The sequence below is a fragment of the Diadema antillarum genome, unplaced genomic scaffold (genome assembly GCF_040938485.1).
Source record: "Diadema antillarum isolate AM-2024a unplaced genomic scaffold, OU_Dant_1.0 scf00000108, whole genome shotgun sequence".
Lineage (NCBI taxonomy): Eukaryota > Metazoa > Echinodermata > Echinoidea > Diadematoida > Diadematidae > Diadema > Diadema antillarum.
Window position 1 is genome coordinate 1,426,869 of NW_027270997.1, and position 60,948 is coordinate 1,487,816.

Genomic DNA, 60,948 nt, shown 5'->3' on the forward strand with positions numbered 1-60,948 from the left:
GACTCAATCCGCCTTCATGGCAATCTCAGCAAGTTTTCACAACAAACTTTTGAAAAATTGAACGATCGAATAACTAGCTGGTATTTTTCTTCTTCAAATCGACGCAATATTGAAGCATTGAGACAAGTTATGAACATCCAAAATAGAGTCGAGTACCTGGAACCATCATGTAAACGTGAAGGTTACAGAAAGACATGCAGTGTGTGTGGAGTTTCTGGGCACAACAAGCGTACCTGTCCTGAAAAAAACACAAAAAGCAACCAAACGTGAATGTGGAGTTGTGCATTACTGATTATTCACATTAATGGCCTGCAAAATTCGGAAAACATTGGCCTTCACTTAAAGCCTTTTCTAAAGCTTCGCTAAAGTTTAGATAATGTTAGGCATATTGGACTACAGTGTATCCAATATTCAAATCTTACAAAAGCGTAGTGACAATAACATCTTTGTTATCATCGGTTGATTCTTTGGGAAAATTTGAATTTCACCTTTGAAGATATTTAAACCATTTCATGGTAATGTTTTCATTTTTCTTTAAAAAATGCCCTTCCCTTCTTAAAATGTAGTCATTGTATACTAGTATGAGAAACCTGCATAGGAAGATTATATCGTGCATTTTTCAGCTAATTCCACGAGTGAGAAGATTAGGAATTGGTTTTATACCAAAAAGAAGTTTAACCCATAGATCATATTTTTCATTCAACATGAGTTATATGATACAGGCTTTAACTTGATGTTATTGCTAGTGAAGATTTTGATACCTTTTATATCGAAGTATGCAGTAACATGCAACATGACTATGATTACTTCTTTCTGATCAGTTTCTCATGGTTTGTTGTTTACTGCGATTCAACCATAGAGTTACATACTACGAAGACTAGAGTGAGTAGTACGCGTACCAGTGCATGTTATCAAACAGCCCTAATTGAACTACAGCGCAGTCCCTTTAGCGTGTGCACCTATGCGTAATTACACACATTGGTTGGGGCGATCTGACGCGTCACGTAGGCAGTAGCCAAGTAGTAGCCAGCTAGCTTTGTCTTCAGCATAGAGTTCAATGGTTGCACAGTCCCCTATTAAAATGTCAGGGCGCGTTCAATGAAGGGCGTCTCTTCCGGGTTAGTGCGCACTTTAGTACTTAGTAGTATGTAACTCTATGGATTCAACACATCTGATGATTCTGATCTAACATACTGCAATGAATATTAATATCTTATTGACAAGTAGAAGCCAGTAATTAGGCTTTTCATTAAATAGATTTGATTATTTGTAAAATATGTTCCACATACAGAGATGCCACTTTTCAGGAAATTTCCTGAATTCAGGAAATTTTTCCAAGGAAAAACAGAACTTCAGGAAATTTAAACAATGTTTGTACCTGAATAATAAGTGTAGAAGGGAAGAAAAGACTGTGAAAGAAGAAAATAATGATTACTACAGTACATTTGCGTCCATTCTTGTAGGTAAATTGCAATTATTATAAACAGGTGAGTGTTACAGATAGTAGTTCGGGAAATTTTGAATAGCACCCCTGGCATCTCTGCATATGTACAGTGAAACCTCGTTATAACAAGCTCGGATATAACGAGGTAATTTTTCAGGTCCCATTCTTTTTATACTCTTTGTTTTTATCCCTGATATAACGGGCTTGTACCGAAAGGTTGGGTTGCGTCGCGTCGCGTTGACGCGAACGCGACCATTCGGCCAAAGCTCCCCCGGTTTGACTGAAAGGGTGCATTGGGAGCGTTGGGAGCGTTGGCGTCAACGTGACGCGACGCGACGCAACCCAACCTTTCGGTACAAGCCGATATAACGAGATACCCGATATAATGAGGAAATTTCTGTGGTCCCAAGGAGCTCGTAACGAAGTTCCCCTGTAAATGAGTGCTACAATTTTAGTGTTATGGAAACTACTGTAAAATTTTTCCATTCAGTATTGCTATTTCTGAGCAAATAATGAATTTGTTAGTATATTTATTGCATTGGCTTGTGTTGCCAAATGTAGTTCAGTTTAGTGCCTAAAATTGTTCTGCCATTGAAATTCTATCACATTTGAATAAATTGTTGGAAAAAGAAACCAAACTTCCACGTGTAGTATTTGTATTAAAATTATCAAAATTTTGAGAGCCAGAGGAAGCAATAAGCAATCTTGGGGTCAGTGAGAAATCGAGTTATCTGATATGAAAGTGTAGACATTCCAGAAACAAAACATGAGGAAGAAACAAATAAAAAGAGCAGAGGAGAGAAAGCAATTGAGAGAGAAAGGGGGGGGGGGGGAAGAGAGTGTGCAAGAGAGAGAGAGTGTGTGCAAGAGAGAGAGAGAGAGACAGAGTGTGTGCAAGAGGGGGAGAGAGGAAGGGATGGGGGGGGGCAGATTTCGACAAGTATAAGGAGATAGATGAAATTATGAGAGAACGAGAGAAAGAGTGGGAGAGAGAGGAACCCAACACTGGAAATATCAATTTGTTATGTACAAAAGACATTCCTCTTTTTTCCCAGAGAATTGTAAGGTTTATTTATACGGGTAAGAAATTTGAAATGAGATTGCAGCAATTTGAGCCAGATTTCTCATTTCTAATTCATAGATTACATGTCAATATAATAATCCAAGATTCATGGAGACAATACAGAATGACTACACGAATTACAACATCTAAAACTCCAAAGATTATGAATATTTCCATGTCATTTGCAGGTCAATGGACTGACTGGTTTGATCAGATCATTTTGTAAAGCTGTTCTCACAATAAGTTTTTGGAATAAATTCCACATAAGTAGAAAGAAAGTAACTGAGAAAAATCATTTTTGAATACATAAAGTGAACAAAAAAAAAAATCTGAAATGGGATTTGAACCTGCAAACCTCGGTTTATCAGTCCAGTGCTCTACCAACTGAGCTATTCAGTCTTTTGTAATCTTGTTTGTTGTAAAAATGATTTATTTTGTTTGTATCTAAACTTGAAATATAATATCCACAAAATACCATATCTAATCACATACTAGTATCTAAACATCCTGTAACCACCAACAAAACATAACTGGACCTATTTTGTTAGCTTTATAGGGGGCAGGAGATGCATGTATACATGCATGCACACGTTAGCACGAGCGCTGTTCGCTCGGCTGTGTCTAGCGGGCCAGAAAATCTGAGCAATTGCAGAATACCCCAGCTCTCTTGTGCGTACTTCCCCTTAATAACGTGTTTCTATGGCCGTACGCTAACGGAATAAAGCACAGTGTCTATGGGAGACACGCTCGGAATGAAGGATTGCCGGGGTATTCTGCAATTTAGCCAAAAAATCTGCTGCAAAAGAAACAGTTCCGATGCAGTCAGTGCGTGACCGGGTAAATAAATCGCCTTCGTGTCCCTGCCACGTAAATAGGCACCGAGCTCCGTACGTGTCACCCCCTTACTCTAAATAGAACGGTCGCGGACCTGACGCGATCCAATCAGATCCACTCAGAGTCAACCGCACAGCTGATCGGACATTGTACGCTTAGTCGGTTAGTGTATGCGCGTACAGCTGACCCGGCTGATTAAAAGCTTCAAATTAGGTGAAAGAAATCGGGGTTCTAAAATTCATATGCTTCCTCCTAACCCTCATTCATGTCTCTTTCTCAGGATGTAATTGTCACACGCTATTTTTCCAAGCCGACCAGTTCTGTACTCAGTTCCCATAACTTGCTGGCCGCCGCGTCATCTTGAGCGGCCTTGGACGGGGTCTTAACGGCGCAGTCACTGCAAACAGACAAGAATGGAAAAGACTTTTTTGATGATGAATGTATACAATTATCAGTTCACCCAAATACAGACTGATGATTACTCTTCAACCCCATTTGTCAATGCGGTAACGGATTTTAATTTGAGTCATTTTCAACGCAACATCCTCGCGACAACACGATGGCAAGAATATTGTAGCGCGAGCAAGTTTCGATCGTTGGTTGTGGACTACGATTTGTCTGCTCAGTGTCCACCATGTGGGTTGGGCTCATTCATGGCAATATGACCTGCAATTGATGACAAAGCACGACTAAGGCGCGGTCAGACTGGCAAAAGATCGGGAAGTTTAAGATCGCGATCTTTAAGACCTCGAGGTTTTGTCAGTGTGACCGCAAACTTCCCGCGGAGCTTCCCGCGAAACTTCTCGATCTGTTTGCGGGCGGTGCCTCCGAAGCGCGAGGCCATTGTCATCTACAGATGTGCATTGTTACGTCACAATCACTAGCCATCGGACGGCGCGCTCTTGCTTGCGCGCGTACCAATGGCCCAAACTTCGCGATCTTCTCGATCATAAATCTGACCGCGCCTTAAAAAAGGGTTAAAAGAAACCTGTACTGACATTTTCTACTTGTCTGATGATTCTAATCTACATTTTTTGATGCCTACAACTGGAAAGAGAGGATTCTAAAACCCAGGATAAACCGGTAATGATTTTTTGAAAAAAATGAAAACGAGCAAGCCAAGGAACGATCCACACAATTTGGCATACGTCACAGGTGCCAACCTCCGAATTTAGCAAAACGAACTACACATGTCAATTTACTGATGAAATCTCACACGAAGTACTGCAAAAACTGTTATTCAGTAAAATTGCAATATGGAGCTAAAATAAACATGTTAAACAATATCTATTAATTTCTAAAAGGAATCTCTTCAAAAGATTTTTATTTCGATGAAATTTGTGGGGAATATTCCAGATATGCAAAATGAAATTGGCATCATTGTCCGAACGTGCTGCCCATAGAAAACTGTGTGTAAGTAACGTTGCACTAACTATGCATTGATGATAAGCGATAATGGTTCGACATCACAGTTCAAACTATCTAACGAAGATGAGGACTGCGTGATTCTTAAAGTCTAAATCCAAAAAATAGTCAACGGCAATCACGGTTTACGCCTAGTTAGTTATGCACCCAGTACATATAGACTCTAGACTAGAACTATAGGTCTAGGACTAGTGAGCAGTCAAGGACCGAGAAGATTCTACTCGCCGCCCCGTCGACAGCTGTACGTGCACAGCGCTCAATAGGCACAGCGTAAACGTTTAGTATGCAATACATACCCCTGCTGCCAGAACTTGAAGAAAGTCCAGACGAAAGTCCAGACTCCAAGGTCTAGCGTTGCCGCTAGATCTAGGCCCTTGTCCTGCAGGCCCTGTTGTTTCTGTGCTGAATTTTGCAGGTAAGGTATCTGCTTTATGGATTTTCAATGTTTTTGTAGTCGAGATAAATCTCATGGTGGTCGTATTAACACCAAGGACTAGATCTAGTTTTAGTAGGACCCGGTCATACCTCGGAAGAGTAGCCTGACCACGTACATACAAACAGTGCCGCCGCTTCGCGATCCAAGCGCTGGTGTAGGCATCATAGTGCTAAAGTACTTCCGTATCCATGTAGATATCTCAAAATTCACTTAACCAAATTGCACCAAAATCACAAGAAATATTTTATGACTCATGTCCACTTGCTCACGGTAATTGGAACCAAATCGCAAGTCGGGAAGCGTAAGTGAATTTGTCGACTTTCCTGTCGTCGCTAAAAACAATCTACTCTGTACGACTAAACAAGAGTGATCGCGGCGTAGGAGAGTAGCCCTACGGCCTGCGCACGCACAGACTGAAGTTAGCCATCTAATATCCTGAGACAAATCTTTCAAGTAATCGGGAGCAAAAAATCAATTTATAAATTATTTGAGCTAAGTTGAATGAAAAATAAAGTTCGTAAATCACACAAATCGCCAAAATCATGCCTTTTTTTAGTTTAGTTCCCGCGTAAATTCCCCGTTCGCACAGTACTAGTCGGCTAACTTCAGTTCTAGATTGTGCATGTCACGTTTACCAAGATCTCTCGCGAAGAGTGAGTTTTTTTTTGAGTGACAACTTGAAAGTCGGCGTCAATATTGATACTTCTCGATTACCGATTTCGTTCAAATATAATACAGTATTTTGAAATATGCTTAGAAGTATATCCTGTAATTTTGGTGCTATTTGGTTCAGCGAAATTTGAGACAGCTGCATGGACAGGACAGTACACAAGTGCCGCCTGCTAGCTAAATTGAGCCTAAGCGTCGTCTGCTACTCGGCACGATTTAACGCACGCGTATGCAAGGGCTGGTAATCAGAGATATATTTGGCACCTGTGACATCACGACATCCGGGCTCGTCAGCTCATTAGCATAATTCTCGCCAAAAAAGTTCCATTTTCAACATGAAATTACGGGCTAAATCGTTTTGAAATTTTGATTCTGTTTGCACCGCTGGGTCTTTTAGAATTAAAAGAACAACATATAAAAAAAAAAAAAAAACCGGTACAATGCCCTTTTAAAAGTCGGTTGCAGGAAGGTAAACTGCAAGACGGGCCGATTGATCCAAATAGGGACACTAGATCCAAAAGGCACAGAGCGCCATCCCTCGGCCACCGGCGAAGCAGTCATTTCGTTTTGATTCAGTTTGGTATCATAGTCCCCGCATTCCGAGGATATTGATAACAACGATGATATGAAAAAAAAAAAATATGTATATAAAGTACAATCATGACACGCGGTATATAGGGCGATAATCACGTTGATCAACTAGGGGAAAAAAAACACGTTCATGTGCCATGTGCTAGTATGTTAGCTCATGAATTCAGTAACTCAGGAACAATAATTGATCCAATCTTTTATTCAGAATTGTTACTACTATTGTATTGGCCGAAAAAAGATGCAGTTTGACGGGTTAACATCCAAAGATTATGGATGATATCACCTAAACTGTGCAGTGGACTTTTTGAAATTGATTCTGTAATTAGACCCTATATGACATTTCGCCGAAAATGACAAACAAAAAGACTTCTTGAGAAATTCGCCAAGGATGATGATGGTTTCACCTCATTCGGATATCACTTAGGAAACTGTTTTCTTTATCATGGTATGAAGCAACGGTTCCTATTATTCCAAGTTTGCACATCCTAAGGTTGCAACCGATTGACAAATTGCCCTACATCGACGTAAATAAGCACTGAATTGATCAGTATTTTAGTAGTAGCCATGATAAAAAATCATGGGCGTACATTCTCGAGCAGGATTCGAACCTACGACCTCCTGATCTCCGGACAGGCGTCATCTCCACTAGACCGAGCTTCCGCCCGACAGCAAGTGTCCTTATAGAAATGCAGCGGGTACTATGCGTATTCCGTCGAGATGTAAAAACATCTCGACTGAAGAATTTCATGAATTTGAATCATTACACATCCTAAAGTTGTTTGATTATAATTCCCACCTGTAGTAGAGCCCAGTTTCGTTAGCCGCCTTTTCATCCACGCAGCAGTAAATGTTGGTCTGCGCGCCCCGCTCGGCCGTCTTGTAGAAGAGACGCATGATGGGATGGATCGGCACGAAGAGCCAGCTGTATGAGGTCATGTGACGCTGTAGATCGGTGTCCACGGCGCCCGGATGTAGAGAGTAACACGTGACGCCCGTCCCTGGAAAGAGGAGGATTTGCAGTTGGAAAGAAAGAGGTGTGTCCTTCAACACGTGACTGTCATCACAAAGGATAATTTATTCGGAATGGTCATCTTTACAATTATTGCAATTAATTGAATGCAACAGATCAGCGTCCACTGTGCAAGCAAAGAAAACAAACAAGTAAACAAACTAAAAACCCTTGGTATCACGGAGAAAATTGACTTTTGATTGGAGGTATATATTGTTTAACCTCTTGTGAGTAATCTTCACACAATGGTTGATCACATGAGTGTGACGTCATCTGGACAAAAGATTCTCCTTAGTTTTGTGTCTTGCGAGCGAAGTGACCATGAATATTTTTTTCTGTCGAATTGTTATACTATAGGTGTGTTAATAAGGACCATGATCAACAACAACAACAACAACAACAACTCTTTAAGTGAACGTGATGCTATTGAGATATCATGGACAAACAAAACAAAGATAAGAAAGAACACAATGTTTGTCCTGCTGTACAATGTCGCCGAAAGACGTATACACAACTAGCTGATGACTCGAACCTGCTCGACCTCCCGCAGTATTCTATTGGAGGTGAATATTGCGATACGATTCCACGTCGCATGAATGACTTTGTGTATCATTGCGTGATAGTTTACACTGTCACTTCAAGTAAAACCATGTTACGAAATACTAATTTTGAAAGAATACTGTATACCTCAATTTTGTCATCGTTTATGATGGGAGGTGCGTCCTTATTGCTCTTATTGCGTGCAACATTTTGACTTTCATGCAGCATCAAAGCCACAAAAAAGAAAAAGAAAAAAGACTATGACATTGTGATATTTAATCAGAAACGGAAAATAAAGCTACGTTGTGAAAAACGGTTCACATGAAGTAAAAACAAAAATGGGTACAGTTCGTAATGATGTTCCTGTAATCCCTTTGTTGCTATATTTGTTTGTTGTAACTTCTAATCGCTTATCTTCTTATATTTAATATGCATAATTTCATTTCTTAACATAACCGTAGGCTCTACATTTCTTTTCATTCCTAGTTCCTTAAACCTCAACTATTTTGTTAAGATATTTCTGAAGGCTGAAAAACCGGGTCTTTGCGTTGAAAAAACGAAAAATACGTTGTTTGCTTGATTGTAAGTATTTGTCTGACAGAAGTCGTATAGTTTACCTTATATGATATTCACGTCTTGATTGTTCAATATATTTTTCTTTAATAATGCAAACTGATCTTTTATCCATTGTGCCTAATTTCCAACTATCTACACAGTACATTATACATCATCAAGAAATTATAAACAAAGCTATTTAGTTTGAACCGCACTGATGAATGTTAACACTTTCCGTACCACGGACTTCGGACAGTGTGTACAATACTATGGGGGTTTTCAGATTCAGTCGGCACTCTAAGCACACAAACGGTTAAGCGAGGCAGCAGAATATGACCTTTTTACCTGAGAGCCTTTTGGCCAGTTCCCTTGTGAAGAGGATGTTGGCTAGCTTGCTCTGGCCGTAGGAGACGATGGAATCATACTTCTTCTCCAACATGATATCGTCGAAGTGCATGCGGCCGAACTGGTGGCCGACCGACGACACGTTGACGATGCGACTCGGAGCTGAGGCCTTGATGAGATCGAGTAAGAGGTTGGTCAGGAGAAAGTGACCCAGGTGATTGACCCCGAACTGCATCTCAAACCCATCCTCGGTCTTCCAATGAGGACACATCATGATTCCTGGAGAGGTCAAAGTTCATCTAACAACATCATTACCAAGCCGCGTTTCCATGGTTACCACATTTTTTTTTTGGCACTACGTAAAATACATGGTGTATTTGAACCCAGCACATGAAAATAATATCATCAATATTGTCATGGAAAGGTAATTCCTAATAGTATTTTGCATGTTTTTATATTATTACTTTTATGATAATCACCAGTAACACTGTTACCATTAGTTGCACAACTCTTACGACTACTACAGTGCACTCCCATAACGAAGACGGTTATAACGAAGTGAAATTCGGGCCGTAATGTTTCCGGCTTTATGTATTTTTATTTTTTATTTGTTCGGTTATACGAAATTTCGATATAACGAAAGAAAACTGCCGGTCCCGAGGACTTCGTTATAACGGGAGTCCACTGTATTGGAAGAAAATGACGATCATGAGGATTATCATTATATAGTTATCATTATTGTCATTGTTGTTATCATCATTCTTCTCATAGTTCTAATGACTGATGTCGTTATTACTATCATTATCACACCATTGCCTCGAGTTGGCGCGGCGGCTCCAGGCAGTGATAATCAAGATATACCTGGATCTAAGAGGGATATCAGTTTCGCACGTCATTAATTCTCCTCAATAGTAGAATATGTAGTATCATGACCTTTGTACAAGCATTTATGTAAAAAGCAAAATTGTCGTACTCTGAATGATAACTATTACCTTTATTATCGGTAACATAATTGTCGTATTTCACTTCATTCATTTTATTCATTTTCCGTTTTCAACAATACAAGGAAAAGTAGAAATTACGCGGTGCGTAATATATGTCCCCGCCGGAAGTAGCATTTAGTAGCAAAATGTACAATATAGGTAAAAAATCAAGGTCAAAGGTCAAAGAAGTCAAAGGTCAAAATTCTGTGTAGAAGTTTTGAAGCTCTCACCTAGTGCCATCACATAAAGGAAACAGAATCGAAATCGGGTTAGAAATGGCGAAGGAGTAGCATTTTGTAGCCAATGTACAATATAGGTTAAAAATCAAGGTCAGAGGTCAAAGAAGTCAAAGGTCAAAATTCTGTGTAGAAGTTTTGAAGCCCTCACCTAGTGCCATCACATAAAGCAAACGGAAGTGAAATCGGGTTAGAAATGGCGAAGGAGTAGCATTTTGTAGCAAAATGAACAATACAGGTCAAAAATCAAGGTCAAAGGTCAAAGAAGTCAAAGGTCAAAATTCTGTGTAGAAGTTTTGAAGCCCTCACCTAGTGCAATCACATAAAGCAAACGGAATCGAAATCGGGTTAGAAATGGCGAAGGAGTAGCATTTTGTAGCAAAATGTACAATATAGGTAAAAAAATCAAGGTCAAAGGTCAAAGAAGTCAAAGGTCAAAATTCTGTGTAGAAGTTTTGAAGCCCTCACCTAGTGCCATCATATAAAGCAAACAGAATCGAAATCGGGTTAGAAATGGCGAAGGAGTAGCATTTTGTAGCAAAATGTACAATATAGGTCAAAAAATCAAGGTCAAAGGTCAAAGAAGTCAAAGGTCAAAATTCTGTGTAGAAGTTTTGAAGCCCTCATCTAGTGCCATCACATAAAGCAAACAGAATCGAAATCGGGTTAGAAATGGCGAAGGAGTAGCATTTTGTAGCAAAATGTACAATATAGGTCAAAGGTCAAGGTCAAAGGTCACGACTGAAATTCTGTGTAGAAGTTTCAAAGCTCCTATGTAGTGCTATCATATAAAGCGAACAGAATCAAAATTGGCTCATAAATGACAGAGAAGTAGCAAATTGAAGATTTTGATCACACACGGACGCACACACGGACACACGGACACACGGACGGACGGACGGACAGACGGACGGACGGACACACGGACACACACACGTACGGAGCCCGTTTCATAGTCCCCTGCTCGAACTCGTTCGGCGGGGACAAAAATTGTACTTAATCATAAGGACAACGTAATTGTGTGAACACTAAGTCCCCCCCCCCCCAAATATTTACAGTAGCTTGTGAATAATCATTGTTACATGCATTATAGGATAACAAAGTTTGAACAAAGTTCTCTGACAGGGTGATTATGGAAATTAATTTGCCTAGTCGATCCCATACAGTGCCAAAGAATACAAACGATGTTATTTCATCAAGAATAAAGTAATTAGATGCAACTTGCGTAAGAAGTACATCTGTGTAGAAAAAAACAACACATACACACACACACACACACACAAAGAAGTACACATTTATTTACTTTCGCAAAAAGTCACACATGATCATGCAATACTTTAATGTGTCCTTATCATTTCGGATGGTGTAAGCAAGTGCTTCTTCCATCTTTTTGTTACTTCGGTTTTCTGGTTGTGGTGTTTTTAGATGAACTCTTTTTAAAGGAGTTTGTTTTCTTCGTTCTGTTTTTTTCTTCAGATTCCTTCAAGTAAAGACTGGTCATCGCTCTATCATACCTGCGTTGTTGAGCAGGATGTCGAGGCGTTCTTCCTCTCTTTTGATCTCGGTGGCAAAGTCTCGGATGGACTTCATCGAGGCCAGGTCCAGTTTCTTGACCACTACGTTCTTGTTTCCTGACTCTCTGATGACCCATAGCTGAGCCTCCTCGGCCTTCTTCAGGTCACGACACGCCATGATGACACGGGCTCCTGGACACATAGAGGAAGAGCTCATGATTAGACCTTAGAAAAATGACATATTTAGTGTATATTCAGGAGCCTTAACCATAAAGAAGATCTTTAGATTTTGCAATTTTATATTGGAGTCTAAATTAGAAATATTTTGTTGAAATTTCAATTGTATAAAGAAGTCCATCCTAGAAATAATTTACTACAATCATAATCCTTTATTTTCTTTTATAGTCTGTCCAAAAATAGTGACTTAAAATTTTGCAGTTTCGAATAGAATTCTAACCATAATTAGTTTCTTGAAACTTTGCAATTTCTTGTAGTCTCGTTGAAAGTTGTAAGCGACTGAAAGTAAAATACCACTCTTTATTATGTGAGTTGATATTAATGATCCGAATAAACTCATGGAAACTCATAAAAGGTTTGATGAAATCGAATTAAATTAATCTGAAGAGATATCAAATTATTGTGATAGTCAGAGTCATGACCTTACCACAGAAATACCATTAAAGTTTTGTTATTCGACTCTGCAAATTATGCCTTGTTCTTTGATTTCATGCCGAAAGGATAAAATTTAATTTGGGGCAGATTTGTGGCAGGGTCATTAGGAGACCTTTAAGGCAATGGCGTTTTCACCTCACTCAATGCGCATGCGCGATTGTGACTGATTATCAATGCTTCGTGACACCATACGAAACTTGGAAATTCCACCATGTTGTAAGTCCAATCTTGATAAAACATAATTTCATTCAGGTTACCCTACTATTTGTTTGTTTCACTCATTTTTTTTTTCAATCAACTGATCTTAGATTTGTAAAATACTGTTCTATGGTCCAATGTCTCTTTATTCGATTTCGGAAAAAAAATTAAAAAGGTTATTTTTTTTAAATGCGCCAATAAACTGAATAATGCAAAATGAACTAAAAGAATTAATGTCATAATAGCTAAAATAAAGACAGATCAGGACTTTGCCATGATAACTTTCTAATGATATACTGCAAGAGCCTTACCTCAGTATTAATATCTTGCGATGAAACAGTGAAGTAAACACAAGCGAACCAACTTCATTCCAGCATACGGGAACGTCACTTGATTTACAGTTCGACCTCTCCTATCCGGCCTCCGTTTATCCGGATCTCTCTATTAGCCGGATGCGATCTCGGCGTGATTTTTTTCTTCAATGTGATGATTACGGGGGAAACGGGATTTCAAACTCAAACAAAACTCCTACACAAACTCACATAAATTATTTATCCTTCTCAACATACTAACACACAGTCACATCTAATAACATGCATTCAGACATTCACTACCCCCAAATCACAGCAAGAACACGGACAGAAAACATTGAGTCTCCCATATCCGGCCAAATCCCTTATCCGGATTAATTAGTGCCGGTCCCGACATACCCGGATAGGACAGGTCGGACTGTAGTTTGACCCAACTTCCATCGATTCCACTCAGACTGTGCACTCGGAAACCAGTTTTAGAGTAAAGAAAAAAAAAATCCCAAACACTAGAAGGCCCACCTCGCTTGGCTAGGTCCTTAGCCGACTCTTTTCCGATGCCTGTATTGGCTCCCGTGATGATCACCGTCTTCCCGTCAAGTCGCGCCTTGCTGTAACACCGCCCTCCCTGCAGCCATCGTCTCGTGAACACTACGGCAACGGCAGCTGGGTAGAGGGATTGCGAGGAATACTTCAGTAACATGAACTCTTTACATGTCATACGAATTGCTGCTCTATGGAATTTGTGTGTATTTTGTGGTGGAAAATTTCAACTTTGGCAACCTAACAGTTAAAGGCTAGTCAGATCAAGGAAGCGTAAAAAGACTTCCTTGACCAGAGGCACAGCAGGGGCCATGACAACCGGGGGGGGGGGGGGAGGCATACTTTGGGGGGGAGAAAAACAAGGAAAAGTGATAATTGAAATCATGGATATTGCGAAATTGAAATATTGAATTATTGAAATTGTGTAAACTAGCAAAATGGTAGAAATGGCAAACATCATAAAATTAACATTCTCACCTTGCACTTAAAACTCAATATTTTTAATTTGCATGATGAGTTCTCCCATCCACACTGAAACATGACAGGTTGTACAAAATGATGAATTAGAACAAATTTTAGAATTATACCCTGCTCTCAACATCATAAGACTATAAAGAAAACATTAATAGTTGCAGTTTTTCTCATAGAAATGGCCCTGTTAGTAACACTATACTTTTATGCCATTTTCTCCAAAGCATTAATTCATCCAAGTAAATACCCAATTGGAATTGCATGAATATCTCTATCTATCTATCTATTTATTTATCTATCTATCCATCTATCTATCTATTCATATATCTATATATTTATCTATATCTATAATCATGCACAATAATATCATATGAATATAATAATTACATACATAAGACGTAGGAGGAGAAAGAAGATGATATAATGCAGTATATACCTACATATACTTCAATACATTTATATTCTCTTCTTTCTCCTCCTCTGCCCTCTTCAGATGGTGGCGTTTCTCAGGCCACTCCGTGACGTTATAGCGTTATGGGATATAACCACAAAATAATGCCGTATTTTTACCATGATAGTCTAAAGTGTATATTCTGCGTCCTCTGTCGCACAAGTCAAGGTCATCGTCACAACCTGGTGCCCATAGTAATACGACCTCCACGAGTGCTTCTTCCAGGGTTCAAATAATATGATACATGTATACATGTACCACCTCAACATTTTGTGTCTGGTGTGTTTCTGTTGAAGTACTATCGTCCTTTTGCAGCATGCCCCTAATATTATAATCTCTTGCATCATCATCTCTCACCGTCTCACGGTAAAAAAGTGTCGTCTGCGCAAGATACAATGTACGTGCACGTACTCTACGCATTAACGCTGGGTACCTGCTAAATCGGACAGGTGGACAACTCGGCCCTACTAGAACACACGGATTGAAAATCAAAGTCAAATAAAAAAAAAAAGCAGACATGCAGAAGAAATAAAAGGTCAAATTAACAGGCTACAATATAAAGGAAAATCTGTGAAGAATTCTTGAATTGTCTCGTTGTGCATTGGTCAAGTAAACAGGACATGATTCAGGAAATGAGTAAAAAATATGTTTGAGATTATCTCCTTGAACGTTTTCTGACCTACCGTACACAGGAACCCATGGTCTCGACTCGGCCTTGAATTTGTGGCCGAAATCTAGGGTAGGGCGAGTTGGCACTGACCCAGACTACAATATTACCAGCCGGAGTAGATGTCCAGTATGAACCTCTGATTATGAATGTAATTAAACAAGAATGGTGTATCTCCTTACCAGTCAAAATGCCAGCAACTGCGGTGGTGGGTGAGAATGATCCTGTCATGGTGTTCATCAGAGCCCGGAATATGAAGTGGATTTTTGGGCGCGGATTCTGTCACAGTAGACTGTCAGATAGGGCTCGAGTCGGGTGGCAATAGACACACATCAAACGATATGTGTATGGCAGGCGTGCAATGGTGTCCTGGATAAGTACGCGGGGCCGCTGGGGCAGCTGTGTATCGTGTATAATTATGAGGAGGTAGTGAACGTGACTGAGTGTACATGATTTTTCAACGGACTGAGAGTTTGCACGATCGGACTCGACTTAATGTGTGACGTCACAACCTAAACAAGCTCCGGTCACTTGGCGTTCCGTTGTTTCACGAGCTGCAGTAGTGAGGCAGTTTAAAATTTTGATGCCCATACAGTCATGTTACTTAATTATAGATATCAGCGAAAATGAATTTTGAATACAATAGTCCGTAGTTTAATTTCAGCTTTTCCTATGCCGCTATGCGCTCTTTTTTCCCTGATCATCATTTCTGTTTTAGACAAGGTGAAGTTGTCGATTTAAAAAAATGTAAAACCATGCTGTGATGTTTTGAACACATTTTTTTTTTCAAAGTTAAAGTCAATGAAATTAAGGTATCCACTTATGAGCCTGTTGGGACAACAGGTGACAGTAGAAAAACTAAAGAAAAAATCCAATCGAGACGATTAGGAGCAGTTATATATTATACTGTATCTATTTATCTCTCTATATATTAATTATATATATTATAAATATATTACATATATCATATACATATATTATCTCCCTATATTGGAATAGCTTAGATTATACTGTAGTTTAAAAGAATCTGTTATGTTTCACATTCAATATAAACTGATAAAAAAAAATTGATTTCCGCATATGCCAGTTAATTGTGTTTATGAAACATCCTCCATATTTTTACTTTTTTGTCCTTGAGCTTGAGTATAGCATGTCCACAGACCTCTTCCATTCCTTTCCTCTTCCTTTTGTTTTCTCCATTTTCCCTACTCCTCTTTCCTCGTTCTTCGTTGTCCATTAACTGTGTATGCGTATTTTTCTTCTTTTCTGTTATTCTGTGTTTTGTTTGTGTTTTTGTTGTTGTTTTGCGTGACTGCGTGTATGTCTTATCTTTTGGTCACATTTTCCTGGTATAGGCCTACACGGCCAAATGAATAGCGTCTGTGCCATAATATTGCTATTTTGCAATATCCTTTATCTGCATCCAAAAACAAGCATTGTTGATAGTATCCTCTTACTATCACCATCAAATATATCAATGACCAAAGTACAATGGTACACAGATGAATTTAACGTAAATACATCTTATTGGTATATTGGTGTTGCTGTTGTTTCTTTTCAGTGTTCCACGTCCTACAAGCTTAGTTTTTTTTTAATGGAACACTCTTTTCCATAGTAATGATTACTTCTTCTTTTTTGTTACCATGACCAAAGTGTGCATTGTTCTTTTGTTGTTGTTGTTGTTGCTATGATACCATGCGTACATATATTTTATACTGTGTTCAATGAACTGTTCTTTCCGGCTGGATGAAAGGCAAATTGACACATGTACCGTTTTGTATCATGTATTTTTTTTAAAGGAAATTGATAAACAATTGTATTGAATTGAAATTGAATATGAATCATATATATATATATATATATATATATATCATGGCTCGACACTAACTTTTTTGTTTGTGGCCCGATGGGGCCACCAAAATCCTAAATTTCAAATTTTTGGTGGCCCGAGAGAAAAATTTGGTGTCCCGAAAAAAACCCAATAAAAAACATTAAAAGTCCTTTTTTTTTTAATGAGTCAAATATTTAAGATTTATGATAGTAAGAATTAGAAGTTGGACAATTATCTACTCATAAATAAACTTCAACAAACTTGCAACACTCACTCTCAGACATTAATTCAGTCCTTTTCATCCATCCTTTGAACAAATTTAACTGCTAATTTCCGGCGCAAAAAGTTACGAATTTATTGACATACTTTTCAAAAAAATTTGGTGGCCCGAGGCGGGCCACCAAATTTGCCCTTTTTTGAAATTTGGTGGCCCGATTTTCATTTTTGGTGGCCCCGGGCCACCGGGCCACCATTAGTGTCGAGCCCTGTATATATATATATATATATTTACTCTTGTGTGCGCGCCATATGAGGCTACCCAATTTTTGGCTCCTTCAAAGTGTCACATTTTTTTCACATTTTTGCTGGAAGTTTTGGTATCATCTACGCAGCAACTATGACTGGGTACCTCAAGGATACTTTTTGACTCCATTTTGAAGGATACTCTTCAGCATATTCATCTGAGATTTGTCATTCTTCTTTTCAGCTTGATGTCTTGACATTTCTGTGGAGTCTGCACTGTGTCCCACATGTGGCAATTGGAGTTGGGAAATTTGGAATCTACTTGCACTGTGTCCCACAAGTTACAACTGAAGTTGGAAAGTTAGAGTTCACTCTCACTGCTAGTCACCATTCATGTTCAGTGATGCATCAGTGGATGAATGGAGCTTTGTTGTGCTCTTAAGCACAATCATCTGAGATTTTTGTCACCTTTTTTTCAGCTGGATATCTGACATTCCTCTGGAATTTACGTTGTGCACCCACATGTCACCCTGTTGTGTTTTCCTTCCATTCAGTGACATGCCATTTCAGTAATGCCCTTGCACAATCTTACAGCCGTCAATTCCTCTCATACAATGGGTAATGCTGCAGTATACAAGCTCTGAGCTGTATTCCATTAGGAGGCATATGACCTATGAGCAGGGGAATACTCTCTGCCTCATATTTCAACAGGCTTTTTGATCTGAATATTAAGAGACCCAGGTATGGGCACAGAGGAATCCGGGGTGGTAAGAGGAGTCAACAAAATGTCAATCATCAACACAAGGGAGGTGCAAATGGGCAACTAAAGGTAGGATTGATAAATTACCAGTCTTCACGTAATAAATCTGACCTCATTATTGATCATTTGATGGATCATGATTTAGACATACTGGCAATGACTGAGACTTGGCTTAAAGAAAATGTCTGTGTAGCTGCAGGGAATATCACACCTGCAGGATATAATCTCATCAGCGTTCCTAGGGAACATCGGAGAGGTGGTGGGGTTGCTCTGCTTCATAAGTTCAGTCTCACTGTGTAGCCTCAAGGTTGCGGTCGTGACAAACCCAGATCCTTTGAAGTGACTGAATGTAGCGTGAGTTACGACAGTGTTGTTCTCAAACTAGTGATCGTTTACCGCCCTCCGCCCTCTCCTAAGAATAAGTCCAGCTTTACTGACTTTATGCAAGAATACTCTTCCCTCCTGGATAAGTATGTTCTTTTCACGGGCAAACTACTTATACTTGGAGATTTTAATGTCCACTGGGAGAATGAGAATTCTGTTGAGATAAGGCGACTTACGTCGTTACTCAAGGACCATAACCTTCAGCAGTTTGTTGATGGGCCAACCCACGAGTCTGGCCATACTTTGGATTTAGTTATTGCACGGGTTGGAGAAGAGTGCTTGGAGACTGTTGATGGGTGTAGGTGAGTCTTTGTCAGACCACTCAGCTATTCACTGTAATTTCACATGCAATTTCAGAAGCCAAAGGCAGTTAAGAGAGAGATTCAATTTCGTCGGATAAAGGCAATTGATTCCACCAAGTTCAACTCGGATATTCAGAAATCTGAGATATTATCATCAGATACCGGTACATCACAATCTGCTGAGACTCTATTACTTCAGTACTGCATGGTTATGAAAAAACTCCTTGAAAAACATGCACCACAGCGTTCCTGTGTTGTCACTGATCATCCTGTCATTCCTTGGTACAATCAAGATATAGCTGATGCTAAGCGAAAGCGACGTCAACTTGAGCGGAAATGGAGAAAGACAGGGTTATCTGTTGATAAACATTGCTTCAAGGAACATAGGAACATCACTCAAGACTTGTTCAAAGCGGCGAAGTCTAAGTTTTGGAACAATCTCATATTGGAATGTGGCTATGATCAAAGGGCCCTGCATGGCATAATCAGCCAACTTCTTCATCAGAAAGCTCCAGTAACAAAGAAACTGCCACAAGATATACCTGATGCTGACCTTGTCATTGATATCTCTCACTTTTTCACTGGAAAGATTGAGAAAATCCAGGAGCATATGCCGGCATCTCGACCAATGGACTATGAACAGCATGCACATAAGCTGTCACATACCCTGACATCATCATCAGGTAGTATTGATGCTCATATGTCTGTGATGCCTCCTACTTGTCTTGAGGAAGTCAAGCGAATAATTCGCAAGACCCCTGCAAAGACATGTCCACTTGACCCCGTGCCTACAGCTCTTGTTAAGCAACATTGTGATCTCCTAGCCATACCTATCACTGGTCTGATTAATGCATCATGATGGAATAGTCCCAGACAGCCTGAAGCTTGCCTATCTTACGCCAGTTTTGAAGAAATCTACACTTGACCACAATGAACTAGCCAGCTATCGCCCAGTATCAAACCTACCATTCCTTGCCAAAGTGAAGTAGAAAATTGTAGCTAGTCGCCTGACAGCTTATCTGCAAGGTAATGATCTCTATGAATGCCTTCAGTCAGCATACAGGAAGAATCACAGCGTTGAGACAGCACGTTTGAAGGTCTCAGATGACATCCTTACATCAATTGATGACAGGAAGGCAGTTGCCCTTGTTCTACTTGATATGACAGCTGCCTTTGATACTGTTGACCATACTATCCTTCTGGAGAGACTGAGGAAAGATTTTAGAATTGATGCAACTGCACTCCAGTGGCTCAGGTCTTACCTCAACAACAGAAGACAAGCAGTAGTCATCAATGCATATGTGATATATAAGAAAGGGAGGAGAAATCGGTGAGTAGCTTTGACATCGTTACTCCTGTTACTGTTCCTCCTTTTTGGAAAAGCGCAAGAGTTGAAAAATTGGTCTCCGCCGGGAATCGAACCCGGGTCTTTGGCATGGAACGCCAACGCCTTAACCGCTCGGCCACGGAGACGTCATAGCGATTCAGGCAGACCCAAGCTCGAATACCCGACGGACCAACCTTTCAACTCTTTAGCATACGTTCCTTTTTGGGGCAGAGAGTTATGAATAGAGGAGAAGCCAAAAAGCTGTTGTAGCGGTGATCTCTTTCACATATATATATATACACATATTTCATACATAATGATATCATAGGTCTATGTGAAAGAAATTAGTTTTGAAACGGACGTATAGCTCTCAGCTTTCGGTCTATACATACGACCTTTGTCAGGATTTACCCCCAAAACACACAATGACAGTCTAAACATGGTAACATGGTGTGCCATAGTGAAATAGCATACGGTGCATTTGAGAGCAACGTCAGTATCAAACCCATTATATTCAATTAATATATGTACAGTAGATAAACGTTATACACATGCACCAAGTGACAGCTCTTGGCACTGACTTACATTGGCTTACCATAAATTGGGTTCTGATACAGTGATGCGGTCCTAAAACACAAAGATTTGTGTTTTCACACAAATGTATACCTTTTCAGCTTTTAATTACAGCTTTTTTGCGGTTCTTATGAATCAAATGAAAAAAAAAATCTGTGGGTACATGTGGGAGATGAATATATTATTTACACCACATGATCAAATGTTCCGACTGACTTTACGATGCAGAAATTAAAGAAAAATTCAAGCAACAAAAGAACATTTAGTAATCATATACCTGTATTCTCAGCTACACAATACATTAATCCAGGTAAACATGACTGGAATATATGCATTTCTTTTGCATGATATGTTTTGTATAGGTGCGTAAGGGACTCGGTATAGAAAATGGCTGGTTTGATTTTCATGGAATATTTAAAATTCCGAAAGTACATGAAAAAAGAAAATGCCCAAGACACTCACAGCCATACCAAAGTAATTCTGTTTATGATTACTACGTACATGTTTATTTTTCCAGTCACACTAGGTAACATTACATCTTCCTGTATATCAACGAGCACGTGACGAAAATAACGATTTCTCAGTCACCATTTGGAAGCAATATTCGAGTCAGTTCTTTCCAAATTGACATATCACTTCAAAACTACAGGGAACTGTAGCCTGTGAAGAAATACTTTCTGTTCCCATCCATCCCACCCCTCCTTGGAATCTAGTCAGCCCGCTTCTTCTATCTGTAGTACCAATAGGAAGGAGACGAGCTCATTGACGGTCAGTTCCGGTTGAGTGAAATGCAATCGATGTGATCCCTTCTCACAGCAGACCACTCTTTGCAGTGTCCCTTCTGTATGTTTGACAGGAAAAAATAGCACTTAGAACTATATATGAATCTCCTTTCCCTGTTTTCATATTAAGAAAGGATATTTTGATATGAAAATATGTTCAGAGCTAACACGTTCTAAAGTATTCCTTCATAATGCAGAAATGGATTTGATATATAAATGTACAACAATACAACAGTTCTGGTATGGAAGCCCGACATTGCGGCATCATACGGCACGAAAGTGAACTGTCTTTATACCTTGGAAGCTTTCGAGTGATCGGCTGTCGGCATCATAAGTCTTGACTCCATCTTCAGTGATGCCAAGGATTGCTATGGTAACATGAATCTTGTCTGGTTCAAAAACGGTGTCATCCAGGCAGTAGAAGAGAAGGAGTGGGAACTGCTTCCTTCTCAACTCTTTCAAATCCTCGATAAACTGACAAGAAGCACAAAATTACATAGGATTCGCATTGATACTTCCATAGATACTTCCATATCTCATCTACGGAATTATTGCACGGGGCAATACACATTAAATCTTACGAGATAGATTACTTTTATTTAAAAAAAAAGGTAGCAGGTAATTTCCAGAACCTGTACTGTGGACCATGTTTACCAAATGTTCCTTTAAAACAAAATTGTGAAAATCCGAGAATTGTATTTATTTCGGTACAATTATGGTAATTAACTCTCTCCCATCTGCCTTTTATCAAAAGCTTTGCATTTTTAAAGTTTTGGTGCCGTCATTGCTGGATAAAGAGACTACTACGATTCATGACGACATTTTGGAATGTAATATAAAAGATATTGCGTAATTCATTTGAAATTGTGTATTTGGAATAACGAACCTTATAGGATTACAGAACCTTCGAAATAACGTTGAGTAACCTATCTAGTAAACAGACAAAAGCAAGCTCGAAAGGTTCGTTATTATGAAAACGATACAAGGTTCGTTATTCCGAAGGTTTGTTAAACCGAAAATGAAAAGAGTTTTGTATTCGGAGGGTCAATCATTCCGAAGGTGATTTCGGTAAAATTCTTTGGTATAGTCTCTACATTTTCGGATAATGAACCTTAATCGAACCTTAGTAAGGAACCTTTTGTATTTCAGGAATAACAAATCTTCGGATTAGCACCACAAATTTTCGGATTAACGAATTCTTTTTCATTTTCGGATGAACTAAACTCTTCTATAGGTATAGGAAAGTGGTGTCTTTCGAAATTACGGGCCTTCGGAATAACGAACTTTATTTTGTTTTCGGATTTTCGAACCTTCGACATGAGGAACATCGCCCATTTACTTTATTCAAACACGGATTTGACCTCCTCGGGAATTCGGGGTCATGTGTGTCAATGCTTTTGTCATACCAAAGCTAATACCAAATTTTGTTTTACCAAATCAAATCGTTGCATAGCTGTTTCGTGAATGGCAAGAACCTGTGCTTCCCGCGTTCTTCCTCTGAAGCCGAGCCGATATATCATGTTGGAAACTATATGCAGAATGACTGGTCCAATGATGGGAAGAGAGACTGCTCTGTACAGAAGATAAGGAAGGTATGGAATCGTTGCATACCGCTTTTGCATCCTATGAGAGAAGGAAAAAGAGAGAAACTTCAATACAATGTAATTCAATTCAGTTCAATTCAATTCAATTCCATTCAATTAAATTCAATTCAAGTTCATTTGTATTTTTCGGCACATTGTATAACATACAACTGACTCTATAGAACAAAGAATGATGGAAACAATGCATTGAGAAATAATCACAGTATATAGGCCCTATTCAAAAACAGCCAACCATTGATGAAACGGTGTCACTAATGTATTAATCAAAAATAAATATCGTTGTAATGTGCGAAAAATGGAGGGGCCTATTAATGAGACAATGCTTGTATTGGCCTCTCTGAGGAATTCAATTAACACAAGAATTTTAGATTCGATACAGAATAAAACATTCCAAAGCCCACTTAAAAGACAGAATTGAGATAGGACATAAAAATAGGGCAAGGCTGGTACTGACTAGCATTAATAGATTTCCATCAAATACACTCTTTATTCCTCTAAGAATTGTATGCTCTTAATATTTAAAAAAAAAATGTTTCAGACTATCTCGCAAGAAGTTAAAACCTTAGTCCCCATCTTAACCAAAATTATATGTACAATCCCTTTAATGATTAGACTGACCTGCTCGGTGTGGTGCCAGTACCACAGATCATTCCTACGGACTGTACCACTCCGTCCAGCTCGGGGTCAGCTGCCATGCTAGTGACCACCATGCAGCCTGAAGAGTGACCAATCACCATAGCAACTCTATTAAGTCAAAAGGATCAGGAACACATGAACACATATACCTAATTTCCTGTAAAACTGTCAAAACGAATGTAAAACAGGAACGAAACCTTTCTCATACTATGAATCAATCTCGAACGTTTGTCGGGTTTTTGTTTGTTTGTGTGTTTATCTGATGTTTGTTTGTTTAATGTTTATTGATTTGTTGTTGTTTTTTTTTTGTCAAGAACAGCAATGCAAGTGCCTAAGACCTATTTCGGACTTTACTGGTTGTATTACTGATGCTGCGCACTTTGCAACTCAGTTTGTATTATTCATCTACACCAGCTTTATTTTTTCAGTACGCTCAATTTTTTTATAATGTATATTATATATATATAATCACTTTATATACATTGTATCAAACATGCTTGTATTGTTATCGTTATCATTGATTACACTCAGTTGATCACTGAGCTTACTTAGCTAGTTTGTTCTCTTATTTCATACACTTGGTCTACTCGATATGTCAACCAGTCTTACTATGTGAACAGATATCATGCTGGGCCCCCATGGAAGACCAGCTAGTACGGCTACTAGTCCAGCTGGACATGGGCTATCCAGCATCTTCTCAGATGGAAAATTTAAAACAAACATAGCAACTGAACAAAATAAACAAATTTTGTCTAAGCTTGTGTGACAATGATACTGATCTGTGTAAAAGGAGCTGAATTACCGTAATATCTTGTTTATGCTTACTTACATTTATCAATTTTTTCTTTCAATTGGTCGTCATAAGTCAATGACCTTTCCAGTTTAAGAGCAAAAATGAACGCCTTGACAATTTGTGCCTTGTGCTGTGTGGTGTAGTCGTAGGGGCTTCTGGCGTCGATCTCTGTGTAACCGTTTCCTGGGACGGGATGAAGATTAAAGATAATATAAAGTTTTGGTAACTCAAAAGTTTCCCTGAATTTCCTTGTCTTAGTTTGTGTTTTAGGTTAAAGTACCTTTCATATAACTAACAGTGTATCTAAAGTTGGCAATACCAAGGTGTATTGCCATTTGAGGTTTCTCTTTTTATTTCTATCTCGACTAATATGGCTCATTCATTTTTATTTTCAACAAAGAATATACGTGTACAAGACACATCATGCAAAAGGCAATATACATTTTCTTTGTTGCCTATATCGAAATATAATATGAACAGAAGATAAACTATGAAGCCTATATAGATGCATGATAACAACTAGATAATGCAGAAAATGTTGAAAATGGAGAGGAAGCTAAGAAGCAGAGCTTTGATATTCAATCCCTCAAGATCATCGTTAATGAATTTAGAAAATGTTGCCTTTATACATAGAAACGTATTAAGCAACAACAACACATCGGTCATCGACGACAAAGCACTAGCCCTTTCAAAGTTATAGCCTCATAGTCTTTTGCGGCAAGGTGAAGGGGTGAGGGGTGAGAAGTAGTCATGAGGTGCGTTTGAAGCAGTTCATTTTGGACCGGGAAAGAAAATTGCATACTGAACGTGTCAAATTCAATAGCAGACGCATTTATCATCATAACTGTAAAGTAGTTGCAAAGTAGTAGGAGTGGTACATATACACTCTGTAATTTTCCCTCCCCCCCCCTACCCTTCCCCCTTTCTCTATCCCTTATTCTATCCAGAGTAGCTAAGTATAGGGTCTCCATACCGTCAAGCCACGGCTTATTTTGGAGACCCTTCTGTTTCCCTAAGCTGTTTGTATTTGTTTCATTTTGTACTAAAAACTATGTGTCGATATACTATTTGTTATAAATGACTTGTACAAAATCATATCTGATGCAAGGGAATTAAGCAGAAATAAATCAAATCAAATCAAATCAAATCTGCAGATGGACTTGACGGCTTAAAGACATTTAGTTCTCTTGAAAGTGGCAACAGATTACCTGCGTTGAGTGCATCCTCAATTTTCAACAATTTTCACTGTCATTGACTGCACTGTACCCTGTCTAATGAGTGTTGTGGTGCCATGTTCCCCTCCATACTTTATTGCAGGCTCTCCCTTTTTGATGAAACTTCTACTGTTTCAATTTGAATGTCCAGTAGCATGGTGTTTAGCTTTTATTTCAACTGAACAAGGCGTGATGGTGTCCTTCTTTAGCTCACCTGGAAAATTAACAGCCAACACTCGAAAACCTCTCGCTGCCATGCGGCTGCCGATTGGACGATACGCTCCGTATGTGGCTGGAATCCCGTGGACACAGATGACCACTGGACACTCATTGCCTTCTTTATTCACGCCAGGCCATTCTCCGTACACCATGTCAAAGTTCATCCCGAGGGTGGAGATAGTGACAATGCGCTTCCGGAAGTCCTTCCCCATGTCCTGCCTAAGGGCGTAGTCCACCTCGCTGTCGAGAATAGATCGCCGCGATCCCCTCCGAAGGGATGTGTGACATCGATCCGACCTCGTCTGTGGTTTGATTTGATTTGATTTGATTTGATTTGATTTGATTTATTCACAAAATACATATATCATACATATTCACATATCAAAATGGTGTATCGTACTTGGAATAGGCATTTATATGCCATATACATTTTGGAGTAGATCGTCATTAAAGGACAAGTTCACCTTCATAAACATAAGGATTGAGAAAATGCAGCAATATTAGTAGAACACATCAGTGAAAGTTTGAGGAAAATTGGGCAATCGATGCAAAAGTTATGAATTTTTAAAATTTTTGTGTTGGAACTGCTAGACGAGGAGACTACTACAGCTTGTGATGTCATATGAGTACAACAGTATAAAGAAAATGTAAAGAAAATTCAACATATTTTCATTTTTTTCGCATAATAAAAGAGCATTTGACTTGCCTCTTTCTAAAGGTAGGGGGAATAATATTACCCATGACATATGTCGGTAACGAGTCAAGGGAATGTGTACTTTTTTCAAAAGATGAAATTTTGTGAAATTCTCTTTTTATTTTCCTATATTGTTGTATACGCATGTGACATCGTGCACTGCAGTAGTCTTCTATCCAGCGGTTACTGCACAAAAACTTCAAAAATTAATAACTTTTGAACGGATTGTCCGATTTTCCTCAGACTTTCAATGATGTGTTCTACTAATATTGCTACATTTTCTCAATCCTTATGTTTATGAAGGTGAACTTGTCCTTTAAGCTGTTCAAATCTTCACTGTTGCCATGCAATAGATATAACCATGTATAGATCCATGATATAACTTACATATCTATTATGTATTAGACACGGGTGTGGGAGAAGGATTAATTCCACTGAGACACGAAAATCTTGGGGGGGGGGGAAATCGCCCTCCCTCTTCTTGAATACGAGAATGTATAGAAAAGATGCCTCCATCAAACACTCAGTTATGATATGAACATGTTGCATAGAATATTATCATTTTCATAATAAAAAAATATATCTTGGTAATCTCAAAGAATGATAATTGATAACTTAATCTTTTTTTTTCTTGCACCCTTAGATTTAGTTATTTCAGACTCATAACAGTTTAATTAATCTTAGGTGTAACATTATTATTGGTCTAGTTTTATTGGTTGTGAGTCAAGTCCTTGTAAATGTTAACTACCCAATATCAGACAAGAGAGATGCTCACAATGTGCGGTAATTTTAAAGGAAACCAAAACCAAAGAGTACCGCAGATTGAGTGAAAGCGGCAACATTTTGAGAACACATCAGTGAAAGTTTGAGGAAAATCGGACAATCGATGCAAAACTTATGAATTTTCAAATTTTTGGTGTTGTAATGACTGGATAAGGAGACTTCTAGAGTTTATGACGTCATGTGTGGACAAAAATATAAAGAAAATAAAAGCAGAATTCCACAAAAATTCATTTTCTATGAAAATTATGCATTCCACCAACTTGTTACCGACATATGTCAAGGGTAATATCATTCCCCATGCTTTCTGAAAGAGGTTAGTCAAGTGCTGATTCATTAAGCTAGAAAAGTGAAAATATGTTGAATTTTCTTTATATTTTCTTTATATTGTTGTCCACACATGATGTCATAATCTGGAGTAGGCTCCTTATCCAGTGGTTTCAACACCAAAACTTTAAAGATTCTTAACTTTTGCATTTATTGTCCGATTTTCCTCAAACTTTCACAGATATGTTCCAATAATGTCGCTGCTTTCATTCAATCCACATTGTTCTTTGAGTTTTGGTTTCCTTTAAATTGTTGTTGTTACTTAGGTTATATCTCATGCTTTGAATGCTTGCAGATCGTCCAGTATTGATAACGAGTCTCATCTCTAAGAATATCGACGAAATGAAAGACGAACAAAGAAATCTAGAAAGCTTTGTGTGTATGGTGCTGTACGTGCTGTCATCCTATCCCGTCTGGCTATTCAACTCCATGAAATCACGATGAATGGCAAAAGTGGATAAGTGGCGACATGTAGGTGATATATTCAGTTTATGGACACGGCTAGATATAAGTTGCTATTTTCTTCTTTTTCAATTCTATTTTTCGTTTTGCTTTGCTGTAACTTACACTTTATAGACCCAATTCCACGAGAAATGACTACCAACAAATAGCGTGTATTTTTTTTTAATAAGTAGAGAATTGCTTACGGTTTTCAGGGCAATCTCTTACTATTGTCTTAATATATTTCTGACCTTTTTCAAGAAGCATTTTTCCCCTTATTGTGTACATGCATATGTATATGTATACTCTTACTTCGCTGATGATAGTACTCCTGGCAATGATAATTTTTCGACATGCAATCGTGCAGTGACCTTTTTGCTTTTACCAGATAAGCACACTTGTGAGCAGGTAACTTCTCTCCTTGAGGTTGGTATCATAATCTACATATATTTGAATTTATTTTCCATAACCTGACGAAGTGCCGCGAGATATTTGAGGAAACATATCACTCTTTTATGACATCATCCAGCTTTTCCAACGAATGATGCAGTAAAAATATAATATAATTACATCCACCATGTATTCTAGACGTGGATTGCAGGTTATCTTTTTTGTTTGATTGGTGTAGTGATATAAACTACCCCAAGATTTAAGTCTTCAAATTCGCGAGTTGATCATCTGAAAGTCTTTTCCCATAATATTTTCATACATTTTGCACGTAGATCCATTTCCTCTTTTAGGTAAGACGGGTCTTTTTTATCGTATTTTTAATTGGTTTTCTGGTCCTTAATTCTGGAAAAAGTTTTTTTTTTCCACAAGCTGCTCAGAAATTGTAAGGTAAAGGTGAAAGGTGCCAGTGATAACATATATGGATAATAACAGAGATATCAATTGAATGAAATATCGGAGCTTTCACAAAGCAATTTTTTCCTGCAACACCTTATTTTGTTGCTTTTTTAACTTAACTCGTTTATTTCATGAATCAATGGTCAATACTTTATGTACAACATTGACGACTTCTATCCATTATCGCTGAATTTATTCCATGGACACTTATGGAATATGCAGCCGTCTAAAGTGACTTGAACATTTTGGGTAACCCGTATATTTCACAAAGGAATTAAAGGTCGGCGCATTATCTATGAAATTTTATATGAAGAAGCACTCCATCAAAATGTATTATTTGGGAGTTCTTTATAATAATCATTCAGGAGACCGCAAGTTTCTAGTAGCGGTTTAAGGGTATCAAAGTTTTTTTTTTGTTTTGCTTTTTTAAGCAACATAAGGCAAGAAGTCTTGGCTCTGATAGTTGTATATAATTATGACCATGAAAGCTATCATGTTGGCTACTGACACGTGACCCAATCTTTGTATTATCGCCCGATATTATTACTTTGATTGTATACATTTCGGATGTTAATTATCATGTCCATTGGTTTATCGAAAATTGTTATTGTTTAAAATAGGAATACTTCGATAATATTAGTCTGTTTTGCTTTCCTTCATAAAGCTCCCAACTCCTGAACACTATACTATCGCCTTCCTTCCCTTCTGTTCTGTTCTAGCTCTCTATACTTTCCTATATATTCGCGTACCCCTTATTCCTGTCCCTTTAGATATTCTCGGTTTTGTTTGTGTTTTTGGTTCAGTTAAATCCTCCTTGTGTTGTATACTTTTCAGTTAAACTACAATTAAATTACTGGAAAGTTTTACGTTATTTATTCTATGTGTATATGCGTTCTGTTCCTTCAGTTAAATATACATGTAGATAGAAAAATAATTGTAACAATCTGCTTATTGTCTAAAGGCCACTGTTGTCCACGTCAATCGATTTGCTTATTGATAACCCTCTCTACCACGTGTATACTTACAGATAATTATGCCATGAAATATGTTATTATTCTCATGATTATAAATTCGTAATGATAAAAAAAGATATGTTTACATAAGAGTTGGGCTATGGTCATAGTACGAGAAATATGATACAGCCTATAGGTAAATAAAGGTAATTTGGGTGAGATCATCAATTTGTTCGCCGCTTAACTCATCGACAGTACTTGTAAATGCGACCCATGCATGCAGACTATATGCTCAGTGGCAAACTTGCGCCCGCACTGAGTTGGAGCCAGCACATCACCGTGAAAGGTGCAAGTTTGTGTCCTTTTTCCTACAAAATCGCGCCTTTTCTGCACAATTATTTCTTATTGTGCACATGTGTAAAGAATATTAACATGTCAAAGCACATATGAATTGATCATTGACATGTTTGAAATAACATATGCGTTTAATAATCGAATTATGATGCAATAACATGCTGACTTGTGTTGATTTATGAAACCCTCAACATCACTTATGTGGCTAAATGAATATCTATATATATGCCATGCTATATTCTTTTAGCATTTTCAACCATTTTTCTTCAGATTACTTTGATACGTTTACAAACGAACCTACCTAAACAAATTAGACGCTGATGTGAATGGCATCCTTCCGTCAATCACGGCTATTGTACTGACATAATTAACAAAAGACGCTGGAATGCACATTAAACATCTTTATTATGCCACTGCTAAGATTTTGAACTCCGATGGTTACGTTGTATAACGTGTTTTTTAAGTTTTTATTTCAGAGGACAAATGAATATGGATTTCACATGAAGTATAATTGATCCAATGACCTGAATTAAACTGAATTGAAATAACGAACTAATCGTCTATACCGTGACAACAAAAGACGTTATAATGTTATACGCGTCGGGCAAAATTGTACCAGTCTTTTCCGTATCACATGACTACTTACTTTTAGTGCTGCCAATAATACTTGGTGACGAGGGTAAGATGGCCGGCTCCTCATGGTTATGAACATCCGAGTAAAGATGGGATAACACACAAAACGTCTCATAGTTCTGACTATACTATACCATTATCATGGTAGTTTATGTCAGGCAAATTCGCTCATCTGCGGCACCGATGTTAATGCCGAGGGATATCTACGAGCCAACTTTTTTTATTACACGCGACTTGATCTTTGCCTCCCGTTTTGATGAACGCGCACCACATGATAGTCGTCAATAAGGCTACCGTATATGCGTAGCAGACACCTTCTTCTTCTTTTTTTGTTTTCAAAATTCCTCAAAGACCAGGGCCCCATTTCATAAAAGTTGATATAATAGCAACTCTTGCTGGAATGGCAACTTCCCATAGCAACCGCCAATCAGGAGGCTGGATTCTTGTTGTTACTATGACAATTGCCATTCCACCAAGAGCTGCTATCATATCAACATTTTATGAAATGGGGCCCTGCGCTGACAGCGCAGCGGTGTCGTTCGCTACGCGCTGCACGCACTGCTGCTGCACTGCCGATTTCCAAAAGGGAACCTTGTCATCACTCTATAGTAAAATGCTCGAGAGGGATATAAAACAAATATCGACTGCTTTCTTTCGGGCCATGGCAAAGCTATTTTTCCTCGGTGATTTTTCAACAGTACTATGTCCCTCGACCTCTTCTCGGGATAGCCCTGTTGAAAAATCACCTCGGTGCAAATAGTTTACAATCTCCCTCTGTAGCAGTCGATATTTGTATATTACTAGCATATTGAAAGGAACGAAGAAAAGCCCGCGCCTCCATCCAACGGACGCTGGGCATACAAGCTACCAGCGACTGTCCGGCGGATGTTGAAAGCTGTATGACCAGCGAATACCCAAGGTATGCATAACGTGCTGCGGCCGTCATGTGACGTATTCAAAGTCTCTGAGCTTTCCTTTCCATTTAATTTAGTTTAGTTTAGTTTACTTTACTTTAGTAGCTCAATGACACTACAGGGATATGCGGGCACAAAACAATAACATATTACAGGAAATGAAACAACTTATGCACAAAATGTCACTGGCGAGATCGATTTGACAAAATCTAACAAACACAATTTTCACAATAAAAGATTTGGCAAGAAATAGTAATTATACTTTATATAGGTAAAAACACACACTTACAGGTAGGTTACTGGCACCGCCTGTCTGAGCTCTAAAATATGAGCATTTATTATTATTGACTTAGAGGCAGAGGCTAGTTATAGTTGAAAATCGTTGCCACGATGTCTGACGCAACAAAATACACGATACAACAAACCATGTGCACCCTATTCTGTCCCAAATATCGTTAATAGTTTCTCTGTCTTGCATCCTTCATTAACCATACCAGTGCAACCATGTACAAGCAAAACTTCCCGGCACCATTCTATGAATCTTGTTTTAAAATAGTGTTTTTCACCGAATGAGTTTTCATGCTCAATATGTACAAAATTAATGCTAATATGTACAGTCACTTGACTATATAACACCATTCTAGTCTACAACTTTCCTGCTTATCAGTTAAAACTATTCCTTACAAAATTTCGCCATCTTCATTGAAGCTATTACCGTCATTAAAAAAGAATCGATTTTCATTACATTTGGGTGTCTAAAAAAGCAAAAAAAAAAAAAAAAAAAAAAAACCCCAAGGTGCTAGTTAGCGAGAATTTTCAAAGAGCGGACATTGAAACAACGAAATCACCACTCAGGCTAAATGTACCGTTTTCACAGATTCTTTCAACTCTGGGCAAGCTTAACTTTGACGTCCAGTTTATAACTACAGGTGAGTTATGTAGCTTCTAAAGGGACGAAAGAATCTCCTATCAGTAGGATTAAACTGAATCAAATTATTCCCAAAATTCAATTTTGGTGCTGAGCTAAAGGAGCTATAATCGCATCCACTGTGACGAAACTGACAATACCGCTACCTGTATAACTGTGCGCACTCGTTTCTCTATCGGTAGACACAATTTGACCATGCTCTTTCAAGAAGAAGATACAAAATTTATTATGTGAAAATTGGGCTCTATTGGTTCCTTCACTTCTGGTTCTAGAGAGGATTCATATCATCATTTTTTATCTAATTTGGGGGAGGAGGGGGGGAGGAAAGACAATGATGCCCATTTCAGGGGCAGATCCAGGAATTCCGTAAAGGGGAGGCGCCTTTGCAAAATTAAAGGGGGGCGCACCTCCTCCCCATTTCGTTCTTTTTATTTCTTTTGTTTTAACCAAAAATAAAGGGGGAGGGGGGTGGGGCGCCCTGTGCGCCCCCTCTGTATCCGCCACTCTATTTGAACAAATTAAGATAATATTCACCTATAGTGATGCTACCTACCGGTGCTGAAAATCCGTCATGGGGTTTTCGAGAAGCTGAAAATGCAACGAGTTTAAACAAGACGGAAAATGCGTGACGGACGACGTATGACGCACGACGTACGATGCATGCACGACTCACAACGGACTACGCATGACATGCAATGCGGGTCACTTGTGTCTTGCCTGTAACGCGTGAACGTGTGCGAAAAACACCGAATTACCAAACTTGCCAAATTTATAGATTTTCTGCCCCCATTAGGTAGGCACGTTTTATATTTCAGTCGAACAATTATTACACACTCATTATGCTAATGATGGGTTTTGCAAATACTGCCTCGCCTCAAGAAAAACAACAAAACTTCAGATGGGAAGAAAGATTACCTACATTAAAACTAATATCTATTCAAGTTTACGTGTTTACTGCTCCACTTCTAAGCAGTTCTAAAGATCAAATCAATATACCGTGCATTTCCTAAGACCCACATACAATTATATGCAGACATGGCAAACTGAGCAAATTATACAATTACAGACATTTTCAAACAACCAGAGGAATATTTCAGTAGAAGATTTAGTAAAATCAATTGCAATGAAGTATGTTTCTCACCAAGAAAAGTATATGTAAACAAAGGTGAAAGATGTGGCATAGGTTTCGCAAATGTTCAAACATGTGATGACTTATATGCCTATGCAAATGCAAATATGCTTCTTCTACATACATTTTAAAAGCAATGAAAAGCAAAAGAAAGGCAGCAAATTATTGCATATATGACAATAATCCAGTGATTATATTTCTGTGACAACCACGAATCTATTGGGTGATGCTCGTAATTCCAAAAGTTCGTTATTTGAAAGGATCGTTAATCCAAAAATGGAATTAGGTTCATCATTCCGAATGTGCGTTAATCCAAAAATGAAACTTTAAGGTACGTTATGTTATTCCGAAGGTTCGTTAATCTAAAAATGAAATAAGATTCGTTATTCCGAAGGTTCGTCAATCCATCAAAAATAAAATAAGATCCGTTATCCCGGCGGTTTGTTACTTCGATTATGAAATTGGGTTTGTCATTCCGAAGATTCATCTATTTATTTTTTAAAATGAGATAAAGTTTGTTATTCTGAAAGTTCGTTGATTAAAAAAGAAGAAGAGAGATTTATTTCGTTAATTCGAACGTTCGTTACTCCGGTAATGAAATAAGGTTCGTTATTCCAAAGCTTCGTTAATCCGAAAATGAAATGAGGTTTCTTAATCCGTAATTGAAAAGGTGCGTACTAACGAACCATGAGAATAACGAACTCCCTTTCTTCCATTTTCGGATTTTGGTATAACAAACCTCCGGAATAGCGAACATTCAGAGACAAATTGAAAATGTATTCAGATCAGTGCAAAAGCAAATGAACTTGTGACAGTGGTCACAGAATGCTGTCAAAACAAGGAAAGTGTAAAATTCTTTGTAGCCGGAACGATTCATAAAATTTCTCTCGAGCTATGTGTATTCCATTTTAGCAGATATGCACGAACGGTACATAGACAGCATTGTACCAATCAATCACAGTTTAAGAGTGTTTCCCACTTGAAAACGTCCGAGCTGTGTAGATATGCTACAATTGTCTCTGACACTGCCCAAATATGAGGCTATGACGCTTTACACTGGAAATATAAGATCGGACTTCCTACTTGTATACGCAATGTACGATCTCCATATATGTAGGTCCTGGCGTTAGAACAAATCATACAGTAAGCACACTGTTAAGTCGAATATCAGTGACTTTTTAATGTGCAACTATTTGTTCACTTCTTATAACCCTTAAGAATGGGATTGAAGTTGTCTAACTATTCTTTTAATGCCCCCATCCATTTCAAGCTTAATCGCTTACGATGGTGGTCTCCTGCATTCGATTATCTCTGTCATTTACTGAAAAGTACTGTATATTTTATTTTATGTTTTTGTGTATGTATACTACTCAATGCAATCACTTATGTGTATCTATTTGTGTACTGCTATCGATTTATTTCACTGCACTTGCTATTCTTTGTCTTTAAGCTTTTGAAATCTGTATTCAATTTGTATCTGATTGAATGCAGAAATAAATCAAATCAAATCAAAATCAAATGCTGGATTGTTTTGGGGTTTCTTTGCCACCATCCTATATATACCCAGTCTAGAAACTTCCATGTGATTCTCCTTTAGGAAATCAAGTCCAAGAGGAACAAACTTTGACAGTGTTACTCAGTTTCTTTCAAACACTTTATTTTCTCTATCTTCAAATGATATATTCTCAGATATTCCAAAGCAATCATTATTATCTCCGAAATAAGTTCGCTATTCATAAATTCATATTATGCATACTCGAGTATACGACTTAAGTTTTGACATGGAGAATCATTATTTCAAATTTCTGAGGTTACTTCCACATTCACCCCCCACTTTTTTCTTCCATATAATGCCTTACTCCTTCCTCTTACTACTTCCTCAACAACTCGTCTTTGCTTCTCACATTCCTAAAACTCTCTACCCTACGTTCCACCACCCTCGGACATATTTCTCTACCCTTGGACACGTCTCTCCATCCTCGGACATGTTTCCCCATCTTCGGACATATTCCCCTGCTATCTCATCGTTGCATTGGATTTATAAACTACCGGTCTAATCCAACCAGTTCAACACTCAGTTTCCACAGCTTTTCTGCGGCTTCGTCGTCCTTGGCAGCTGCGCTTTCAGAGGCCGGGGCACAGTCACTATGAGAAACAACGCGAAAGAAATGAGAATGAGATTATAATACATGTACACTAATTCACAATTTAGTCGTGGGGGTGATCTTACACTTGGTCTACTCCCACTTTGTCTAACAGCCAGTTAGTCTCAACATACATTATCTAATCCTGTGTCGTCTACAACCAGTTCGCCTAATGACCTTTTAGTCTAATTGCCACTTGTTGGCCTATATACTTCCGGATGGGCTATGCCCACTTCGTCTAATACCCACAGTTTATTAGACAAAACTGCAATTGGGCCATCTGGGCCCTGTTGCATAAAACCCTTACCGCTGGACTTACCGCTCCTTTCTAGCGGTAAGTCTTCAAATTAGCGGTAAATCTTGTAATCCTTGATGCTGATTGGCTGTGACGCTTAATTTCGACGGTAGTTACCATTGAAATTCAATGGTAAGTTTTATGCAATGGGCCCCAGGTCATTAGACGAAACGATAAGTAGGTAAACTGGTCATCAGAAGAAGTGAGAAGTAGACCAAACGGGCATTAAACGAAAAAAAAAAAATGATTCTAGCAGAAGCTCCGAATAATCGGTGGTTGTGAAGCAACCAGTGCCGACAAAACCCCAAAATGATTCTGAATAAATGATAACAGCACTCAATGAATAAATGTGATTCGTCATCACGAGGGCATTTCTTTTCTTTTGACAGATATGGATTCGCTAGATGCTACACTTTAAATTGATATATATATATATATATATATATATATATAGTTAGTCCTACTTCATTATTGCAGGGAATATATTTTCAAAAAGAATGAAAAATTAGAAAACTGTAAAGGTTATAATATCACCAAAGTCGGTTTTACAAGTATTGTCTTCCTTTTATATTATCTCCGACTGTATGTGGGTAAAATGATCACAAACCAATATTATGAAATATAATCAGGAATTGTAGATAACAATATATCATAAGTACATTAATATGACAAGAATTGGTATAACCCGTCAAAGAAATTGTCGCACCTGTAGTAGAGGCCAGTCTCGTTGGCAGCCTTCTCATCCACGCAGCAGTAGATGTTGGTCTGTGCCCCTTGCTCCGCCGTCTTAAAGAAGAGACGCATAACCGGCATGAGGAGTTTCAGGATGATGCCATAGGTACCAGAATGGCGCTGGAGGTCGGTGTCTACCCCACCAGGGTGAAGGGAGTAACACGATACACCCGTACCTGGATCGAAAACAAACAAACAAACAAACATAAACACGGGCTTAATATTCATTCTATACTTGGCTTTCAATGTACGATGCATACATTGTACGCTACATGGGTTGGTGTGAATACTACTGCTTATCATGTGGTTACAGACGTGATCCGGGTGACATTTGGTTTGTAGTCCTATCCAAGGCCTTTACAAAAGCTGGAAAATAAGAAATTCGTACACCAACTGGCGTGATTCGGGATGCGGCTATGGTCAAGGCCTAACAGATCAAACTGGATTGACATGTTGAGATTAAATTTAATTATTTTGTGGATATGGTGACACGTTATGACAAAAAAAATGCTCTATGTCATGTGCTGCTCATCAACAAAATAATGATATGCAACGGCGCGAATCTTACATTTCTGTTTATGGCATAGCACTTAACACCGATAAATTTTTCGTATCGAGAATGGTTACAGTGGTTCAATTGTTGATGTTAGGAGAAAACAAATTTAATGACGTGACTTGGAGTCAAATTTTGAATTCACTTAAAAATCTTCAACAGTCTGTTTACCTTTCAGTTTCTTGGCTAGCTCCCTGGTGAAGAGAACGTTGGCAAGCTTGCTCTGGCCGTAGGAGGCCATGGAACTGTAATTCTTAGCGAGCATGATGTCGTCAAAATGCATCTTGCCGAACTTGTGAGCGCTGGACGACACGTTGACGATGCGGCTCGGGGCTGATGCCTTAAGGAGGTCGAGTAGGAGGTGGGTCAGGAGAAAGTGACCCAGGTGATTCACCCCGAACTGCATCTCAAACCCGTCATCTGTCTTCCAATGAGGACACATCATGATTCCTAGAGGGGTAAAAAGTCATCCAACAGAATCATTGCCAAGCCTACCGTGTACAATGTACTATCATGTTTCCACTGAAGTAATAGGTAATTATGTGATGTGTATCTTTTAACATGATACTAAAGAATTCTTTGTATTTCAGGACATGATAATGATTTCATCACCGATGCTCATAAACAGGAACCTTTCTTTATCATGTATGAATTTCTAGTAAACGTGCACGGTATATCAATATAATTAACTGCCATCTTTTTTCAACCCTCTTGTGTGAGGGACTTTGGACTTTGTGTACAGTGCTTTGTGCCAATTGGACATTCAAAGCGCACAAAGGGTTAATCGAAAGCTTAACGTTGATGGCGCTCTGTGGGTGGACAGAATGGGATAGACTGGTCAACTGCTGGGTAGAAATGCTGTTTTTCATACAATATTATACCTGCGTTATTGAGCAGGATCTCCAGATGTTTCTCCTCTCTCTTGATCTCGGCGGCAAAGTCCCGGATGGATTTCATCGAGGCCAGGTCCAGTTTCTTGACCACTACGTTCTTGTTTCCAGACTCTCTGATGACCCATAGCTGAGCCTCCTCGGCCTTCTTCAGGTCACGACACGCCATGATGACACGGGCTCCTTTATGGGAAGCAAATACAAAGGATGTCTTAACCATATCTTATGAAGAGGAGGAGGATTAACCTGCTACATCTTGTGTACTTACTACTTAGAGGGCGTTAATATTTTAAGCAAAAATAATAGTACGTGCAGATGGTCTGGAGCCATGGTAAGTGGTATACAAGGTTTGGACACCCTTAGGAACTGATCCCGCAAATCTAATAATACCCATTGAATGCCGATTGATTAGATTATATTCTCCTCATAAGGCTGCATGGTTTCCTGAAACATGAGTTAGACAAAAGGTTGCCAAGAGATGTTGAAAAAAAGAATGTTGAAATGTTGATTTTGAGCCCCGTCAAAACAAGGCATCACAACTTTTGAAAGAGCAACAACAACAACAACATGACTATGGAAAATCTTTATTTCTAGGAGAATCCATGTTTAAAATATAAAAGAAATGAATATGAAAATGTAATATAACACGCATATCTACAATGGTAAAGTACAGACGCCCACCTCGCTTGGCTAGGTCCTTAGCCGACTCTTTGCCGATGCCTGTATTACATCCCGTGATGATCACCGTCTTGCCGTCAAGTCGCGCCTTGCTGTAACAGCGCCCTCCCTGCAGGAAGCGTCTGAAGAAGTAGAAGCAGATTGCAACTGCAGGAGAGAGAGAGATAGAGAGAGAGAGAGAGAGAGAGAGAGAGAGAGGGGGGGGGGGCAAAGAGAGAGATTTCTGCTTGTAAACAAACAGGCAAACACCTCCTTTCCTTCTCCCCTTTCTAATTCTATTCTATCTCTACGCAAGTCACTCCTCCCTTCACTTTATTTTTTTTTTCTGACAAAAAATGTCTAATATCGGATAAGAAATAAGGAAGTTATGACATTTTGAAATTTCACTTTTTTTTTTCGGAAAACATTTTTGACCAGTCCTTATGAATATTCAAATAAGCAAGTTGACCCTTGCTTTGTAACTCCATGGTAGCAGACCGATTTCCTTCTGTTATCGAAGTTTTACTACCTCCGTCATCAATGTTATCAGCATCAATTTTCATTTCATTTTATTTCATTTCATTTATTTATTTTCAATATTCATCAAATAATATGAATGTATATAAAACAAATGCTAACAAGTAATATACATATTCTATATACATTATATAGACATACAATACAAACACACAATACATTGAGAGGCTAAGTTACGTGATATTTACATAATATTTTTCCAAATGTTGAAAAATGAAGGGGAAGAATAGAAGGCAGAACTTGTAATATACATTCCTCTCAAAAACTATTTTAATAAGGTACAGAAAAATGTTACCATTATATGGGCGGAGAAAAGTTTATATCAAGTGACAACAACACATCGGACATCGACAGCAAAACTAAAATCAGGTGCGAGTTTCTTCTCTTTGTCTCCCTCTACAAATTAAATTTGTTAAGATCGCAACTGCTGACCTGTGAATTAACAAACATGTCGGGAAAAAAACCCCCTAAAATCCCTTACACAGCCCTCTACAAGTTCGTCTTCTTGCAGCAAGGAAGGGGGATGGGGTAGGGGTAAAATCGTCAGCTGAGTTTGAAACGGATCATTTTGGACTAGAGAAACGAAAAGAAAATTGCTGATGAAAGGTAACAAATCCTCGTGCAGGATTCAAAATTTTCATCAGTGTACCGTCATTTTGTTATTTATAACACTAGTGATTAGATAGTTGAAGAATAATGACAAGTTTATGGTAATTCTATCATCATTATCATTAATACTGCCAATCCAAATGTAGATTCAATTACCATCATCAACATTAGTCATTCAAATCTGGCGAGGAATGTTAATGTAACAAACATTGGAGAACTGTTTGCATAAGTGTAGCTGGAGTCAGTGCATTAGGTCAAAATCATGTCTGGAAGACTGCCAGCCCTATAAACATGATTGCGCTTACACTCCCTTAGCGCCCCGCCCCTTTACGCCCCGCCCCTTTATTATAGCGCCCCTCCTATCCCTCCCCCTCCCCCTCTCCCCCCCCCCCCCCCGTGTACGGGGGTGATGCGCATGGGCCCTCATCTTATACCTAGCGATACCTCCTCCATGATCATTACGCTTTGACTTTTGAGTTTGGTTTTGGTTTGATCTATTTCTGCATTCAAACAAATACAAATTCAAACCAAAATTCCAAATGTAGGCCCTATAAGCAATGACAAATGCAATATATTACATAAGTAGAAAAACATGCAGTACTGGTAATTTATACAATATCAACATAAATAAAACATGTAAATAAGATAAGAAGTCACAGTATGTTAGAACAATGGTTTCTCATTACGTTATTAAATTTCTTTCCCTCTTTCAGGTAGATATTGCTAATTACCTCGAAAAGTGGTCTTTCTTGTTGTATTAGTGATGAGCGAATCTCGCACGGGTTTTCCAGGATAGCGCTATGCAGTAGAACGGCTATATTAATTTCGTCACTTGCATCAAAAGCACCACCGCGGAAACTCACACAAAATACACACACAATAGAAATACAGAACCAAAAGGACTACATAGGAAACTATCGAATATGATGACCTAAATACACATTCGGATATAGTGCCCACGTACGTCGTCGCACCAGACTGCACTCGTATACCTGTTGAAGTTTCCTGATCAACCCGAGTAGAGAAGGCCTTTTCCATCGATACGGTGGACTGGGATGAGAGCGAAGAGGATCAAGCATATTGTTCATCAAACTGAAAGAAAGCAAAAAGCATAAACTTACCTGCCAAACCACCTACAGCTACCGTGGTGAAAGAACAGCACCCTGCCATGATGTTATCAAGCCAAGTTTTATCGTTGATTGAGATCTAGAAGTTTCGGGGGAGGGGGAAAATAGGGAAGCAAACACACGAATCTACACAATCGGTATAGAGGTGCACTTTCGGCAGTGGCACTGAAAAGGCTGACTGACACTCTGCTTAGATGCGATTTCGCACGAGATCACTAGATCAAGTTCACTGCCGTTCCGGGCTTCAGTATACCGTGATCAATACATTTGCTAAATATGTTTGGTGAACGTGTCTAGATATATGACCTTCGTACACACATGATTCCCGATGCGAAGTGCGGTGGATGCGCGATTTGCCTGAAATAATACGTTTGCGCACCTCGTTGTTGATGATTCTAGAAACACTACATTTCGAGTCTGCTTGATGTACTTTAGAGGCTTCGTGCATGCGTGATTGATTGTAATAACATGACACACTGGCTTCCGTGTGTGATTTATTGAGGAGTCAAGTTCCACGTGAGCTCACGTGTAGCCTTTTTAAAGGGTCAGAGTACGCAGTCAAATATCTTGCGCTCGAAAATTGGTCTGACGGATATCACGAAGAATCTTGCAATGACGCTCTAGCTCCTCCCACGCCTAGTCTGGCTTCCAGACCCTCTGCCCATACTATTTCGCTATTCATGATATTAACGCCCTCAACGTCGAAAACTAGTATAGTTTAAGTTGATTTTGTCGCGCCTCCAAAGGCGGCGACTTCGTCGCCGCGGAGTCCAGTTGGCAAAGGGTCTGGAAACCAGACTATCCCACGCCAAGCCTTAATTTGCCTCCTTTACCTCGTCCAGGGGTCGGGGTCGGGGGTCACGCGGAAAAAGGGCGGGGGGGGGGGGGAGGGGGGAGGGGGGAGGGGAGCTATTTCAGTTTAGCTTCAAATTTCACCGTTCAAAAAGTTTATCAAATCAACCGAATTGTCAGGATCTATTTGTAGGAGGTAGATTGTATTCATGAGAGCAAAATGGTTTGCGTATAAATGGTTATCTTTTGTATAGTTACCGAAGTTTTGAATATGAAACCAGTTATTGTTTTTCCCCTTAGCATGATAATTTCTCTTCAGTGGTTGTTTTGCAAATGATTTTCTCTTGGTACTATTCTATATTTGTAATGTTTCTAAACTGATTCGATTAAGGAAAACGGAACAGAAAAAAATGTACAGACATCATCAAGTTTGGTAAACTTTCGTGTGGTTCCTTTTCTCCGTTTCACGCCATATCGGTAGTTTAAACAATTTTAACGAGTCGCTCACTCAGTAGAGTCATGCACGTGACTGAGTCGCGTTTTAACCCTATGGGCAATTGAATAACTCGGAGGCTGTATTAGTAGCATTCCACGAATGAAGTGTGATTTCAGCTTGGACACAAAATCAACAATATGTTAAGAGCAGGATTATATCCTCATCATCTTTCCTGAGCAAAGTATCAACAACAGTAATTTGGTGATAATTAACCAAATGGTTCTTGAAGTGATTGAGAGAGAGAGAGAGAGAGGGGGGGGGGAGAAAGTGAGGGAGAGAAAGAGGGGGAGAGATAGGGAGAGAGAGGCAGACCGAGCGAGAGAAAGATATCTTTAGTTGATGTATTATAATTCTAGTACACATAAGTTCCGTTTTCTGATTCTGCATAAAATTTTATGTATTCTTTCAGGTGTTTCGGTTTACCGTTTGAATAGATCAGGTATACAGCAGACGGCCAAAGTACAAAACTTCCCCCAGACAATATCAAATATAGTCTGAAACCAAGCCACCCCCCATATATACTAACAGACCTGGCACGCACGAAAATGCTATATAGCAGCTGTGTTCGAAGATCTAGGCGACCTTCCGTTCTGAGCACGATGAATCAGCAAAAATTTGTTCATGTTTACACTGCAAAGTTTGAGTAAATAGATATCAAGTGGTATTCACTATTCAGCGACATGAGGATATAATGATAGTATGCTCAACGGTTTTGATAGAGTCAGAAATTAAGAAAGAACAATAAGTCCAGCTCTCATGAAGTAATATTGTTAAACTGTCTGATTAGGATAATTTGGATACTTGTCTTTTTCTTTTCTGTGTTCTGGTTGGCTGTTTACTGTTATAGATTTGGCAAGCATGACGCAAAATGATGCAGATAATTCTATATTATGGATGAGTCCTAAGGCTAACCGTAAAAAGTAATGTCATACCCTAAAGAGGAATTGGCCTATCAGCCCTAAAAAACAACACTAACTCTAACAACAACAACAACAACAACAACAACAACAACAACAAGAACAAGAACAAGAACAAGAACAACAACAACAACAAACCAACACATAAACCAAAACAACAACAACAACAACAACAATAACAACAACAACAACAACAACAAACCAACACATAAACCAAAACAACACAACGTAAAGCAAATCGGATAGAATAGTCGCGATAATGGTGATAGCAATTATAATACTATTCAATAAGGTAACGATTGTAGAGACAGATGTAGTACACAGCAGTTAGTAGTAAAAAAGAACCACACCAGTAGTAATGATAAAAGTATAAGAGAAGCAATACTCTAAGTATAATCCAGTGGCAGTATGATTGTGTGGTAGCATAATGTCAAAGTGCGTCGAGAAAATGTAGCAGCAGCAGCAGCAGCTGTCGTATAGTCGGTAGCTACATAGTGGTGGTGGCAGTAGTAGTAGCAGTAGTAGTAGTAGTAGTAGTAGCCAGAAGAAGTAGTAGTACTAGTAACGGCAAAAGTAGTAGTAGTAGTAGTAGTAGTAGTAGTAGGCCTAATAGTAGCAGTAATATTAAACATGGTATGGTGGTAATTTATTTCCGTAAATATAAAAATCAACATTACAAATCATGTGATACAAAAACTCATAAATAATACGGCTGGATAGCCTCGCTCAGCGAAGAGGACCATTATGGTCCCGCTGTTTTACAGGAGGGTCCAGTATACTAGTAGATTAAAGTAATACAGTTTTACATAGAAGTAGTAGTAATAGTAGTAGCAGTAGCAGTATAGTGATACATTGTAGTTGTAAAGTGGTAGCAGTAATAGAGATAGTATTATAGTTGTAGTATAAGAAGTTGTTGTTGTGCTCTTATAGTAGTAGAAATCACATTAGTATCGGGAGTGTGGGTATATCCCATAGCAATAGTAAACACGAGGTGGGGTGATATAGCAGTTTTGGGAGGAGGAGGAGGAAGAGGGGGAAAGCAATATAGGTACTAGCGGAGAGTGCCAGTTGCTGGCAGATGGAATTAAGGAGATCTATGAAAACACTCTTGCCTTGCTTTAAAGGGATCGTATAGTTTTGGTTGAGAACTAATTTCAGGTTTCTAACATTTTTTGATGAGATAATGAAAAACCTCTTACGAAATATGAAAGAGCATGTAATTCTATGAGGAATTCAATGTTTATTTGATGAAAATTGGTTTTAAAATGGCTGAGATACCCAAAACAGAGTGATTCTAATAAGTGTGGGACCCACACTTTTTTACGATCGCTTTGTTTTTCTTTGTTTTTGGATGTTTTAGTCATGCCAAACCCGATTTTCATCAAATAAACTTTGAATTCCTCTTAAAATGATGTGCTCTGTACTATACCATAAGTGTTTTCTTGGTATCTCGTAAAAAGTTAAAAGCCCAATTCTCATCTCCACCAATACTGTACCATCCCTTTAACTTCCGCTTCACGTGTTGAGAATAAAGACCACACATATTATTCATGCGCATTAAGGTATATTTTGTATTATAACACAATTAGTTGTACTCGTTTCCTATATCCTACATGAACATCAATATCCTAATTTTATGTAACATGCATATCATATAATTCATGTGTAAGCATATTTGAACGTGGTGTTTTATTTGGTCTGTAAACCTAACTAACATCATCTTGCTTAGTGAAAATTGATTCAGGTTTTTTTATATATCTAATTTTCCCATATTTCACTACCTTTAGGCCCTCAAGTAAAATTGTTTTTTCTTTTTTTTTCACTTTTAATCAGGTGCATGTTTATGTTTTGTTAGGCATTTTCTGCCTATTTCTTATTATAAGTCTTTGATGAATTCTTGTTTTTCCCCTTCCTTTTTAGTGTTTATATGAATTCTGAAAATCAATTAAATCATAAATAAAAAAGATAGGATGTCAAAATTCACTCTAATCACACTTGTATTAACCACTTGTGTTTAAGGTATTTGCCATGAAATTTATTGTATCTCAGTTCACAGTTTCCTATAGTTTTATCACATTGTCATGTTATCATGTGTATCCAAATTTTATATAATAATTTTTGTTGAAAATGATATGAATGAAATGAAATGATAAAAATGATATAATATAACATGATATTATATAATATACAATGTAATATGATATTATATAATTATGATATAAATGAATATAATATGATATAGTATGATATAATATAATATAATTTAATATGATATAATGTAATATAATATAATACAATATAATATAATGTAATATAATATAATATAATATAATATAATATAATATAATATAATATAATATAATATAATATAACATAACATAATACAGATCATGGAATAACTGAGGTTTCGGTGTTATGCAGCAAATGAAAAAACAAACAAAAAACAACAACAACAACCTGTTCCTTGCAGCAAACAAAAAACCCTTTCTTGTTTCACAAACTTCGGGGGGGGGGGGGGGGATAGATTCCAACGTACGTAGCTACGAGCAATATTTCTCTGACTGACCCAAGAATTAATTATTGCATTGGTCCCTATATAAACTTTTTTTTTGGTATTTGTATGTTTTATTGATTTTTTTTATTACAAACTATACAAATTACACATTAATTATGAACATATGGAACAAAAAATAAAAATGAAAATAAGATCATCGATAAGACATAAAAACGACTGACCCCCCCCCCAAAATGTACGCACAAATATATTTGGTCGCAGACGGCCAGTACAGGGTTATAGTCGCTGATTACAGTCAGTGCATTAGTATAGGCCTACTAATACGGCACTGGTTACAGTCAACAGTCAGAGCCTGCTACAATGTATTACAGTCAAGAGCCTTGGAAGGCTCTGATTACAGTCAGTGCCGTATATTAATATACGGCACTGATTACAGTGATTATAGTGCGCCCTCTCTTGGCCAAGGGTGGGTCAATGGGACGACAAGATTGTCATCCCTTCATCTTGATAGACATACAAACTATAATCAGTGGCGTATCTAGGGGGGGCAAGGGGGGCACGTGCCCCGGGCGCCACTCCTTGGGGGCGCAAAAAACGAAAAAAAAGCGAAGAAAAGAAAAAAAAAAACGAAGAAGAAGAAGAAAAGAAAGAAGAAGAAGAAGAAGAAGAAAAAAAAAACTCGCCCGGAAGGGGGGGGGGAGGGAGAATAGTGGGGGGGGGGGGGCAGAAAACCAAATCAAACAAGATAAAAACAAAACATGATGATGACGCGGACAAAATGACAATGTTTATTGTGTTCACACAAGAATTCCATGTTCCGTAAGCTGAAATACAAAAATTTTCGGCGCGCTCGCTGCCCTCGCTCGCCAAATATATATAAAAAAGAAGGTAAGAACAAAACTTGATGATGACGCGGACAAAATGACAATGTCTATTGTGTTCACACATGTCATTTAATATTTAGCAGGCAAAATGTTTCACTGAGCAGCGGCTGCAATTTCTTTTGTTCTGAAGCGATCGCCAATTGGATCAAAAGGCGCCAACGGTTTCGAACATACGGGGGGGGGGGGGGCGCAAAAAACTCCCAAATCAAACAAGATAAGAACAAAACGCAATGATGACGCGGAAATATACAAATTTCGGCTTCAGTTTGTTGGTATAAATCGTTATCTATAAGGTCGTCACTATATCTTGATTAGAATTGTAAGATTTAATAAGCAAAAAATGACAAAAATTCCATGTTTTGTAAGCTGAAATACAAAAATTTTCGGCTCGCTCGCTGCGCTTGCTCGCCAAAATTTATATATATATATATATATATATATATATATATGTAAAAGAGAGATAAGAACAAAAGGTGATGATGACGCAGAAATATACAAATTTCGGCTCACTCGCGCGCACTAATTTAGAGTATTTTTTTCAAGTCCTCAGTTTGTTGGTATAAATCGATATCTTTAAGGCCGTCACTATATCTTGATTAGAATTGTAAGATTTAATAAGCAAAAAATGACAAGAATTCCATGTTTTGTGAGCTGAACTACAAAAATTTTCGGCTCGCTCGCTGCGCTCGCTCGCCAAAATTTATCAAAATTCGCTACATTTAAATCACCCTCAAAAGACCCCTTTTAAGTGCTTGAAAAAAGCATATCATGTAGACTTTGTTTAAAGTCCCTACCGGGATGGGGTTGGGGTTGAACACTTTTTCAGAAATTAGGGGCGCAATTTTCGCGCTTGCCCCGGGCGCCGTTTCCCCTAGATACGCCACTGACTATAATAGTAATTTGTTTTATGAGTTTACATAGAAACAACAACCAAGCAGCAACTCAACCAACTAAAAGAGAATGACGAACGAAAGATATGTTGTCCGACTGAAGTGGTGACTGATTGTCAATTACAATCACATAACTTGAAGCATGTACAGCCAATTAATGCTTACCACTTCCCATACCCTCCTCACACCTGAAGAGAATGAAGTGAATGCTAAAAGTACGCTTGCACGAACTGTCAGAACTTTACGCTTCTTGACATGTTTCACTGTTATGCAAACGTTATGTAAGGGAGAAAAAAAAGAAGAAAAAGAAGAAGAAGAAGAAGAAGAAGAAGAAGAAGAAGAACAACAACAACAACAACAACAACAAGAGATGACCGGACATCTATTTCCGGTGGTCCATTACTTTGCCTATTTGCAAAACATTTTGGGACTGACACCAATTAGAAATATTTGTAAATTGATGAATAAATTCATGCGTACACTCTGAGATGAAAAAAGCCCACAACAACAACAGAAACAGCAAAAACAACAGCAACAACGCCACGACCACCACCACTATTGAAACAACAACAAAAGAAATTTCCTTACCGTCCAGAGAGCCAATGAGAGACAATTATAATCCTTGAAAGCAGATTGTGGCAGTCAAACGAGGTTTCTGTAATATCAAAAAGGGTGTAAAGAAGGTGGGATTTCAAAAAGTTTGCATCACCTGCGGATCGAAGTGTCCATGTATTTGACGACCTTACACTCCACCCTTTTATCAAGAAAATATATATCATAAATAAGACTAAACGCTGTACAAAATTAACCTCAAATCTTACCAGTAACAAGGTTCAAAGTGCGATGAAATATAATAGATAACAATAAGTCCAAACATTTAATGTAAATAACAAAAAAGTGTACAATCAAACAAACTTATGGAAAAATTAACTATAGTACTGTTGTACTTTTGTAGTCTTAATACACTAGCACAAAAGGAGAATAACTTATATGTGCAAAAATATTTATAGTGAAAAAAAACATTCAAATTTCAAATTACTCAACAGTAAATCTTTAGAAACGTGAGCATATTTTCGTGAATCTTTAGAAGTGTTTTGAACAGCAAATAGTTGCCTATAGTAAGATATAATAAAAATATATAAATCAACAAAATAAGAAACTAATCATAATCACTTATCCATTTGAAGTGCACCACTGTGTAATTATATCCACTAAATACTACTTGTGTAGTAACTTATTCGTCTGTTTTAACCAATTTTGGTTATCTATGGGCCTACCGGAGAGATTTCTCATTGTCTCATTTCTCGTTTTGCTGCAAATATGTAGGGGCCCTTGTCACTTTGTTCAATCGCCTTTCGGCAATGACAACGAAATAATGTCCATGACACAAGGGTGTGTGCGCGCGTGCGGTTGCCATCTCTGTGGTCGGTACTACCAGTACTGTACTGTGCTGCGCTTGTAAGTACTCTTGGCGCATGCATGCAGTGCGGGTGCTATTTATCTTGAGGACTGCAGTATCTGAGGAGCGGTCCGGAACTAACCCGGAATTTGTGCTACTATATTTTCAACAATGGCAGGAAGTACGTATAAATCTACTCCAGTGTAGATGTAGGCAGTAGTTTTTGTAATAATTCTTTGTTTGTCTCTTTTCAGATGCCTGTTGTTATGATGCAAGATAGTACTTTCGATAAATAGAACCCGTTCATGATAGTGATAGATACATGAAATCGAATACGTGGGACTTGATGTAGTTGTGCTGTGGAGAGTGAATTACTTGAGAAATTATTTCAAATGGGGAAGCAATCCCTTGAAATAAAGAAGAACATAAAACTCTAAATATCAGCCTCTTAGAAATACCACTTCTGACTGTAATTCAGGGTAAATTAAGTAATTAAAGACATGTAGGATGAGCTTATTTATCCATTTTTCGTCATGCGTTCCCTGCTAGCTGCTGGTGCTGCTTTCGAAAGTCTGCCACCTAGTGAGTACTAGTGTCACATACGCTTCTTCTATGCTGTGTAGGCGCTTAGGCCTAGTTGGCCTACTGTACATATGGGCTGATTGCGATTAGGGCTGATTATACGGCTTGTGATGGGACTGGGGGAGATGTAGGCATGGGACCGAGGTTAAAAAAATACGCTGTCCCACCAAATTAAAAAAATACTGGGTAATCATGTAGAAATGCACACCATGCACACCTACCATTTCCTTCCTTAATTTGTCAATAAAAACTTTTCGTGGCTATCAGAAATGTCAAGATGAACCATATCTGATGGTTTCATGAAATTTCATAGCCAATTACAGAAGAAAAGTAGCTAATTTTGACTCAAAAGTACGCCGATCGACGGCTGTATCAGCGTAGCATGATTGATGATCGATTATGTGGAAAAGCGATATAATGATGATGATCGATCGTTGTAGTCTGTGATACAGCGGCTTGTTTGGTGTTTAACCACAATAATTACGTCGGCTTAACAGTAAAAAGTTGAAGAAAGAAAGTGATCTCGATGCGTCTGTTTTTTTGTTGTTTTAGTTAATTTTCTCCTGCGTGCTGCGTTTGACTGTATACAAACATTGTATCTGTCAACATATTTTGCTGTAGTCCATCATTTTTAAAAGTTTAAGATCTGTTTCGTCAATGAACTGAACTATCGTCATACATTCAGCTTGTATTCTTTCTTTGCATGATTGCATTTCATTTTTCAGTTCCATTATTGCATTAGGGTGCTGGCAGTTTCTTTCGTATATATATCTGCATAAATAGTATACTTTCGTATACATGTAGATATTTCAAATTCTGCTTAAAGGTGCAAAGTCCCGGTAGTGTAGAGGGCGCTGTTGACGATACTGCCGATCACCATTAGCATTGACACGATAACCGAAGTTGAACTGTCATCAAGAGTAAAGTGCGTAGGTGTTGCTGAGTAACGTTGCCTCCCTTGTCTTTTCTGCGCCTCGCGCAGTCTGTAATAATGCCGGGGTGCGTGCATATGTGCTTGTTATTATGACATCACAAAAGAAGTTTGCTAAAGCGGTTTTCCCCTAGTGGAATCATGAGCCGAACTGTGATCGGACCACTGACTACAGTGAATCGGACTTCTTCGGGCTCGGGGGAAGTGGGCCACAGCGTAAGCGTTAAAGAGGAGTCGATAGCGTAGGTCTCTATAGGAAACTTGCGCCGTGCGCCGGCGTACGCATTTGACTAAAAGACCGGGACCATGCACCTTTAACCAAATTACTCCAAAATCACATGAAGTACATCATAGCTTATTTTTCATCACTCGTGTAAATTTGAACCAATATTGGGAAGTGTTGACATGGCATGGACGTTGACTTCCACGTCATTGCTTGATTGTGAGCAATTGTGCTATGTATACAGTGCCTGCACAGTCTGAAGTTAGCCATCAAATATTATAATTTGACAAATCTTTCACATCAGGAGCTTAAAAATCAGTGTACAATGATTAAATATGGCAAGTTTAAAGAAGTCATTTGAGAAATATGTGTGTCTACCTCCCTCTGTGTTCATGTGTGCTCTTGGAAGTTTACTTCTCAACCGACTTCATTCAACTTGCTCAGTTATTTTGTCACTTGAAAGTACATCACTTAATGTTGGATGGCTAATTTCATTTTCAGCTTGTGCAGGCAGCATATGTCGCGATCACTCGCAAAGAGTAGGTTGTTATGAACGACAACATGAAAGTTGATGTCAGTATCATTGCTTCCTGATAACCACTTGGTTGAAATGTAGGCATCAGTGATAGGAAATAAGCTACTAAGTATTTAGTAGTAATTCCTGTGATTTTGATGCAATTTGGGGATGTGGAATTTGAGATAATAGAAGGATGTGGATATGAGAGGACATTACCTCTGCCACTGTTTCTTGTCCTTTGCCTAGCACTTAGCTTTGTTAATGCTTAGTGCAGTTACAATTCAAAGTCTATTGTCAAGTCAAAATAATGACAATACACTTCACTGCTTTGTGTACATGAACTTGTATACATTGTAGTTGAAAAGATTACCTCTTTAAGAGCCTCAATGGATGCATGTCTGTTTGAAGGACTTGACAAATGAGACATTGCTCGCTGATGCCAGGTATCTCCATCTACCCCTGTACAATTTTTTCCCCTCTTGTCTGTTTGCACACAGCGGCTGTAGTACCGAGGAACTTCCGTCTCCTTGAAGAGTTGGAGGAGGGGCAGAAGGGGGGAGACGGGATGGTGAGCTGGGGCCTGGAAGATGATGATGACATGGACATGAAGAAATGGAACGGGATGATCCTCGGCCCCGCTAGGGTGAGTTATGCTTCATTGACACCATGTTCCCGGCAGCCACGGCAGCCCTGTTTGCTCAATAGGTAGTGCGCCGTGGGTACAATAGGTGGGATATTTTCCTCCCCCCCCCCCCCCCAATTCAAGTTTTGTTTGTTCCAGTCCTCTCTCCAGTTAACACGTAGCTATCAGACGCCATGTCAGAGTGTCTGGACAGGCTAGACTACAGTATATTTTCTGTCGTGTCCTACTACGGACCTTACTACAGGCCACCTCCAAGTTTTGTTACAGCCTATTACGTGCTGTCTTGTTTTGTTGTGTTCACCCTGTTTTCTTACAGCCTACTAGGTTTCTCATTAACAGTGGTGACTTCCATGGCAATTTTTTTGACAGTCTGAAAATCTGACACAGCATTGTGACAATTTGTTAGCTCCATGGGCAAATTTGAGCGTGAATCAAATACTATACTGCAGGAAAATGCTGCATTCTTGAAATCATGGTAATGGGAATGCACTCATATTTGACCCAATTAGTTTCTTTATATTTTATTCTTCACATTTTTTGTTACCGTGATAAATGTATTGATTTCATAGATGAAAGGAACACCGTAACAAAAATTTAGCCATTGCAGTCCAAATTCATCTCCAAAGACTCGTGTCAGCCTGTTGTCATTCTGGCTTTGGAAATCACAGCAATCCAATTTTTTATTTCTTACAATCTCTCCATCCAATGATCTGCTTGTGTGGTACGTTTCAGACGCCATATGAGAACAGGATATTCAGCCTCAAGTTATACTGTGGACCAAACTATCCGGATGAAGCCCCCACGGTCAGGTTCTTGTCACGGATCAACCTGTCCTGTGTGGACGCCAATGGAAATGTGAGTGTTGTCAAATCGTCAAAAATTTCATATTTTTTAGTATAACAGTGATATCTGACACAAAATAAAATATCCATACTTCCTAGATTGTACCAGGGCACCATTTCATGTTAAAAGTTGTCAGCCCTGACAAGTTGTCAGTCTCTGATAATTTCAGTGTAATTGTTGGTTTTGATTGGCTGAGAAGCTCTAATCGCTGACTGTTCCTATGGTATAATTGTCAGAAACTGACAAATTGTCAGAAACTGAGAACTTTCATGAAATAGTGTCCAGGTTTTTAAGCTAATTCGTTTTATACCCGCACCTCTTGCTGATGAGAACTGTTTCATGAAGCTGTTGAAGACGAGTCTGGAGTTTACTCGGGCATGACTGTGTCTGTGGGGAAATACTTGTTGTAGCAAAATCAGCCCATCCTCAATGGTTTAAACATGTTTGCATTTATGGCCTGAACATCCAGATTAATGTATTACCATGAAATGAATGCGTGATTGTACAGGTAGGACAGGTGTGGTGCTTTTTATAAAAGTCAAATATTGAAACAGATAAGTACTGTGATTTGAAATTTTACAATCTCAGGAACAAAAAGCAACAGATTAAAGAGTAACTTTGCTGTGCCTGTTTTAATGTTTATGTACATGTAGGTGCCAACCCAGTGGTAGCGAAAGTAGGGTACCATGCAATGGTGATGTAATCTATGCTAGCCTACTCAAAGTTATAGCCCATTTTTCCAGAATTGAAACATTTTACTCATTTTTGTATAAAATTCGTAACATGTTTCTGTACGGAATACTACTGTATGGAGATAGCTGGCGAATGGAAGTTGGACTGTGTTATACATCCAGCATTTCAATACAAGAACAACAAGAACAAGAACAACAAAACAGCAAACCATAACACAGGGCTCGACACTAACTTTATTTTTCGGTGGCCCGATGGGGCCACCAAAATCATCAATATCAAATTTTTGGTGGCCCGAGAGGAAAATTTGGTGGCCCGAAAAAAAAACCAAACATTGATAAAAGTCCATTTTTTTTTTTGATAAGTCGCACACTCACTGCATGCATTTATGCATTTCCGGTGCAAAAAGTTACGAATTTATTGACACACTTTGGTGGCCCGAGGTGGGCCACCAAATTTGCCCTTTTCTGAAATTTGGTGGCCCGACTTTCATTTTTGGTGGCCCCGGGCCATCGGGCCACCGTTAGTGTCGAGCCCTGCATAACAACAACAATAACAACATGGTTGCTTTACATCAGACTCACAGAAATCACAAATGTACAATAACACTGATTATATTTCGTGCTACACAAAATGGTGCGGCAGGATAGTCTCGCCTACTTGAATATGACAGCAGAAGAACTGAGGCAATATACTTGTACTCCCTACATCTTGTCTGATCAGGTAATGTCAAAGAAACTGGATTCACTCAAGCACTGGCAGCGCAACTACACCATCAAGACGATCCTCACAAACATCCGACAGAGTATGGCCGCCAAGGAGAATTCAAAGCTGCAGCAGCCCGGTGAAAATGCCTCCTACTGACCCTCCCGGGGCTTGCTGGTCAGTGTGTAAGGTGGAGTGGTACAAGGTTGGTGTCTTCTGTCCAGCCTTTCCATAATCCTTTGTATTCATCTTCTTTAGTTTGTTCAGAGAGGGCAAAGGTTTGTCACTCAGCTTACCAATGATATACTTCATTTATAAGGGTTTTTATTTTTATCTGAATCATATACTTTACAGGGACTTTATTATGAATTTCGTATGTTGGGTGCTATCAAAACAATGTTGTCGGGTGGTGACATCATTGGGAATAATTCCCAGTGATGTCATCACCTGACAATTTTTTATTTTTTATTTGTGTGTGTGTGTGTGTGTGTTTGTGTTTGTCTTTTGCTGTAAAAGCATATCTACCATAACGTCGCTCCTGACTGAATAATTTTTAAATATAGCTTTCTTGATATTTATCTGATTTTAATAAAAATTTTCACTTTTGTGCTTTGAATAATTTCCTCTTTTGTACAAGACTAACTGGAACAGAATTAGCCATTAAAGCCTCACGTAACATGGAGGAACAATGGTGGTCCAGTAGAATTCGCTGCCGGCTGGGGGCATTTGGAAACCACAAATAGCAAAATCAGTCACTTGTCGGGGAATATGTGCATTGAAACACATGCTCATTGCTAACACCCAAAATTTGTGCTGAAGCCCCCTTTTCTTTTTGCTTGTCAGCCGATGAAACCTAGAAGTGGCACGAGAAATTGAAACTAATTGCACAGAAGCCTTCTTTTTTTTGCTTGTCAGCTGATTAAACCTGGAAGTGGCACCGTAAATATTTATTGCACCCCCCTTTTGCAAAATTTGTTGATCCACCACTGCTTATGAACTCTAATATGTGAATCACGTACAGTCATACAACCAGTCATCCATCATTCATTCAACCAGTCTCCAACCAATCAGAATGAGTATTTCATCAAATGAAATATGTAATTGGTTATTTCTTCTATGTGTGTTTTGCAGGATAAAGAATTGAGAGACTAAAGAAGCGATCAATGAGCCTATATATGGGGAAAACGCACTATGCCTACTCCTTTGCGCCGGCGGACTGGTGGGGGTACGTGGGATAACATCGAAAGTGAGGCGCAGTCATCCAATTAAAAAAAAAAAGACGACTATTTCTTGTACAGAGTATACAGCAATTTTATGAGTAATCTTGTATACCCTCTGGTGTTTGCTATTAGTGATTTTAAGCTCTTATTTTGTGTGTCCAATTTTGTTTGGTTTGTTTTTCCCCCAACTCCTGCTTTGCAGAATCATGACGTGTGAAGAATGATGTCAAATTTTTGTTGTGTAGTTTCGATCTGAGCGGAAGGTATCTTTTTGTGAATTATGCCAAAATGGTCTCGGTTAATAAAACAAGAGTGATGCCAGGGCTATTGTGGGTTGGGGAAACTCCTACTGTCAGAATTGATTGTGCCACCTGTGTTTGTCAATGAGCAACATTGTGCATATACCAGATGTAAGCAGTCGGTTGATGATATCATGCGAAATGGGTCATAGGTGAGCATGGAATCTAATATATGTTCAAAGGAGGTCATTCACACTGGAAACTTCCCAGTTTTCCCATCTTAACAAGCGCTGCCATCATGACCCTAGTATTTGATTTTTATGTAACCATTCTTAATGCTCAAACAACGTCAGTAGTCTTATCTTGGAACAAGCTTTTTTACAATGTGCTTTTTTTTTTTCTGGTAACAATGACCACAAGGGACTGGATTGGTTATGTGTGTGTATGCATGTATGCATTACCATGGATTCATGTGCATTCAGCTCTGTTTAAAAGGAAGAAATTTAAATAGCCTTTGTACAATACCAAGATATTTTGCAGTCTGTGCTATGCATATGATATACTGCACAAAATATCAGGGCGCATTTCACATCGAAGCTTCAGTGGCTCTAATATGTTAAGACTTGGGTATGGAGTCTACAAAATATTTGATAGATCACTGACACACTGCATAATCGTTCAGCAAAAAAGGAAAAAGACAGAAGAAATGAACAGTAAATAAATTAAGAAAGAAGAGCCCTTGGAACCGTAGTTTGAAGCTGATTTTTGGAATGGTATCTACTCTTAATATTGACAATCAACTGATTTCTTCTTTTTTCTGTTTCAAAGGGAAATTAATTGGTTACCCAAAGTGCAGAAACACCACAAACATCCATGATTTTCATTTTTCGCTGCATCTAGATATCCATTGTACAGACACAACAATGTTTGCAATAGCTATTTTTACTTATTACTTTCACAACATACAGAAGGAATGGGGTGGGGGTGGGGGCGGATAGAATCTCTCTGTACAGCAAATGATATACTGTATACGCCATATATTTTGTGAGTCTAAATTTTCGCGAATCGGGACTTCCCGACAATTTGGCCGGTGGTTAAATTCGCGATCGTGGTCTGTACCGATCGGAGAATAATAGCGTACGTCACATTCATATCGGCATTAGAGTCAATATTTTTGCGTGAATAGCAGCAGACTCTAGAAATTCTCAAAATTAAAAACCTCTAGAAATATTCGGCGTATACAGTACTGTGCATCCACCATTGGGTGAGGCGAAGATGGGATTAGTTAGGCCAGCGAAAACATCATCGCTGCCATTGGTTTTGAATACTGCACTGTTGTAGAGTCCCTTGACATCACAGACGGGTTTTGGGACTGTAAAGTATTGATACTTCTATAAACGTCTCAGTGACGTCCATCAGGGGCTGTCTGTGGGATTAAGAATATTCCCGAAATGAGGGGGATAAATTTAGTTGCATTGGTCGACGTTGCAAAGATTTTAATATGAGAGGAAGGGGTGAGTGTTTGCATTGTGTGATTGTCATGCTCACATGTGCTCATTCCTACTCTTTTTGTTTTCAGCTATAATAGTGAAATGGGGGCATTGCTAAAAGCTTTGCTGTGATAAAAACATCAAGGTATCCAAACTTCTAATGTGGAGAAACTTTCAAGAAACTGTTCAAGTGTAATCCTTGAAAATTGTATCACTGTCAAGCGTGGAATGAGGAAGTTCTGGCACTTAATTTTTGAAACTCTTATTATTATTTTTTTTTTAAATTCGTTTGGAGAAAGAAAAAGATGTAGCATATCCTAGGACAAAAGAAACAAAAAGAAGGGACGCCCACAACTTCTCCGAAATGTCACCACTGTCTCATAGTGATCACTGGATTTCAGAAAGCTGTAACTTTCTTTTATCTTGCATGATTTTGTTCAAATTTCTCTTTATTGATTCAGATTTTGTGAACTTGACAGTAACACCAACATGCTATGCTACTTCTGAAGTCGTTTAATGCTAGATGACTTTCTCAAATCCATTCAGGCCTGGCCACATACTGTAAAACGAGGAATGTTCACTAGCATTTTAATTTCGCGACTTTCGCGAGAGCCAAGATTCACGAAATTAAAATGCACATGGAAGTCCTTGTCCACACTATATGCATTGAGTGCCAGTGGCAAGTCGCGAAAATTTCATGCCGTCTAAAAGGTCATTGGCTCCAGTTCGCGAAAATTTCATGCCACAAATATTTCATGTTTTACAGTATTCCCTCTGACCCAGGCTAGATAAGGCAAACTGGTGCAAGTAGCATCAGTGTGGCAATTAGTTTTGGGTGTGTGTAATCTCTTTTATTTTTTCCCACAATGCACTGCATAATTTTGCTTTGAGCATTGCCTTCATCTAGGATTTAAAAGACTTTAATGTTGTAATACCTAGTCCTCTTTAAACTTTCCTCCCTTCTGTTAATGTTTTGTTGTTAATGTTTTGTTGAAAACATAGAATATGTACAGAAATAACCTCAAACAAATCATCATGTATATGACTTTTTCCCCCATTAATCACTTTAATCGCTAGTAATATAGGTTTTGCTTTTCTATTTGAAATGGTGTACACAAGGCATAAACCAGGACTTCACTCTAACTCTTTACTCTGGTGGCCCGTTTGGGACACTAAAATCTGTGAATTTGAAATTTGGTGGCACGAGAAAAAAATGTAGTGGCCCAAAATTAAAGAAAATGTACTCATTCATTTTAGATTTTATTCGCCCAATCAGGCCACCAAAAGATGGCCTTTTTTTTTTAATTTGGTCGCCCAGCATTCAACTTTCAGTGGCCCTGGGCCGCTGGGCCAATGCTATTGTCATGCCCTGCATAAGCTTTGCCGGAAAGGGAAGAGGAGGGGGTGAAATTCTCTATCCAACTTGCAATGGTGTGTGGCAATTTTTTTTTTTTTATTTGTGAAAAAGCGTGCTCTTATTTACTGGTAGATGTGTTGAGATCAGATGTATATATTTTCCTTTCTTTTTGTTCTTATTTCATTGTACATTGATTTTTTTTTTTTTTTTTTGCACAACTTCACTTGCATAGCATCAGTGTGATAAAGCGTAGCTTTTACCAGACGCAGCTTTGTATTTGGTTGCTATTCGTGTGGGGTAAGCGGCAGCCAGTGAAAGCTTGCTGTGTCTTCTCATGTATGACTTCCAAGTATAACTGTGTTGCTTACACAGGAGATTTGATCGTGAACTGAGAATGCAATATTAGCCTATTCATATGATTTTAGAATACAATCTTATTCCACTTGACCCCTCTGTAGAAGACTAAAATAATTATTTTTCCTCTTTCTCTTCTATTGGTATTGCACCAACTAAAACAGCTTTTGTTTGTGCCCCTTTTTTTTTAGTCATTTATGATACCACCTGATTTATTCTCATGATCACATGACTAATGCATAACATAGTGTGTGTTAATGTGTGTGTATGGGCTTGTCAGTGTATGTGTGTGTGTGTGTGTGTGTGTATGGGTGGGTGTTAGTGTGTATGCTTAAAGTCTTCTAATGTGAACCACTCCAGGAGTGCATGTAATTCAAACCAGACACACACTGTCTCGGGAATAGGATGTCTGTGGTCTGAATGACAATGACAAGGCTTGTTAGACTCCCGCAAACATACAAATACATGTACCAGATGAGTTTTTATGCTTGTGAGGGGTAGAACAGATATGCTAAGAATACAATGCTACAAGACCTTGTATCTACAAAATGTCAATGTTCAGGAGAGCAAAAAAACATGGCAGCCAAAGCACCGTATCCAATGGGATAGACATTCCTTTGACATGCCGTGGTGGCTTCATTTTGGGGGTAAGACATCTAGGATTTGGACAGGACATCACTTAACCGATTATCTGACCATTAATCCAAAAAAGTCATTTTCACCAAAATTGTAGATACAAGGTCTTGTCACCCCAGCGACGATATGCTTTACGTGATGTGGTCCATGCCCCAATTGTGAAGACAGTAACCCTGGATAGGTTCGCATTGAAGGCCTTTAATAAAGAGGTGTATGTGTGTGTGTGTGTGTGTGTGTATGTAGATGTATGATGTGTGGGTGTCATCAGTTCTAGTTATTGAACTATTACTGTAGATGAAATCACAAATATTGATTATTATCTTTATATTGCAGCATGGTATCAATAGCAGTTTGTCAGTTATGAATCTCTTGCAGGTTGTGAGAAATATGACAACTAAAAAACGGAAGAGAGAATAAATGTGAGATCTTTCTATTGTCAAATGAAGTGTGTAATGTGGGATACTCGTGTGTTTTCATCGTTTCCTAGGTGTTCCCTTTATACGTGCTATGGTTGAGAGCATTTGAATGGTTATGACCTTTTTTATACATTGTTGACATGACAATGGTTTGCCTTGATGGAAGACAATATGTTGCTGGAGCTAGTCCATATTACGCAAGTTGATGCAGAGTGCAGTGTTGTTGTTATGAAGGCAGTATAATTGTCAAATTTACAATGTACCATATTCCTCAAAGTTTCATCTGATTATTTGCAATATTGTTGAAAAATTCAAATGCTAAAAAACTGGGCAGTGAATCTGCATGTTTTATGTTACATGTAACTAATGGGGTCTAGCATTTCATTGCATAGTTCTGTAGTGCTTGTGCATAAGTCTGCAAAGGATATGCTACAAGTGTTATAGCTTTCTACTTTGTACAGTGCAATACAGCTGTATTTGAAAAATTGACAGATACTCCTAGAAGAAGGGTGATAATGATGCAGTATAAACCATCGAGCACAACACATTTAATTCTTGCAGCAGAAATGCCTCATATTAATGATATTAAGAGGAAATCAAAGTTTATGTGACGAAAATAGGTTTTGAAATGGCGGAGATATCCCATAACAAAGAGGTCCCAATGAAAGGTGGGATGCGCCAGTTTATTAGGACCACTTTGTTTTACATTGGTTTTTTTTTTTATGCCTCCGCCACGAAGTGGTGCCGGAGGCATTATGTTTTCGGGTTGTCCGTCCGTATGTCCGTCCGCTTTCGTTTACGCGATAACTTGAGTGATATTGACTG

General features: G+C 38.6%; 4 protein-coding genes and 1 non-coding gene across 5 annotated transcripts; 1 reads left to right on the forward strand and 4 right to left on the reverse strand.

The window, feature by feature from the left end:
* Positions 1–3,628: 3,628 nt before the first annotated feature.
* On the reverse strand, positions 3,629–15,298 carry LOC139719277 (retinol dehydrogenase 11-like). The gene is made up of 6 exons (XM_071630700.1): positions 15,137–15,298; positions 13,345–13,488; positions 11,645–11,836; positions 8,912–9,190; positions 7,259–7,460; positions 3,629–3,738 (listed from the first exon to the last, which is right to left on the reverse strand). The coding sequence occupies exons 1-6, from the start codon at positions 15,192–15,194 to the stop codon at positions 3,639–3,641; spliced, it is 975 nt and encodes a 324-aa protein (XP_071486801.1). The 5' UTR covers positions 15,195–15,298; the 3' UTR covers positions 3,629–3,638.
* A 4,796-nt stretch (positions 15,299–20,094) lies between these two features.
* Positions 20,095–20,166, reverse strand: Trnag-ucc (transfer RNA glycine (anticodon UCC)). The gene has a single exon. It is a non-coding gene; the product is annotated as a tRNA-Gly (tRNA).
* A 1,140-nt stretch (positions 20,167–21,306) lies between these two features.
* LOC139719302 (uncharacterized) lies at positions 21,307–35,837 on the reverse strand. The gene is made up of 7 exons (XM_071630725.1): positions 35,745–35,837; positions 25,837–26,143; positions 24,489–24,591; positions 23,598–23,723; positions 22,809–22,998; positions 21,672–21,849; positions 21,307–21,434 (listed from the first exon to the last, which is right to left on the reverse strand). Exons 1-7 carry the CDS (start codon positions 35,835–35,837, stop codon positions 21,307–21,309), a joined length of 1,125 nt encoding a protein of 374 aa, XP_071486826.1.
* Positions 33,480–41,641, reverse strand: LOC139719319 (retinol dehydrogenase 12-like). The gene is made up of 6 exons (XM_071630737.1): positions 41,379–41,641; positions 39,136–39,279; positions 38,446–38,637; positions 37,736–38,014; positions 36,986–37,187; positions 33,480–35,985 (listed from the first exon to the last, which is right to left on the reverse strand). Exons 1-6 carry the CDS (start codon positions 41,425–41,427, stop codon positions 35,886–35,888), a joined length of 966 nt encoding a protein of 321 aa, XP_071486838.1. The 5' UTR covers positions 41,428–41,641; the 3' UTR covers positions 33,480–35,885.
* A 7,713-nt stretch (positions 41,642–49,354) lies between these two features.
* LOC139719278 (ubiquitin-conjugating enzyme E2 variant 2-like) lies at positions 49,355–55,780 on the forward strand. The gene is made up of 5 exons (XM_071630701.1): positions 49,355–49,458; positions 52,028–52,173; positions 52,906–53,028; positions 54,430–54,616; positions 55,543–55,780. The coding sequence occupies exons 1-4, from the start codon at positions 49,449–49,451 to the stop codon at positions 54,568–54,570; spliced, it is 420 nt and encodes a 139-aa protein (XP_071486802.1). The 5' UTR covers positions 49,355–49,448; the 3' UTR covers positions 54,571–54,616; positions 55,543–55,780.
* The last annotated feature ends 5,168 nt before the right edge of the window (positions 55,781–60,948 follow it).

Excerpts from the sequence above, each read along its gene's own strand:
- LOC139719277 (XM_071630700.1), bottom strand. The coding sequence starts at position 15,194 with ATGAACACCATGACAGGATCATTCTCACCCACCACCGCAGTTGCTGGC. Across the intron at positions 13,489-15,136 it reads AGTTGCTGGCATTTTGACTG|CTGCCGTTGCCGTAGTGTTC; the intron begins GTAAGGAGATAC and ends CCCTCTACCCAG. Across the intron at positions 11,837-13,344 it reads TAAGGACCTAGCCAAGCGAG|GAGCCCGTGTCATCATGGCG; the intron begins GTGGGCCTTCTA and ends CTATGTGTCCAG.
- LOC139719302 (XM_071630725.1), bottom strand. The coding sequence starts at position 35,837 with ATGGGGAAACATGTCCGAGGATGGAGAGACGTGTCCAAGGGTAGAGAA. Across the intron at positions 23,724-24,488 it reads TTTGCTCTTAAACTGGAAAG|AGTTGCTATGGTGATTGGTC; the intron begins GTCATTGACTTA and ends TTGACTTAATAG. Across the intron at positions 22,999-23,597 it reads ACTGGCACCACACCGAGCAG|GATGCAAAAGCGGTATGCAA; the intron begins GTCAGTCTAATC and ends CTTCTCTCATAG.
- LOC139719319 (XM_071630737.1), bottom strand. The coding sequence starts at position 41,427 with ATGGCAGGGTGCTGTTCTTTCACCACGGTAGCTGTAGGTGGTTTGGCA. Across the intron at positions 38,638-39,135 it reads TAAGGACCTAGCCAAGCGAG|GAGCCCGTGTCATCATGGCG; the intron begins GTGGGCGTCTGT and ends CTTCCCATAAAG. Across the intron at positions 38,015-38,445 it reads GATCCTGCTCAATAACGCAG|GAATCATGATGTGTCCTCAT; the intron begins GTATAATATTGT and ends TTACCCCTCTAG.
- LOC139719278 (XM_071630701.1), top strand. Across the intron at positions 52,174-52,905 it reads TGATCCTCGGCCCCGCTAGG|ACGCCATATGAGAACAGGAT; the intron begins GTGAGTTATGCT and ends GGTACGTTTCAG. Across the intron at positions 53,029-54,429 it reads GTGTGGACGCCAATGGAAAT|GTAATGTCAAAGAAACTGGA; the intron begins GTGAGTGTTGTC and ends TTGTCTGATCAG.